Source organism: Brienomyrus brachyistius, unplaced genomic scaffold (genome assembly GCF_023856365.1).
Source record: "Brienomyrus brachyistius isolate T26 unplaced genomic scaffold, BBRACH_0.4 scaffold75, whole genome shotgun sequence".
Taxonomy (NCBI): domain Eukaryota; kingdom Metazoa; phylum Chordata; class Actinopteri; order Osteoglossiformes; family Mormyridae; genus Brienomyrus; species Brienomyrus brachyistius.
In genome coordinates, this window is record NW_026042350.1 from 393,241 (window position 1) to 464,278 (window position 71,038).

A 71,038-nucleotide genomic window follows, 5' to 3' on the forward strand; every position below is an offset into this window, starting at 1 on the left:
GATGGTGGACTTCCAAGGTGTAAAACCAGACTGCTCCGGTCACTGGTAGGTGAGCGAGTGATCATCGATCCTGTTAAGGATGACCCTAGCAAAGACCTGTCCCACCACTGAGAGCAGTGTAATCCCCCTGTAATTGCTGCTATCCAGGCGATCACCCTTCCCTTTCCAGAAAGGAGCTAGAAGTCCCTGTTTTTGCAGTCGGTTTGGGGTGACACCCGTTCTCCCAAATGGAAGCAAAGATTGCTTGCAATGCTAGGAGGACAGCCTTACTACTGTACCAGTCCCGGAGAAGTTCACCTTAGATACAGCAGTGTTATGGCGGCGGGGCACGGTGCAGGCGGAATGAAGCGACGATCCATTAGCAGCTCCAAGAAAGGGCAGTTTATTAAGAACAGAACTAACCAAACATTCTGGGAACAAACAGCAAAAAATAAAACATCAGCAATGAGCACAAGGGGTCAGAAATAAACCTACAAACTGAACCATAAAGAAACCTACACAGCATAACAGGTAACACAGAGACTAGGACTAGGACTAGGACTAGGACTAGGACTAGGGAGACAGGCAGGGTGCTGCTCACAAAACAAATCACAGTGACTGACTGGGGAAGCCAACGAAGTCAGGCACTTAAATACACTGATGCTGAGGGAAAACAAAAGGCAGGTATGTATAATCAAGAACAACCAATCAAACAACAAAGCAAGGTAACAGGGAACAGGTGGTATGAATTACAATAAATTAGCACTGGACAAGGGAACGAACAAGCACCAAGACTAGGAAGAGGACTAAAACAAGTACGAGAAAAGCGTAATAAAACAGAGTACAAGCACGGTAACTCAAAACAGAAACTATGCAGTGGTTCAGGGAATAGGGAAAACATATTAGGGTTTAAAAGCAAGAGACAGAAGGGGGGGAGGCAAAATGTCCAGCAATGACTGCTGACCAAGCAAGGAAAGGTCTGAAGGCGGGATCAGGCGGGCGCTGACCCTGACTCGACAGATGTCTGAGGCATTTCCTACCCCCAGTTGACTCACCACCTGCGCAATCTCATTGAATCCGGGTGGTTAACAGCTAATCAGAGGATCAGCTGCAAGAACCCTGGAACCACAGATGTCCAACATCCTAGCTGAAGGATCAGCCTTAAACGGCCACTCAAAGTAGCCAACCCAGCAGATCACAACTGCAGTGTCACCTGTAAGGAGTTGCTCCATAATCTGCCCTGATTGCAACTTTCCAAAGAACAGATTTGGACGTGTGTAATGCTTTGAGCATGTTATTATTAATTAGGTTTTTTTCTTTGGACGGGGGATCTGGTAGGCGTCCCCCCCCCCCCCCCCCCCCCATGATGGTATACAACCACTCAGGCTAGGCTAGTTTGGCTCCTAATATACTGAGGTAATGAATTTTCCATTAGTATTATTCCTTCTGGAGTGAAAAAGCGATTCGTCCTGATGTTCTATCGACCAATGCTACCTATGGAGACGTGCTATCGAGCCTTTCGGCGCATGTGCAGTTCCACCGTTTTGGGATTAGGGTTAGGTTTTAGGGTTAGGGTTAGGGTAAGGGTAAGGGTTAGGGTTATGGTTAGGTTTTAGGGGTTAGGGTTAGGGTAAGGGTTATGGTTAGGGTTAGGGTTAGGGTTAGGGTTAGGGTTAGGGTTATGGTTAGGGTTAGGTTTTAGGGGTTAGGGTTATCGATTAGCGCTACGGTAGCCTAACTCGACAAAGCAGCTCAACTCGTCAGAACATCCGATACTCCAAAAGAGGACGCATAATATAAGTTCAATTTGGAATGTTATTCTTATTTGTGGAAAAGGCCTACTATGTATAAATGTAACTTCAATGGTGTGAAATCGTTTTTTTTGCATTTTACTATAGCTGGTTACATTGTACTGTGGCCGTTCAAGGCACAAAGAGTACATATTTATGGGCAAATAACTATAAAACTACTGCAAATCGCTGTCACTTGCAGTTATTGATAGTTAATGCACACAGCGTCAATTATTAATTAAAACGCCAGGTTTAGTCCTCCTGGGTACCGTAAGTGATGACTAAAGCACAGGAACGGAGTGGTACTCATTCTCAAGCCGAGGGTTTTATGCACAGGACTGGCCCATTTTGTCCTCCCGTTAATTAATGATGCCAGAGTTCCGGTCTTATTATCCCGATAATGTCAGGTTCCAAGGAGGAAGGACAGGCTGGAAGCGGCGAAGGACGAGGCAGGTAGGCGGAACAAGGGCAGACGAGGGTTTATTATGACTAACGGGGGGTAGAAAGACGTGCATTACAACAATGACCGACATCAGACAGGGCAAGACGTGGACTGATATACAAAAGACAAGCCGAAAATAACAGGAAACAACTGGGTATGATCGGGGAAGCACACGTGGATGATGAGGGGGTGTGGCACACACGAGGATCGGACGAGCTGGGCGTGACAGATACATTTATTACTGACATTTCAAGAAGAAAATAATAAATAAATAGTATACAGAACTATTTAAACGATCTGACTTTCTCAGCCCCGCTTTTTCCGATAGAACTCTGTTTTAAATCTGTAATCTAATATTGCTGACATTCAGTAAACCTGTTTGAGTTTACAGATTGGTTGCTGTAACAACTAATCCTAAAAGAATTTCAAAGAACCGAGAAATCCAGGATTTGGTCAAATTCTCAACAAGTAAATCCTGGAAAACTCGTTTAATCCAGGTACTAAGAAAAAACCCCTGAACGATTTGGCCTAGCAAAGGTGCTTTTGAGTTTTAAAGTAGTTTGTAAAACCTGAAGTAGCTGAATGTGTCCGCCCTGACATGGATTACCTGATCACTGTGGCTAGTCAGGGTCACAGAAAACACAAACTTTAATTCATTAAATTAGCATTTGGGTAGTTTTATAGTGAAGGAAACCAAAATAGCGAAGGTAAATCTATTTATTGGTTTGTGCATTCTTCATAAAATCACAGTTCAGTCAGGTACAGTACGTACAATTCCCTCATTTCACAAAGAAACTTTGTATATTCTTCATAAATCTTTCAGTGGCTGCCTTTTCTCTGTACTGGAAATTATTAAATCCATTTAGCAATTAATGGAAAATGCAATTTAAAAATTGTTTTTATCCCATAGCAGATGCATGGGATGTAAAAGTGAGACTATGATGAATTAATACATAGGTATGGTTTACAAAGGATTTGGCATTGCTTGATTGTCACTGTCAGTACCAAGCCTGCGTAATGCTTCCATTTTGCCATGGATTAACATTCGGATCGGGATCAGAATCTTTAGGAGTACAACTGAAACTGTTTGAATATGACTAAAAAAGCTCATTCATTCTTAAAACAAATACGCAGGAAAAACTATTGTGAATGATTAGTTTTACACAGACTGAATGGAAAATTACATGATTTATTCAGAGTTCTAATTCCAGGTCATGTGGGAAAACTGGAACGAAACAGAGAAGTTAAACAGCTCTGAAAAACTTGGAATGATCCTCAGTCCTTCCTGCTTAAGCTTCTCACTGACTGAGGCATTGGGAAATCGATTTAGTGCACATAGACAATCCACAGTCCCCTGTTATTCAGGTAAATCCTGGACACATTTCTATCTGTGTTTGTTAGTTATGAGTTACTGATCTACTGAGTCTGACTGATCTACTCTACACGTCCTCCAAGGCCTATTCCAGGGTTCCCAGCATCAGGATTAGATCTCATCCAGAGCTGGCTGGAATTAGTTTGCTGATGCGAAGAAGAGACACTTAAATATAATTTCAGGCACTTAAATGTCATTTCAGGCACTTGTTTTTAAGTAGATAATACTGCTCTCCATAGTCAATACCTGACATTACGCTCTATAAAATCTACAAAAAACTGCAATGTACCACTTCAGTGACGTTAATATTTTACGAGTCCTGAGGAGTGCTGTTTTATGTCCACACTGAAGGAGGAAATGAAACCATGTTTTCCTTGAGCAGATAAACTCACAGAAATAACTGTTACCCGAAGAGGTGTTTACAGAACGTAATGACCTCCAGGAGGAGGAGGTAAGCTAACTTCATGCATCACTGTAGTGCTGCCTTTGGTAAACACCTGGCCAGAAGATAATTCTTTACCTCAACACAATTGACTATGGCGTTGGCAATAGAACTTTTACTAGGTTCATCTACACTTGTGGGAATAGTCCAGATTCCAGCTGGTTCCCTTTAAAGCTAAATACACAGAAATATCACTTATCTTTACAGTTGCACCTGATTGCGAGACCAGCATCAGGTCTGTTTTACAGCTAATCAGAGACTCTTTGTGGTCCACCATGGAAAAGCGACTCAGCCAGGAGGTCCACCACAGCTGTGGCCACCAACAAAGGAGAATGAAAGAGGAGTCAAACTTTTCTGGCTGTTGGCACACACTCCTCTAGATGAAGCTTGACTACACCCAGTTTGTAGAGCTGTAACAGCTGGTTAAACTCCTCCGGCATGGCGTGCACGTTTCTTCTGCTTTTCACGTCGTCATAGTAGTGGTTGGTGAGAGACCGGCAGTCCCGTGGGTGCTGGGGGTAGGGCCAGAAGCCGTAGAGATTCACTTCATCACACAGCTCCAGTGCCAGGCTGACCATCATTATCCCGGTGCTGAGGCGCCTCTTCAGGCCCTTGGTCCGCCAGAACCGGGCCAGGTTCCGGAGGTACTCTGGGTTCAGGAAGACGGGCCGGGCCGGGCTTCTGAAGTCCTGCACTGTGTAGAGGGCGCGCAAAGAGACGGCCGTGTTTTGCCCATAAGAGAAGGTGGGAAACAGAACCAGGGAGTCTCCAAAGGTGCCCAGCCGCTCTACAAAGGGGCGCCGGAGCTCCATCAAGGATCCAAACCTGTTGGGTTGAGGTGAGGTGGAAACGGGCAGGTGGAGAAGGAGACAAAGGATAAGAGTGAATCTACAGCGAAAACCAGGACCTTAGACTTCTCTCTGACTTTTACAAGAAGCTGGATGACTGACTCATCGTCTGCGTCCGGATTTTATCAAGATGAAGTCTAAACATATCAGACCTATAAAAACCTGGTTTTGGGGGTGTTATCCAACCCAGCACAGACAGAACATAGTTTCTTATATGTGACTTTTATGAAAACTATGAAAACTGATTAATCTTCATTACGAATAGCTACCTATCATGGTGTATGTTCAAAATCAAGAAAAAGTTAAATAGTCTGATCGTGATGTCATTTCCAGAAATGAATAAGGAAGCTCAGTGTTCTCCACCTCCAACCTTGACTCCCAACACCCTCCATGACTCACTTATCCATGAGGATGCTGGGATTGGATGTTACCAGGTTCGTCTTGTTGCCAACGTCTCTTTTGTAGCCCTTGTCCAAAGGAGGAAGGTTACACCTGGACCAGAGAATGAAAGATTTCAGGACTGTGTTTTAGCTCCCCCTAGTGTGAACAGGCATTATTGCATGTGGCAGGAAACGTCTGCGTTTTCTGTACCAGTTTTTTACACTTAAAAGAGCAAAGTCAATGGTTTCATAGGGCAGTGAATAGTGGTAACTTTATGGAAGAAGTTATAGATTATTCAAGGGGTATGAGTCTATGTTACAGTACAATGGAAAATGGCTGACTGTGAGACTGTCAAAGAGTCAAATCTTGTGACAAATAGACTCAAATACTCAGATCAGTAAATATGGCAGAACATACACGTGTAAAGCGGCTCAAACGATTTCTACTCGGAGATTCCAGTATCTTATCATAAAATATTTGCAGAACTGTTTTGAATGCTTTCCATTTTTGACGGTTATATTTTCCCCAGCTCCTTGTTGCAGTTTGTGTCATCATCTGTCATGCTGTTCACCATATTTATTTATTTTTATGTTATTTTATCTGCTCCCCTGTGGGTTTGTGTTTGTGAATCACATCAGACAAGCAAAGATAAGAGTAATGTTAATAATAAACAAATTATAATTCCTGTCAAAGGAAACAGTGAGACATTTCCGTAGAAACATATTTTAAATGTATTATTACTTTTATATTATTACATGTATAACTGTTTAATAAATATAGGAGAATTAGGTCAGATACGTATTAATTAGCAATTTTCTTGAATTTATTTATTTACTTATAAATATAGAAAAGGCCAGTATTTTCACTAAACGTTTGACTAAATGTTATAAGACTATGTATTAACATTCTGTAACATGTCCCCAGGAATCCCAGCTTACCTGATGACAAACTGGGCCGAGTCGATCTCCTCTCCACAGCTGCTGTTGACCAGCACACCACCGTTTCCCACCACGGAACACGTCTTGAATGACTTATTTATAAATGGTGATTCCTACAGGACACATTGTGACACTCTTTTGAGGTGATCGCATATAAATATACTCGCAAAACTAACTATTTATGGGTTTTTCGATGTCAAGTCGTACCTTCACGAAGGTGTCGAACAGTTTTGGGGTCACCTTGAGAGATTTTTTTTTCTCGCCATCATATGTGACTTTTGACCCCAAGGGTGTATTGAGCTGTGTGACTATGGCGTTCGAGACTCCATTGCAGGTGGTGGTCAGCTGAAACCTAATGGAGAAGGTTCTCTTATTATATATACTACGGTACACCTTTGGCTCCAAAATATATCTAATTTGTAAAATCATTGCAGCACTAAATTATTTCAAACACTATTTGTTACTTTGGTTGTTTGTCGGAATGTGCGACGTTGTTCACCTGAACATGTCGGAATTGGTCTTCTGCTTGCTCCAGCTGCTGTTCAAGAGCTTCAGCAGCATCTCAGGCATGTCACACCTTTAAAAGAGATAAAGAAGGACGATGTAAAAATTCCTGTGCCACTGGAAATTTCTGGGATGCAGCACGTTGAGCCTTTGTGCAGACCAGCCTGCCGTTCGATGAACCAGGCCCGCCCAGATTACTCACACCTCCATAATGGCACAGCCGGCTTTTGGGTGATGACCAAGGGAGTTTCTAACTATCAAAAAAATTAGAGGCTAAGTCAAGTTTACCTGGAGCTTGACTTTTGTTTTGAAGGAGGATAATTAGCATCAGGGGCTAAAATACTCGGGGCTATAGGCTTACAATTTTTGGGGCTGTAGCCCGGCGGGATGGGACCTAACGACGCCCATGGGGATGGCGGAGCACGTCATACCTGCAGCTTTCACATATTCCTGATGTAATAGGTCTCACTCTCATCGGAGGAGGGTTTCGGAGATCACTGTGAAGACACGGGTCAAGGTCACCCAACTGGATAACTTATGTCCCCAAATTAACACCGAGGTAAAACTTGGTTTTAAATGCCAGCCAAGACACTACATCTCCTTCCTGCCCAATCTTATCTTGAGGAAAACTTCTGGTTGCTGACCATGTTAGTTGTTCGTTAACAAAAGATCAATGACAAGCAATGTTTAACATCTGCATGTATCTCCCACAAAGACATTTTCTTTCTAAATAACTTTTTGAATGACTCATTCAGTTCTGTTTTTGCCAGAACTGCAAACTGAAGTTTTGCAATTGCAGTGATTGGCTCCCAAAGGGACACTAAACACAAATGTTTGCTGTCTTGTTATTGCAAAGGTGTTACTAATTAAAAACAACCCAATAAAGCTTGTCAGTGAACTTTTATAGAACCATAATTTAGGTTGCACTTTATTACTACTTGGATGTTTTACTTAAAACTGCATCTGTTTTCTAAGGTGATATCTATCCATCTATCCATTTTCCAAACCGGTTATCCTACTGGGTTGCGAGGGGTCCGGAGCCTATCCCGGAAGCAATGGGCACGAGGCAGGGAACAACCCAGGATGGGGGGCCAGCCCATTGCAGGGCACACTCACACACCAGTCACTCACATATGCACACCTATGGGCAACTTGGCAAGTCCAATTAGCCTCAACATGTTTTTGGACTGTGGGGGGAAACCGGAGTACCCGGAGGAAACCCCACGACGACATGGGGAGAACATGCAAACTCCACACACATGTGACCCAGGCGGAGACTTGAACCCGGGTCCCAGATGTGTGAGGCAACAGTGCTAACCACTGCACCACCATGCCGCCCCCTAAAGCGATATATATATATATATACACACACACACACATACTGCAATCAAATTAAGCAATGATTTTTTTTTATGAAATCAATACATTTGCAACATTTTTATAGAATTAAGAAAACGTCCCGAGATGTTTCTGTAAGCATTGTATGTGCAAACATCTCACAGACGGGCAAATATAATGTCTCAAAGGCAGCATGTAAAACTGATTTATTACATTAACTAATTACATTAGTAACCACTTTGTCAGGGTGAACAACTGGAACTGATTTTGAGAGAAATCACCCCAAAATTAAAAAAATGCCACTTAGTAGTAACAAAGGTCGGGATGACTGCAGAAAACTTGTAAGTCTGACAAGTGGAAAGTTGTTTTTTTTAGTGAATCTTGTTACTACTTCACAAAAACGTTGTATGAATGAAGATCTGCAAGTGATTTCATTTGGGAAAAAAATTGCCCCCAAAATGAAACAATAGCATTATGCGGCAGTAAAGGGAAGGAAATGCCGGCTAAGGGGGGGGGGGGGGGGGTCCTTGGTGTTTTGCAGACAGTAAGGCGGTATTTCACAAGGCGTTTCCGAACTTCGGAGAAAGAACTAGAACTGATGAGGTTTTGAGACGAATCACACCGACACTGAAGCACCGCCACATAATAATAGCAAAGAAAAGGACAGTTTCAGATAGTTCATCCACTTAGATGTGACCCTTTGCGACGGATATTTTTCAAACTGCGCTGATGCATTTCATGACTAAAGCGCTGGACCTGTTGAAATTCGGAGATAAATTACATCAAACTGAAACAACGCAAAGTGGAGGGAGATTTAATAAAACACATAAGACCTTGTGAACAGGACAACTTGATTTGACGTTATTACTCTATTTGATCTTTGATGAACCTTATTACCACCTCACAAAACATTATACATACAAAATACATACATTATACAACTGAGCAAATTTTATCGGTAGCAGTCCAATGTATCGGAGGGTGTTCAGTAAAATTTATCGTAGGGAAATTGGCCCGGTCCGTAATCCGTCCCTGGTTGCAGTAATATTTTCGATTGGCTGCAGAATCTCTCCAACTGCTTGGCAAAATGAATCCCTAGTCAGCACATGAAAAAATATGTACAGATCTAGTGAATGGTATGATAACGATATGAAAAATTAGATACTAGCAAGCCTACTTTAGAGGGGCTAGTGTTGGAGGAGTAGCGATCAGACAGGGAACCGAGCCGTACCCAAGCCGTACCGCACAGAGAGACAAGTTACAGTGCGGCTCCAGTCCACTTCGGTTTTCCACTGTGGAAGGGGTTAACTCGGTAAAGGCGTTGCCGGGTTTGGAAAGAAGCAGTGACGTAAAACTGAAGAGACCCTATTTATCATTGACATGTTGTACATCATGATTTACTTTGTGCTAATTTTCTAATATTCAGCACATCTGTGAGAACTCCCATGTTGAATCAATTCTGTTTTGATGTTCTATAGTACTTTCTTAAGCAGACAATTGGAAATTACCAGTTATCAGGAACTATACGTCGCAATGTGTGATATCGATAATAATAAATACTATATAGAATATATGCATTTTCCTTCAGATAATCCATGCGCAGACACTGGTATCTCGACCAGTCAGAAGGTGGTGATGCGCCGTAATCAACTCTCACGGCTGTGCTGCGGGGCAGTTTTTTGCCAGCTAACTTGTGCTTGTGTGTGTACTGTAAAAAAAATCTAGGTACCACTGACATTTGATTTCACATTACAAATTACAAAAGGGTCTGCATGTGTGTCTTTGTGTGTGTCTGTATACTACATGGTAGTTACATAGTTATACCATCCGTGTGTCTGTTATGGTTTTTACTGCTATGTCATGGCATATTTTTGTCACAGTATAGGTCCGAGTTAATCTCACGCTGGAAATCATGCTAATCTACGCTGCTTTTTTCAACAGGGCTGTGCCTAGTCATCAATGCAGACGCTCCTCTACTTACGAACGAGTTACGTTCCGAACAGCCGTTCGTAACTTGAAATGTTCGTAAGTCGTTATTCGACATCATTTTTAGGGCACTCAAATCTACATGCATAAGTAAGTATGACATAAGGTCAATACACGGTTTCTTATCTTAAAACACATTACTAATGATACATAAAACAAAAACGGATAATGGATGCACAGAATATTTTGCAATAAAGACAAACTAATCAACCGGATCTCTGTTATCTTCCGTATTTTTTATCCTAGACTTAGTTCGAGACTCAGACACGAGTGCACTTGAGTCGCTCTTAAGTCTTAAGTTGTCTTGCTCTCGTGAGGTTTTTGTACCATGTGACATAGTCACGGATGGTGACGTTTTGCAGCGCCGGCTGAAGTCGGACAAAAATATCTAACCATGATGCATTGCGTTGGGACTAGAATGCACTGCTTTCCAGCGATGCAAATGGTTGTGTGAAGTCGAACGCACCCATAGACAAATACAGCAATCACACGCACAGAGAGAGAAACGGGAAGGAAGGAGACACGCTCGACAAAATGAGTGACTGCAGGAAACGGAGTAAAATTTGGATACATTTCAATTGCATTGATAATACTAAGGCAGAGTGTAGAGCTTGCAAGGTTAAAATCTCATATCGAACAGGCCCTACAAACAACCTGCATCGGCACATGAGAACTGTACATCCATCAGTGCAGTGGGAAGAAAAAAGACAAGCAGGTGAACCTGCTACTAATGAAAGTGACAGTTTGTCTACTGCAACTGTTGAAAGTGCCAGTTTGTCAATGTCTACACCATCATCCAGTACAGCAACACAACCACCTAGACCTACAACCTAGAGCTCTATGAGACAGTTTGTGCAAACAGAATTGATGAGGAATTGGCTAAAATGATTCCATGTGATTTCCAACCATAGTAATTCATTTCACTGATAATTTTACATTATTTCTGGTAATAAATTCATTTAAGCACCAAAAAAAAATCTGAAGAGCCACTTGGGAGCCGAAAGAGCCGGCTCTCTCAAAAGAGCCGGAATTCCCATCACCATTCACTAGTCGCTATCAACCAGTCGGAGTCGAGTCCGAGTCAATAAGTAACGAGCTGCAATATGAATCGGAAGTCAATTTAACAGCAGCTCATGTGTGACTCGAGTCCGAGTCGCAAACTGGAGTCCCCGTCTCTGGTGTAAAGGCAAATGTGATTTTCCTGAAATACAACACTGTTTTTGGAGTAAATGTTTTGTTTTATAACGGAAAATGACTTACAGCCTCATTCACAGGAAGCTTCTTTTTCCCAGACTCTAAGTCAGAGACTTGACTCGGCCTCTAATTTTGCGACTCGTGAACATCTCTGTCCTCTACCTTGCATCCGTAGCCTCCGGGAAAGGCTCCGGACTCCCCATGACCCTGATTGGGACAGACGGTTACAGAAAATGGATGCATGGATGTGGAAGTTGTGTCTCTCTCATCCACACTCTGCTGTACTTCCTAGGATAAACTTCAGACCCGAAGCTGCTATGGATAATTAATTGATGGAGGAAGTTCAATATTCAGAGAAACTTGGTGCAGAATCTTCCTAAAATAAATGAATAAATGTGGCTTCATCGATCTAATTTAAACCGCAACGAATCATGAGTCAACCGGCAAAGCTGTCATAGGAACAAAACTACAAATTTCCATAATATCTGATATCCTGCTGTGACCTCAGATAAATATAGACGTCAGTATCACAGTTTTTCATCATATTCAGTAAATCTCCTTCCACATACTGCAAATTATTAGAAGCCATTCATTTAAAAAAAAAAAAAAAACGGGAAATCTTAGACTCGTCTACGGGGAATCATTACAGCTCTTGACAGCGTTTTGTAACTTAATAACGACCTTTAAGTAAAAAAAAAAAAAGATTAATATTAGGTTTTACACTTACAGATATTAATGTCAAAAGTGCAATTACATCCCATTCTTAAGGCGAGTGTTTCAAGTGTTTGTGATTAATTTTCTTAATATAGTTGTCCTAATAAATGTATTAATAATGAATATATTTATATACACTCACATGAAATTAGTACCTATAAAGTTTCAGATTTAATTTCTAAATAAACGCATCTTCTCTGCCTTGCTGAGTCGGTCGTTTGAGATCGTTCCACGGCTAACATAACCACCCCCCCCCCCCCCACATGGTACCCCCAGAGGAAATCAGAGGTCATGGCAGCACAGAAACACTCACCGGCAGATCACTACGGCGTACCACAGGAACAGAGTGGTGCCAGCTACCAGGGCGAGCAGGAGGAACGGCCAGGAACGCTGCAACTCCAGCAACATGGGCCGCATGTCCCCCCCGTGACGTGGGCCCAGCTGCAGCCTCCGCCCCCCCCCCACGTCCAGCCGGCATAATCCTGCTGCCGGCTCCCCCCCTCTTTCCAAGCTGGTTACGTCCTTCCCTCTTATTTCTTCACTTACTCCTCCCCTCCCCCGCGGTCTTGTCGGCCCTCCGCTCTCCAGTGCATGACTCTTATCTTCTTGTCTCTTCTCCCTCTGCTCCCCCCCTGACTTCCTTCCACGTTAATCTGTGGCGTTCCGCTTGTCGTGTTGTTCTCCTTCCTCCTTCGGTGCCTCGATGTTGCTCTTAGAAACTTGAGAAGTTGAGCACGCTCCCAGTATTTTCTCTGACCCTCCCAAGCATTCTTGTGGCATTCTCCACCCCCTCCCCCAGTCTTACCTACTTCTCTGGTTTCCCCACCTCCTCTGAGTGTAGAGACGGCCACCCACCCCCTCACCCCCTCACCCCCTCTCTCCCCATATAAAGACTAGGCAGTAAATAGCATCCCCAGTAATGAATTAGCGTGTGCTCGCCACTCCTCTGTGTGTGTGGAGGCACATTTCACAGAGAATGAAAAAGGGGGCAGGAATACATGTGCGTCTGGGGACCCCAGTACGACAGCCAATAAGGGCCGACCAGGGTTCGGATAACACCCAATCAGATCTTTCTGTGTTTGGTTTTCCTTTTTTGTTTGGCACGTTTTCATGGTGCGCTTTCGAACTCCAGCTTGACAGTGTTTCCTGCTCTCAGCTCTTCACTTTGTTGATACAAGACATTTTTTAAATCTGAAATCAGGGATATCGGGCGGAGCGGATCAGGCAGTGCCGGAAGAAACAACAATGAAGGATTTTACCAACTCACTGTCATTGCACATCTTTTCAATTGTTAGTATACTCCAGATTCTCAATATGCTTTGCGGTGATTTCATTTTTATTGTTATTTTTTGTGTTATTCCTATTCTATTTTGCTTTTTATCGTTCTATTGTATAATCCAGGAAGCAGGTGAAAGGCGTTTGACTGCACAATGATTTCGTGCATGAATGTGTATCTGGCGAACAAAACTTGAAACTTGAAACTTGATTTGAGGACGTGGAAATAATGGATGAAAACCGTTTGTCGATCGAACGCCCAAGGGTCGCAAAGCCGAGTCTCCACCTCATTTTTCATCATTTTCAACAGAATGTTGAAGAAATTCATCGGATGAAAGATAATATGGGTGCTGTTGTGGGAAACACAGGAGGCTTTGGCACCGTAGCAGGGAACCGCTGCGATGTTAGCAGAAGGCTTTAACATCGCGACATGGAAACATCACAAGCAAGCTCTTGGGTCTTTTGTCTTATCTACTTGCCTTGAGGTTAATGGACACAGCAAATCGGCATCACACATTCATAAAATTTACCCAGTAACAGAACTAAATGTGGATTAAGGACCTTTATCCTATATAAATCGAAATCTGGTATCCCTTCTGATTCAGTTTAGGAGTTGGAGATTGGGAGCCTGTATGGTCTAGCTTGCTTCAGGCTACTACAAACACCCCCCCCCACACACACACACACGCACACACACCAATTTATACACATCACAGGGAATTAGAGAAAGCAGAACCAATCATCGCATCACACCTGGTCACCTGACTCTCCTTAAAAAGACTGCCAGTCCCCCCACCAACCTTCTTACAGTGACATCATTTTTTGAAATTATATGAATAATTACCCGGATTGCATGTCACTGTTGCAATGAGTAACTAGAAGAAACCTCTACAAAATAGTTCCAATACAGGGTCACAGAAGCTGCTGGGATGTGTTTACGAGACACGTGGTCCTAGATCTGTCGCAGACTGCTTTCAGCCCCCACCGCGTGCTGCTGGGGTGGGCTGGACCCAGGTACAGCACGAAATAAGCTAATTCTCTCTTTCGTTCATTGTAGCCATACCCTGCTGGTGAACTCCACCTGCTCCATTCCCGGTGATGAACTTGACCCCTCAGAGTAACTATTAAAAAACCGTGAGCAGGAAACCCAGCAGTTTCTCTTCAAATTAGCCACCCGCCTCCCCTAACCCTGAGTTCCTTCAGTCCTTCCTGGTCTGTGCTGATCTGGTAACCATAAACAAAGCATGGACCGACTTCTGGGCTCCGCATCTGTCCAGTGATCTCATTTCTCGGTGGAGGTGCAGTGCCTAGCAAACCCCTACTTTCTTAGAGGTGTGAATGGACACCCAGAGGCAATTCCCTGCCATTTCCTACTGAAACAACTGTACAGCTTAAACAGGGAAGGATTGTGCCGTATAGCAGCCTGCATTATTCTGAATGACCTCACCCAACTGTTCCTGACAATGAGGGATTATGGGACGCCTGCTGCGTGCAAACATATGACATGACACTGCCGGGTAGAAGGAAACACACAAGGAGCCATTGTCTGCCCCACGACGGTGGGTCACATTGCTGCAACACACCCCCCAATGTTGAGAGGTCAAACCCTGTTCCCTGTCTGTGGAGTTTGTATGATCTTACTGCATCATGCCTGTTTCCCCATGCACTGCAAAGACATGCAGTTAGGTTAAGCCTCATCTCTACAGACATATATATGGTCATGAAAAGGTCTAGTTTGAATCCCTGACCAGTCCCATGCCCTGCTCTCTGCATGCTAAAAAACAATAGCTGTCCACTGACATGTTATATATGGCTTAAATGCAGAGGACACATTTTGTTACGTGCCAACAATGTCAATTAATCACTTTCACTTTCAAGTGTACGTGTCCTGCGATGTACTAGCATTCCATCATTGGTTTACCCTTCCTTGCGCTGGGCTGAAAACCCAAGTCACAGGCCAGACCTTAAAATAGACCACTTGACAACACCATCTACAAGGAAGACAGATGACAGATGGATGTCGGCTCCCCTACTTACCCTCCTTTGTTCTGGTGACCTCCGCCCGTCCTCCTTAGACTACACGCTATTGACCTAGGTCTGCCTGTCACATACTACCTTTCAGCACTGGGGGGACATAGAAGTTTTTCCACACTAGGACCACTCATTATGTACAGAGGAGAAGATTGTTGTACTTGACACTCTACAACCGTGATCACCGTATGGAATTCTCGGGGCTGAGTTTAGGAGGAAAAGCTTCCATCTTGATTTGGTTCATGCCGTTGTTACACTGACCACATGTACTCCACGTTTAACCGAGAGCCCACGCAAGACGGAGGTTCACCATTGCCATTGTCACCTTCCTGGGAGGGTCACAGAACTACGATGGGGTCTGTCAAGAGGCAAAAAAAAACAAAGAACCTAACATATGTTGAGAATGAATATCTGAAGCCTCAACCAACAAGAAGAGTTTGGGAGAGAAGATTGCAGTGCGATTCCTGCGATTCTGCAGAACATGTGGTTATCCCATCTCATTTGCATCTATAAATAGACGAGGTCATGTTGTCGTTCGGCCCAGCCAAGAATGAGACGCTAGAGGTGTGGGGGGAGGAGGTGTTGATGTTCAGATGCTAAACTGGATACAGAGCTTAGCCGAGATCACCTTCCAAGTATGGTACCTCAGGTTCGTCGAAGCTCATGGTGCTCAGTGAAATAGAAAGCACCCACTCTGCAAACGACAAACTGACATACAAGAGGGCTTTAAAAAAGCAGGAAGAAAAACGTGATGCAGAAGAACAATCAACAAGCGTCACTAGGTCTAGCTCCTGCCATTTAGCAGGACCCAGACCTAGTGCCAATAAGCCTTTGATTAAAATCTTAGCCCTTGATCTGCTCTAGTGAATGAGAACCACAAGATACAAACGGATCCATAAGGGAGGACACTGACTGAGATGGGGAAGATGCACACCAACAGGATTTGATTTCGTACCAAGCTGCATGTGGCCAGATGCAGACAGCAGTGGACTTCTCCAAAGGGAAGAGAGCCAGGGGAAAAACATCGCCTACTTGACAAAAGGGCAACTGCTTCCCACGCCCAGTCATGGCTTGACTGAAAAATACAATCCCTAACATCTTCTAGTATAACTGCACCGCCCATCCCGGCATTTTCCTGATCACCTGAGGAGTTTCAGTTACAATTCGGGGAAATCTCAGAAATAGACTGTTCGTGATAACACTTGGAGTAAACAACTCAAACACAAAGTAGCGTCAGAGGACACCACACAGAAATAATAATAAAGAAGTTACTTATGCAAAACATCCGCAGTCACAGCTGAATAAATCCATAATAAAAATAATTTTATCGCATCAGAGCCCATGCATCTAGATGCATCACAGCGTGAAGACGACACACACCCCCAGCTGCACCATCGAAATTCACACTCAGTTCTGCAATGTTCTGTGATTATTTACTGCGACAGAATATACACAAACTATAGAGGTTCACTTACCCTTCCATAAACGGGCATGTTAAACAGGATCTGCTAACACAGCACACATGACCTTCTTTGGAGGCATCAGCGGAGAGGCACAGCTATCTTCATGCAACCTCAGTGTTAAAAACAGGGCTTTGTGATGCTGGGTTTGCGGATCCACGGGTTACAGAACGGTAGCTGTACTCAGATTAACTCGTCTACAGACACAAAAAAAAAAACTGACTGCTACTAGTTTCAAAGGAGGAACAGAAATGAATGTGAGAATGTTTTTCCTATTCTCTTACAGGTTTTCCTTGAGTAACACACATTCTGGTTTTCAAACATCGCCGAGTTAGTATCAACTCAAACTCCCAACATACATTAGGTCAAAATACAGATTCGTACTGTACTCAAATTCTATTATTGATGTGTCCCCAGATACTGTAATGAGCTACAGAATTTCCAAGCTAAACAAATTTAAAGAAATCCTGCATTTTCACAGTATCTTAGAGGCGAGCTACAGCCACTGGGTAAAGGCATTTGTTCAAATGTTACACAAATTAATTACCTCGCACTAGTTTAAGACACTAAGATGAACTGGGACCTTAACAATAGCCTATCAAACCAAACAACTGGCAGCTAGTGTATTTAAGGAGCCCTCAGTAAACTTAACACCAAAATTGTGTTATGGTTCCTAGCGGCCATCTTGGAGAAAAATGAGACATCAGGACAATGCAGTGTCTTTGAAGATTTTATTGGAATGGGGTCTGGGGATGGAAGCAGCTCACTTCTTGGCCTCCTCCTCCTTGGACAGAGTCTTGATGACCTCCTCCTTCTTGGCCTGGAGGCGCTCCTCACGGCGTTTACGGGCCTCCTTGGTCTTGGAGCGGCGAGCTTCAGCCTGGTCGCTGTGGGGCATAGGGAGACCAGGTGACTGCTATGCAGAGGCCACTTTGAAGATCTCGTGAAAAGTGACAGTGCAGTGCTTTATCAAAGTCACATTTTATAAGCGGCGTTCCCCAATTCCAGTCCTGCAGGACCAGAATCCAATACAGCGTGCAGATTTCGCTGTCAAACACACATGCTAAACCTAGTAACTAGCCGATTGTGTTTGAGCAGGGAAATCTGCCAAATATGTTGGATTCCGGCCTTTCAGGACAGCGACCGAGGAACCCTGGGGCACAATGGTGATTATGATTAGCTCCTGAAAACAATTCAGTCATTTTCATTAGTCCATCCTTTACCAAGAACTTATTCACTAATGCTAGTTTGATGAAAATACCAAGGAAACTAAGTAGCATTAAGGGTGCTTTTACACTGCACCAGACACTGCACTTGTGGTACTAAAAATTCAGTACTTTGCCCTTCCCACTGACTACCTGGTGCAGTGGAAAAATGCCCTAAATCAGTATTGGCTTGGATCGGCACTGTCCTGTTAGCCGTCCGTCCCGGAAGCTAAGAGGGAACAGGTAGACGTGACTTACGCCAGGAGCTTCTTGCGGGCCTTGTCTGCCTTAAGCTTGTGGATGTGCTCCATCAGGATGCGCTTGTTCTTGAACACATTACCCTTCACCTTCAGGTAGAGGTGGTGGTACCTGGAGAGGCCGTAAGGAAAGAGGGAGACTGTCACTTCACAGCGGGTTCTGCTGCCCAAGCTCAGTAAGGAGAACACTAAATTACTCCAAAACATAAGCCCATACGCTCTTTAAATGTCGATCGATTCCAGTTCCAAATGAGCACAACTGATTATATTTCTCTTGGAGATGAAGCATCTCACTGGATATATGGGAAGAAGCTACATCCATCCATCCTCTACACCCATTTGTCCTAAACAAGGTTGTAGGGGTCCAGAGCTCGTCCTGGAAACTACAGGCGCAAGGCAGGGCGCCAAATTGCAGGGACACACACACCATTCACACCCGTGGACAATCTGGCAACTACAATTCACATTAGCGTGTTTTTGACAGTGGGGAGAAACTGGAAAACATGCAACTCGTAAAGTCGAGATGGAGACTCGAATCCTAGTCCAGGTTACGTGAGGTAACAGTGCTAACCGCTGACCAATGGTGCACAAGTCAATCACCTCTAAATGATTAAGGTGAAGAGGGCAGAAACCAAAGATGATCCACCTAAAATCTGGACTTCAACAGAAACAGTCTGAAGACAAATGTGAATTATGGCTAAGTGAGCAGACACCCACGATTTATCATAATGTTAGATTTATATAGCGCCTTTCACAAATGTGAAAGTCGCTTTATTAACGATGCAATAAATAGTGCTGTGCCCAGTGTTCATACGGGGAAATTGCGGCGTACCTAGACCAACCACAACGGATCAGACGCATTTCTGCACGCACTCACATGTGCCTGTCGATCTTCTTGGATTCCCTGTAACGACGCAGCAGCCGTCGCAGGATCCTCATGCGTCGCATCCAGCACAGCTTCTCCGGCATGCGGGCATTAGCCGTACCCTTCCTCTTACCTGAGGTGGGAGGACAGTGTCACATACACGTGCTCTGGGCTGCCACAGCAGCTGAGCCCCACCTCCCACCCACCGAAGGGCCGCTAACTTACCGACACCCATATGGCGACCCTTGCGACGGGCCAGCGTGTTCTTGCGGCAGCGGGCGCGGGAGTGCACCGTCACAGGCTTCCGGATGATCAACCCATCCTTCACCAGTTTTCGGATCTGTTGCCCTGAGGAGAGGAACGACGATTTCTTTTGTGGGCTGCGTGAGCTGGACAAGTAGGTCAGATGCTTTTTCCAAAGCAGCTTTTAAAATATCCACTAAATCATCATTATTCATTACCCAAGCAGAACCTACAGGTTAGAGCACACATGGTCCTTTCCACCTTGAGGAACATCAGTCTCCCACACTGAACATTAACTTTTCTGTGATGCATGATCTTCCCGTGCACTGGACTACCATGCACAACAGGATTATTGTGTTACCTGCTGCAACTCTTGACACAATTCGTTTATTTAGCAAGAGCTTTTGTCCAAAGCGACATTCAAGTGAGGATCAGAGCAGGGTCACCATGGAGTAACTGTGATAAAGAACCTTAGCTCAAGGGTGCAACGGTGATGTCACTCTGGCAGGCAGGGAATACGAGGCCAGTCACATAAATTAAGATGACAGTATTAGAGGCTGTAAAGGTGCAATTCCACTGACACTCATCCTTCAGTCAGTGGAGCACGACTGCCAGACCGACTGACTTACGGGAGTTGGCGTTGGCAATCTCATTGGTCTCGTTGGGGTCGAGCCACACCTTCTTTTTGCCACAGCGCAGGACGCTGGATGCCAGCCGCTTCTGGAGCCTGAGCATGCTGAGGGCCAGAGAGTAAATGCTCTACCTCAGTGTTCCAAATAATTATGGTGAAATGTACGTGATAGGCAAAACAGCTGCTCACACCTAAAGCAGTTACAAACGATGTAGTGCATATATTTAACTTGCACATTGGAATGGTTTTGTGGGCTGCAGTACAAATAGAAACGGTGCTTAATAAATAACTAATAACTTTTGACATGTCATTACCAGCATTTGCATGAATAGTTGTATAAAAATACCACTCCTTATGAAACATTATTCGACACGGAGAAGCAGCTTAAGGACCGACAAGTATCGCTTCCATTGAGAGTCCGAAAACGCCCAAGCACTCTAATCGGTAGAAAATACGCATTTAGATTAAAAAAACGAGAGTATATGACATGCTTAAAATCAAGCATTAAAGCAGCTAATTTACATGAATGGCTTATATTGCCACGATACAAAACCGCGTTCTCGTAGTAAGCTGGTGGATTAGCTTTAATGGCGTGTACGGCGCTGCAAACGACATAAAAAAGGTAATCGTGAATGACTAAAATATAGGCTGGCGTGGTATTCACGACACCACACTAACAGATGTTTATCCTTGGTGGTAATACGAATATAAAAATGACAAATATTTCTGGTAGTTGAGCGTAAAAAATAACGACATGGCCGTTGAATTCGGCCTGCTCGTTTAGGCGACTGATCACATGTACGTTCAATATGCTTATCTTTATTCAAAGTTTTCCAAACATACGATTTCATCATCACTCTGCCACGTAACTTTTTAAACTAGCATCTAATATTAAGTCATAAATGCTTTATAACTCGTTTTTAGCTTATTTCAACCGGAGCAGCTTAGGCCCGCTTACCTCATGGCTGCTGCTGGTTAAGAGAAAAGGAAGCTTAGACGGCGGGCATGGCCTATCATTATGACGGAGAGGACAACCAAACATTTTCAAATAAACGAAACTTAAGCGTACTAATAAATATTAAAACAGAAATGTAAGCACTTTTGACATGATAACTTATTAATAATAATTTATAGAAGTGCCTAGCTAAGAGTTGATATTATAAGTTATTTTATTTGTAGATAGGAAGTATTAAACATAATGCCCCCCTCTTTCTAATTCATATGGTAGATTCCAGATTGGCCATCCACGCTGCATTGTGGGAAATACTATATTCGTCGTTTTTATCCATACCGGGATACACAGGAGGGCGATGTTGAGCATCTTTAATTCTTTAACTTCTTTTTCTAGTGCCAATTATATGTAGATTTCACTAAGGTTTGGTAGCATAATAAATTTCAACTTCTAAATTTAAATAAAGAGCTAAACTTTAAGAGTCTCTTATTCAATATAGTAATGTTTTTCGTCAAAACAAATTATGTAATACACACTATTACAAGTCACGCTGTTATAATTCATGGTATTAATAATCAGTTTAACGAAAACAGACGCCTCATCTCTAGCTGTACTAACTGTGCCACGACCTTATTCCTTCAGTATATTTAAAAACATCTATCAGCTCAAATATAAAAGCATATCGTTAAAATAATTAGAATCGAGAATTATATCTAGGGAGGTGGACACTGGATACCCTGGCAAATTCAGGGGACCCAGCATTTGACTGGAGCCCTTGAATACGTAAAATTATATGTACAATTGAGTCGGGAGTCCAAGGTGTTACGTTGTGAATAAACCTAAAATTTTTAGCTACGCTCCTGTTTATGCCCCCAGCAGCAGATAATACCAATATGGAATACAGAATTTGACACTTTCCCCTTGATGGGAAAAAACAGAACGCTCTAAATAGTGACTTTTCTTTTTGCTTAAAAAGCTCTTGGCTCGCATTTGTGCATTTTCCAGAAGGAATTAAATACAGGCCTACTAGACTGTCAACTAAGAAACACAATTAAGCATATGGTCACAGTGAATCAAACAGTGTACGATTACAGCCAACGCAAACTCAATACAACTGCCCAGCAGGAATACGTAAGCCCAGTGACAGATTTACTTGCAAGAAGTAAGAAACATTAATGTTCATACGTTTATTATCTCACCCCTTTTCTTAACTTCCATGCCCTTTCAATTTAGCCCAAACAAATTGTTTAGTTCAATTATATTTTAGAATAGAAAATCAATTTGTGTCCATCGGAACCGGTCCGGATCCAGGTATAGGCAGACTAGACAGCTGCCTAGGGTCCGATCGGCACAAGTGGGCCCAGACCAAGGAATAAAAAATATTATATAAATTTAATTTAATTAATATATATTTACAATTCTCCAAAACACCTGAACAACCATATTCACGGTGTAAATACCAGCAGCATCTTCCCTTTAGAGTTAAGAGTTGCATAGCCTATTACCGGTGTCTTTACATTGCAGAATTGTTCAGAAAAAACATCTCCCTGGGTGGATTACGAACGTGAAGAGTATTTCTGCTTATTCAAACAATATTAATACGGGATTATTTTGTGTCAGCATATTAAATATTAATACGGCTATTAATAGTAGGCCTGCGTCTTACTGACAAGATGCGGCGTATGGTTTAGCCTCCGGTATGAATATGTAAACTGCGACGATGGTGATTTTTTTTCCCTAAAACAACATTTAGAATAAAAACACACCAGTGCTTTTTGTTTCTACAAAGAACTTAACGTCTGTCACAGAAACCAGTTTCACTAAATCCAAGCCAGCAAAAAAAAAAACATCAAAGAGGTCTCGTTCTAATTAGTGATCGAAGCTTGCCCCCCCCCCAAAAAAAAACACAGAAACATTAAACAGTGATGGCGAGACATTCGAGCCTCCCACTTGCTAACCATCTGTTGATTTTTCCTTCCAGTCTATCATGCTGCACTTTTTAACAACAACAAAGGAAATAATGTTGAAGTCTTACAACATCACTCTATTATTATTCATAATAATACTAGTCTTATAATTTATGCTCGACGTGAATCATGTTAGGCTTTTATACCAGTATTTCGGATATTTTTGATCGGATCACAGGTTCGTATAACAACCCTGCAATTTCTCTTTCTTGGTCATTTATATTACTCCAAAATATGCCTGAGGGGGTCTTCCAAACGGGGCATTTCTAAACCGATCCTTGCACTGAGTAGCACCACCGCCTTCTTCGAAATACACCTGTTCTCAGTGGCCTGAAAGCACCGAGGCTAGAAGACGTGCCCGCCCCGCCTTTTTTTAAATGATTGTCACGTCGTCCTTCCAATCACGTCATAGAGAAATAAATCACTGCACACTATTGGCTGCTGTGAATGATTGACAGCGATGTAGGGGTGGAGCCTGGCAGATGGGCGTAGACCGGTCCCTGAGCAGCTGGACTCGGCGGCGTACTGTATTGTCTGTGCCTGAGGAAACAGAGGTGGCCGTGCAAGGGGGAAAGCACAGCTGTGTAGTGTGACACCAGCGGTGGCAGAAGGAAGCGATCTGGGGAAAAAAGCAGCACCATCTGTTTCTCTACGCAGACAATGCCTACGTTTGCAATAGTCAAAGCCATACAAAATAACCGATTATAATAAAGAATAACATAAATCAATGGTACAGAAAAGTAGCATGTCCAGGACGCCTTCGACCTCAACCCAGGAGATACAAATGGACATGTTTGAACATCCTGCTTCACAGGTAAGGACGCGTGATATAGATATGGCCATTTCCATAGCCTCCACACAATATGCTCTGGAAAGCAATGCATTCAGTTTCTCACATTGCATGCGGGGAGGAAAAAGAGAGAAAACCGTAACCAGCAAGTGCTGAATTTTGAAATCTTAATGTAGTTTTCAGGTAATTTTATCAACCGATTGATGCAAAGTAAACTTAACTAGTACTGAATATAAATGACTGACAGGAACATTTTAATTAAAAGAAGAAGAAAATACTTTGTATTTTCAATATTTCGCATGCTTTAAATTGTTTTCGCTGTCATTTTCATCCAGTATTTCCATAGTATCGCTTGTTAATTTGAGCAAACTGGAAAATACATATCGGATATTAAAAGATAGGCTTTTTGTTTCCAACTGTCCTTTGAACTGATTTGCAGTTATTTGAATTATTGTAAGACAATGGCTTATAAGACCGTTCTTCAGTAGCCATAATGTATATTGCAGGGTGGGGTACAAATATAAGTAGTTTTTTTTTTTCGACAAGGAAATAATGTAATAAATCCACGCTTTTGTAACTGTATTTTAACGTGTGGTTTCGCTATTGCGTTTGGAGGTACTGTTATCGATATATTTTCCCCCTTATGTAACGTATATGCTTTAAGCAATAGTTCAAAATAACATTAATTTGTGTCTTTGTGAGCCCATGTGGACGCCTTTACGTCAAGACGGTATCTGCGGCTTGAATCAAGGTAAAGTGTAAGTGTTTCAGCGTTAGACAGTGATGTAATTGGGGTTATTTTTTGGTCAGAGGTGGGAATGTTGTTCTAGTTTATATCTAGCCACACCTACAGCATAGCAGGAATCGGTGTGCTGGATGCGCCTGCTACCCACTCGTAATTATACATTAACAATGTCTTTTTCATACGTACTGTGATACCACTTTTTTACGACGTAGGTTAGTTTGCTGCAAATATATATACAAATGCGAATTATGTAAATTATTTTGGGTAAAGCCATCACATAAATCCATATAAGATATTAAATATTATTTGTTTCTCACAAGGATCCTACTCCGAATACATCTTGATATAGTTATGGGTAGAACCTTAGTGAAAACTGCAGCAGTTCCGTTTAAAACCAGAGCCCACTAGTGATAACCCCAGCAACTCTCTTTGCCAACTCAATCTTCACACACTTCTTAGCTTTTCGGCTGTACTCTGCTTTTAAATCACAGAGCCCCCCTCCCGATTCTGCTCCGGCCGAAATCGCCTGCGTTGGATTTCCACGATAGCCTGTTTATATGATTTAAATGCGAACGTATAATCTCGACCACGCTCAATCAGACAGATGGGCTGCTAGCGGGTCGCGCGGCAAGTATCCCTCCAGCGCCAAGCTGATAAATTATATATAAAGTTCAGGTGCCCCGTGGTGGGCTGTATTATAACACGAGTGAGTCAGTCATTGAGACACCTACAGCCCCTCCACTCACCACCAGAAGAACCGCACGCTCATCCCCCGTCTTTGGCCCCAAGCCAAAAAGGATCATAGTTTGGTATGAAATAGAGAACAGACACGATACTTTCGGACACCGTCACAACCGTCCCCTCACAGTTGGGTACCGATGTGTGCAGATGGAGAACACCATGGATAAGTGGCTTTACAAACTTTTCTGAATCAATTCGTATTGTCGCAGGACTATTTTGAGTACTGCCTCCCATTTATGCATTCAGCAATAATTTAATTACCTGGCTATTATCTTAAATAATGCATCTGTATAATATCGCTTCCTGACTTTCCTCACAGACCCCTCCTTTTTCGGTAGTATATCTACAGCTGTCTGGTCTGGAGACACCACCCTGAAATTCGCTCCAGTTTACACTCTTAATTGGTCAATTTACTCCTGGAAACTCTATCTATCGCCAAAATGGTCCCTCCGTGGGCTTTTGTTCTTCAGTCTTGCTTCAATGCACCCCCCTCGGGGACCATCCTGATGTCCTTTTATAGAAAACATGAGCGGCTCACATCCAGAGTAAGTTATCAAACCGGACCATCTAAGTTGAGACGAGCCAAGGAACCGAGTAGGTAAGGAGTGGGTTTGAGTGTAGAGGAGAACTTACATTTGACTTCATTGGACTTCAGAGTGACATTCCAGTCACAATCCTGGTGTCCCTAAGAACCAATGTGCAGTTTAGTATCAGCTGAGGATGAATCTTATTTCATGTTCAATATCTTACTTTGTCATGCATCAATTTTGGTCACCTCTGCATGGCTTTGAACTAAAATTAATGAGCTCTGTGATTTCATTGTTGGGGTGCCACGGTGTCACCTCACTACTCTGGGACCAGGGTTTGAGTCTCTGCTATGATGTAATGGTGGTGTTTCTGCTGGGTACTCTGGTCCCCCCCCCCACAGTCCAAAAGTATTCCGTGGCTATTAGGAGTTACCAAATTGCCCATAGTTGTGTATATGTGAGTGAATGCTGTGTGACTGTGTCCTGCGATGGATTGGTGCGCAATCCTGGGTTGTTCTCTGCCTTGTGCCATGGGCTCTGGACCCCCCTGTATCCCTGAATAGGGGCAAGCGGTTACAGGAAGTCCATCCAACTGTCTTCCAATGATTTACTCAGAGTGAGGGAGCTGCAGTGTAAACAAGGATACAACCTGGATGGGATGGAAGTCAAGTACAAGAAGTACATTTTGGGCAACGTTTGTTCAGGTCCTGAAAATGTGGGTAAGATTTTTGGTGTCACTCATTGTAATATCCGACTGATATGAATGTAAAGAGACAGACCACGATGCAACTGCGTTCTTAAGTCATCTTGTGAAGTTTGACCCATTTATAGATGCAGTTTGAGGGCAAAAATTAGGGCAGTTCTGTTTTTGAATTATGTGTTTATATGATGATAGTTGTCTGGTGATGCTTTTATCTGATGTAAACATTAATCCACAATTAAGGCTGGGTGTTTATCATTTCTTATTAGGTAATTTTCTGTGGGAGGGAACCTGGGACTGTTTGGTTATGAGTCCCTGCTTCTAAGCCCTTCCCTTCCTGGAATCATTAACTATAAGGCTAAGAGAGGAAATTGTGTTCTTCGCGTTCTTGAGTATGTTGGTGTGTGGAGAGACGTACGGGGTCAGTCCTGGAAGCAGCTGCTGTTAGATTACAGGGGAACTGGAAGTCATATTCGTCAGGCATCCTGATTGTTTGCTAATGCAATTAATGGGCAGCGTATCTCCATGGCGATGTGGCCACAGTTGGTCTAATTCGACAAGGGACCCTGACCAAGTCAAGGGAGCCATTTGGCAGCCTTCCACCAATCAGATTATAGGGACTGGGCCAATGACAGGTAGTAAATAACTAGGTAATGTGGGGGCGGGTGTGTTCTGGGGGGCATCAAGGAGGTGTTTTGTTGGAGCTAACAGGCCAGTTGGCAAATCTCTAGGTTTTCAAAAACGGCAACAAAAAGGGGACCGTTTGTCAGTGGTCCTGATAAGGTGGTGTAGTCATGGCGACCAAGTTAACAACACATATCTGTCCCATGCCGCCGAATCTGTTCCTTTATAGCCATATCGGAGACATGTCGTGATCAAGGCACGAATGGCATTTAAGGGCTGCACCCTTTGACGCTGCCTTGCAGAGCTGGACTCAGTGTGACGGACACCTCGATCTCTTTGACAGGCTCTCAGCTCTGAGCACCGAACAATCCAGAGCTCTGCCAAAAGCCCGCGCTTTTCCCCCCAATCTTCTCTCCTGTCGCGTTCTCCTGTCCACCCTGACCTGCTTCCCGTCACTCCTCTCTCCCCAGGGAAAGTACACCAAACGGAAGAGCCGCTTCAAACGCTCGGACGGCAGCACCTCCTCCGATACCACCTCCAACAGCTTCATCAGACAGGTAAGCTGCTCCACACTCCTACATTGGCTGTCTGACCATGGTCCTTGGGAGTCGTGGACCAGTAAGCTTTACAAGATACACATCACCTGATTCTTGTTCGACATCTGAAGCACTTGATAGCGTTGTCTACTGTCCAATACGCAACTCCAGCAAAACAATTAAGGGATGAGGCCCTGAAGGACCAGACCTTTGCCAGCATTGACCTGTAGAGAATCTGCCCGCAGGAATGGATGTATTTTAGTGTAGGAGCTTCAGTTTTTACTCTGTGGGGAGGGATTGTCCATGCAGAAGAACAGATCTATAAATCCATACATCTGCGAACCTATAAATCAGCCAACCTTGGTATTGGACAGGCCAAGTCTGCTCAATCTTTCATTTGATCTGAAATAGCATGTTTTGTGAGGAACAGAGTCATCTATTTAGATATTATGCCTGTGGCTTATTTTAAAGGGCCAGTACATAAATGGTTTTCACCCGGTAAAGTGAGTTTGGCTAAACTGCCCCTAACTTGAGATCTGAAATCCCTCTAGGACGCCTTCGGATTTCATGCCCTTGGCATCTGTCATTGCTTCTCCCCGCCCATCGTCTTTATCACGAATGTGACTAATGCGTCTAGGCGTTCGCTATTCAATAGCGACTTCAACTGTGTCATGAGATTTTTCGTCTTTTTATGAATTCCACTCCTCCGGATGTGGGCTTAAGCAAACACTGCTAAAATGGCTGTTTTTTTTTTTTTTTTTTTCTTAGCGGGGAAGCAGATTAGATATGAATGCTGCCCCCCCCCCACTCAAAGTCTCTTGGCGGCATGACGGACTGCCATTTTCCAACTGCTTGCCATAAAAGCGAATCCCGCAGTCCTTGTCGTATCCCTTTAACGTCATCGCTGATGTGTCCTTTTTTCATTGGTGGAACACCTCCCGTGGAAACCTGGGAAACGCCCCCACCTCGATTAGGTGAAGCACTGCTTCGCTCACATGGCTTCTTGAAGGCTGCTCCTCAATCGAAGAGGAAAACAGCTTGCCATGCCGGATGACATTTCCCCTCTCCGCGTGAACGTCCCGCTAAAACGGCTACCCCCTGGGTTCCAGGAACATGTGAAATTGAACTGGAAAGGTTAATCCCCGCTGCCCTCCTTCCATGGTCGTCTGCTAATTAACAGGCCGCTTTTGAAGGGCCCCAACCGTGGCCCCTGTACAGTGCCGACACGGCACTGTTGGATCCTAATGAGGAGAGGCTCCTACTCTCTTTCCCCGATCCTCCCACCGCCCCTAATCCCCCTAACCCCAATTTCTTTGCTACCTGATCGCAGCTCATTGACAGAAGACAGACTGGGCTACAGCATGGAAGCAGTAAGAGTCAGTGCTTTCCAACGGATGAGCCTCATTTCACAAGCAGTAATTTAGCCTCCCCCCTATCATTCAACGTGCGAGTGTTACTTTCACACCCAAATCCCAGACTAAGCCAGTCATATCATGTGATGGGATCAGCTAGTCATGCCTGATTGATCATGTGACCTCTGTCTGTAAAACTGTATGCTATGAACAGCCCCAGGCTGTCGATGATGCATGCTGCCCTAATAGGGAGTGACCAGGCACAGGTCATTGGTGTGTTCAGGGAGATGTTCTCGCTGGAAAACTTTCAGTCATACCATTGGTAGCTGATCTTTCGTTTTTCTGCATATTAAAATAAAATGTGTACTTTTGACTGCAACCATAACTAACCACACACACACAACACACTGTGCACACACAAGCAGACTCTACACTGTGCCCATACAAACACACACACACACACACACGCGCGCGCGCTCGCACGCACACACACAGTCGGCTGTCAGTAGAACTGGTACGCTGACCTGGTTTCCATGGAGATGCAGCCTTTGAGTTTCAGGCAGCGAGTGGGGGTGGAGTGCGCAGTGGGTGTGGCCTCATGAGCAGCTGGGGCGGTCTTTAGCCACATACTCAGAAAAGCAGAGGAACGGCACGGTATTAATGCGGAAACTGGATTTTGTTTTGACAGCGATGGCGCTGTGAGTCCGTGGTGTTTGTGGAACTGTGCTGAGATGTGCTGTGTGCAGAGTCAAACTGTCACCAACAAAGACTGATCTAGGTGCCCCCGACATACAAACAAGGCCCGCGGCTGTTTTGTCACCCACCCCCACCCCCCTGGGGCAAATAAACCGCACATGCATTTTCCCTTCGATCTAGAGGAAGAAAGTCACTGTTTTTTCCAGGACGAGCCTCACTCTGTGACTGGAGGTGACCATCTCTCATTTCCCTCAGTATCTTTGTGTGAAAGCCGATTGACCAATGAGAATGGCTCATGAAGGCTGCATCACTTGGCATTTTCTGATAGACGTCCAGTATGAGCATTATCTTGTTTCAGGCAGAAAAAAAAAAAAAAATTACCATCCAGGGGATGAGAACGTATATTTACTCAAAATACCATCAGCGCAATATTTATGGTTTACCATAATTCCTGGAGCAAGTGCAAGTCCCCCTTGACAGTGTGTCAGAAGAAGCATTGCATTTGCAGTAAGGGTTGCTGCTTATCGGAGAGAAGGGACTGGTCCAGAGGTGAGTAATATGTCACCGTAGAGGACAGCTCCATCTAGTGGAGGAGCTGAAACAAAACGTTTGTCTCGTTCAAGCCACTGTGCAGTGTCCCTAACTCCCTCCTCACTCGTAGATCTTGAGGTTTCAAGATCTTCTCCTCAGTCACCGCAGGCAAAGTTGTTGAACATGTGTACATGTTTTAGTCCTGTTAGTCTAGGTATGTTGCTTGCCAGTCAAGTTGTAAATAGGTATCTGAATATCTTCTGTCTTTTTAAAAAAATTTAATTTCTCTTCGTCCGACAAACAGAGAATTTTGCCGACAGTGGGTTCAAATCCCAGTCAGCACATGTACATTTTAACCTTTCCTTCTGCTTTGGATAAAAGTGAATGAGATCATGCATATTTCATCCCTGTTCCACAATCACAAAAAGTTTTTTTTTTTCATTTAAAGTGATTCTTATTAATTAGGAGACCACAGTTCAGTGGACAGCATAGCTGTCTTACATCACCAGGCACAGTAAGGGCATGGACACCCTGGCAGATTCAGGGGCCCCAGCACTTTACAGGGGCCCCTGAATACATAAAATTATATGTAATGGGAGGACTATATATATATAGGGGTTGGGGTTGGAGTTTTTGGGGCTGCTCCCGCTGTGTGTGGCAGGCAGAGGTGGAAAGTTCAGGTCCAGAAAGTGAAAATCCAGACCCAGATTTTCTTTCAACCAATCAGTTAAACATAAAGTGTCGCAGTCACAGCGTACTCAGCTGGTTGGCTGCAACAAAATCTTGGTCTGGATTTTTACTTTCTGGACCTGGACTTTACACCTTTGGTGGCAGGTGTGTGTTTATATACTCTGCCTTTATATACTTGCATCCTGGAACCAGCTCCAGACTCCCTGCATCTCTGAACCGATTAATAAAACACAGCCGAGTGTATCAGCAGTTTTTTTGCAATATAATGAAATTGATCGCATAATAGCTATCCAAGGAAAAAATCCAATCCAATTGGAAACTGCATTTTTAACAGCATGGCAGATGTGACAGATACGGGAAGCCGCCGCCCTATCAGAAGGCAGACAGTCATACTGATTGTTTTCCTTATATGGAGATCATTCCATAAAAGGATTAAATGACAATCACTAGCGAATTGCTCTTTGCGGATAACTAAGTTCTCAATCGCTTTCGATTTGTCTGCGCTCTCGTCCCAAACCACATCCATTTCCCAGACTCTCCCCACATGTTCTGATCCAGCGACACATCTCCCGCCCCTCCCTATTTGAGCGGAACCCGTATCACGGCAGCCAGTCCGTTCCCAGCAGTCGATGGATGGGCCGCCCTTGGTAAATCCCTATATTGGGCACCGCTTCTGGCCCCAGGAAGCACAGGAACCCGTGCCTGGATTCTGATTGGACCGCAGCTTTGGGGCGTGCAGCGGTCAGGATGGACGGCACTGTGTTGGCGCAGCGGTATCGCTCCCACGGTCCAGTTGCAGGTGCAGGGTCAGAGGGGTGGGGATTCAGGTCCAGTCTGCAGCACCTGCCAAGTGTCCCGTGTCAGACGGCACGCCGAATCGCTGACGGCGGCATAGCGGGCCCCCTTCTAGGGTTCATTCTGCTCTGGCCCTATTTAAGCCCCCAGCCCCCATGCTAAATATACTTCCCTGCTTTGCAAATGTCGCACAAGTGGTGCAACCTGAGCCCCTCCCTCGCTCGCTCTTCCGTTGCTTCGTCCCCAAGTTCCCATGGCCGAGGAGGGGGGGGGCGCTCGCTCGCAGTCTCACGAGGCCCCGCACGCACACACACTCACTCACACTCACGCACACACACTCGCAGTGTCTGGCACACGCCCTTTGCCGGACCCACTGTGCCGCCCCTCCCCCCCCCGACGCAGAACCGCGGTTTGCCGAGGAATGGAGACCACCGAGCAAGTTCGCCGGCCTCTCTTGGTAAGTGCCCCTAGTGGGGTGGGGGTGGGGGAGGGGGATCTGTGAGGCGCCAACTTTTGCCGTGCCACGTTATCGGCCTGATTTCGGGCTTGGCTGGGCGCGTCCGGAATGCCAGACCATGGTTCTCAGCGGGCGTGGCTGATTCATCTGACACTTTTTATCTTCCTGCTCTCTTTCCCATTCCTGTTCCATTTCCTTCGCTCTCTCTCTCTTTGTCGTCTTCGGTCCACCTGTTCCGCCCCCCGCAATTCCCCGAGCTCGCAGCTGCCCGGAACACTCTGGGTTTTTAATTAGACCTCCCAGTCCCCCAGGTCTTCGCGTTCTGTTTTGCCGCGAGCCTGCTGGCTGGCCGGTCGGCCGCGCACCCTGAGTTTCACCCCTGTCGCTGATTAACAACTAGCAGCTCGACATAACAACAGTCACCTGAAAAGTGCCACTGTCCCTTGGGCCTGGTGATTTTCTGCCATGAAATATGGAGGCAGCATTTTGGGGATCTGATTTTTATTTGAATCCTGCCAGGGAAATTCTGTACCTGAATTTCATGGGCAGTGGTTGTTTCTGCTTGTTTTGACCGGTTGTCCACAGTACATGTCGTCACCATGTGGGTACTTTCCTGCTATTATTACCACTGTGGTGTTTGCACTGGCTTGGTAAAAGGTGCCATTCACCATGGTAAAGTTGTCAGGATTTTCATTTTCTTTTCCTGGATCGGCCTTTTGCCGTTAACCCAGTTCTGGCTGACGAGCACAGCGAGCTGGGTGGTTGCTAGGCAAAGGGATAGGCAGCCCCGTGATGCCGGGCGCCGTGACGACACACACCACGGGGTGACTCCCTGCGTGGAGACGGAACACTTCTCTCGATTGCGCTCCCCGAGAAGACCTCAGTACGCCCACGTGTTCAGTCCACACAGAGCTCATCCTCAGAACATCAGGGTCCGATAAAACCAGAGGTGGATGTATTTAGATGATTGTCTTCATGCGTGTATCAATTCATCCCTCCATTTGCATGCTCTGCTAATACGGACTAGTGGCCTCGATTCATCATCAGTGCTGCCAGTTTTAACAGCTACATCTCTAGGGGCTACAAACGCCTCTCTTGTAGTGCCAAACACCGACAGACGCCCCCCACCCTCTCATCACCACATACACAAACATTCACTGTCAGAAAAAAGGACCAGTTTGTGTATTTCAGGATTACTTGTCACTGGGGCTCAAGGGTCTGCCATTTGTACCCTAGCTGTAGGTAAATGTACCTTTTAAGGTACAGAAATAGACTCTGAGGAACATTTTTGTACAATTGGGGGGTACATCAATGTCATTTGTACCTTGGGGTATAAAAGTGTACCGGGGCTGCACCCTTTTTACTGACAGTGAAGGTGTTTGCCTCGTGTCATTTTCTTGTCTGCCATTTTCTTGGGGTTTCATGCTTTTTTATGGCATTTGCCGCTGTATAGCACCCAGATGGTCACTCTCACAACTTTTGCGTACGTCCTGGTTAATGGGTTATCGGAAAAACCTCCGTAAGCCAAACCCAGTATCGCCGGCCGTGATGATGAAGAAGACACGGACATGCAGATAAACGAGTGGGCTTGCTATTGCAGGCTGATGACATCTTTCTTCCTCTCTCCCTCGCACACGAATATGCGAAGCTGGCTAGCCAATCGCTTGCTCAGCCATCCCACGAACCCTCGAAGGTTACCGTGCAACGTCCGCATCAGGAAAGACTCCCCCAGAAACACGCACGAACACACACGCAGGGTAGCGCATTTTCACATCTCTCAGCAGGCAGCTAACCGGACAGCTAGCCCTTTTGGTCTTGCCACGTGTGGCCCCTCGCCTCAGAATGGTTGGTGTGTGACATGACTGATTCCTGCTACATTGTATCGACATTCCATTGTGCTTCCTGTGTCTGTCATTGCGTCAAGTGGGGTGTGATGGAATTGACCAAAACACGACAACTTTAAAGGCGTTTAAATGTACAACGATTTACATGCTTAGCACTGCAATCCCACCAGAGGAGTATATTCATTTTTAGTGTGTTTGCAGAAGCTCTAAGCAGAACCTTCGAATTTACACCGCACACAACCCTAACCCTCTTCCCATTCTTTCATCCACCCACTGACACCGGAACATCTATTGTGCTTCCTTATCTTGAGGTATACTCTGCTATTCCTTAAAGCGGAGCTACACTCTGTACAGAGCTTCCAGCAGGACGTGTCTCACAAGCAAAATCCATCTCCCTGGTAATGATTTCACAAACGGCAGAAGCTGAACGCGCCAATAAGTTTGCCAAATGAATGTGGCCCAGTAACACAGCACAGGAAGTTACACTAACAGCTCAGGGCTGATTCTGATGGGTCTGGGGACCAAAAATAGATTCCAGCTCAATGTATCAGTTCTTGAAATGATTACATGGCACCTTGCAGTCAAGCGTGAGTGTCCATCAGGGGCCTTACTGAGGAAGAGCGACAGTGGCAGTAACAGTCCCGTGGATTCCTTAGAACATGGCGCATGGAATTACATCATTTTCTTGAGGCATTAACCAGACCCCACATGTTTTGGCCTGTAAGATGAGTCAGCAGGCATCTCTGGTACCTCCTAGTTGGCCTCCTACTACAGATCCTGAAGTTCAGCTGAATTACACTTATTATTAAGTGTGTGAGTGAGCGAGAGTCCTGTGATAGACTTTCTGAGAAATTCCACATTTATTTCCTATTAGCTCTGGATACTTGCATTCTTAATGTTGAAAGGAAGATATTGAATATTTCAATTTCTTTAGATTGTTGCCTGTTTATCCTGCTCCAATTTAATGCCACCAGTGGTAATTTTAATATTCTCTCCCATAGCTCCCAGTATTGTTTGCGTGGCATTTTCTACGTACGTTGACCCTCTTTGTTCCGTTGCCTGGTTTCCCTTCATTCCATCACAGTGTTTAAATCCTTCTGTGTGTGCCACCCTACAGCACACCATGTCGATTCGGTGGGCAACCCTCCCGAGAAATATTCTGTGAAATATTGCGACCCAGGTGTCACTGCCTGTCCATCTTATTAATCACAGTTTGCAGGCTCTCATGGGCAAACGGTCGGGGTTTCAGAGCAAGAAAGGGGTGAGGATGGAGGTCTGGGAGAAGGACTCAGAGCTGATGGAAATTCCTTGCATGCTTTGAGTGGAACTGAAGACAGGTGACATCATAAAACTAAAGTTTGAGTAGCAACTCCTGTCATCATTTAGAGGTTTTGGGGGGTCATTGAGGGTGACATGAATGTTATCCAGATGTCAAGGGCACAGTGATATATTATTTTTTAATACCCCACAGCTTGTAATTACTTTATGTTTTTCGGTTCTTTATCTAGTGTTTCAATTGTAAATTCATTTAAAATATATTCAGAAACCTACTGGACCCGGAACTGACAACTTAGAGAACCGTAACCGACTCGCAGGCAGGACAGCAACTCCTGCCGTCTGCGGAATATCAAATCATACGTGTGGCTGGTGGTTCCTTCTAGAAAGCCTATATCTTTGAGTTGCTGGTTCTTTAGGTAGTTGTACTAGTCTGGTTAGTCAGTTTCATAGGTCTGGAGCATGACTACAACGGCCGGCGCCCACACGAGGATGTGTCACGGATGTGGAGTCTGGGATGTGCGATGACGGCATGGTCACATTTTTGTGTGGGGCCGCCGCTTTCCCTGAAGTACCGCATAACGTAACACCGCCTCCCCCCACCCACCCCAGCAGCCCCATGGGTTCCATTTTCCTGCGCTTCTATTGACCCATATCCATACAGAGCAGGTGCAGTTTTGACTAGGCATTAGTCACAGTGCCATTGAAAGAATAGTGGATGATAAGCATTCGTTCCTGTAATAAATGCACATTTCCAGTCCACCCGCAGGACTGCGGTGGACCACACAGCATCGGAGCGTGTCCGCATAGCATTGCAATGGATGTCAACATCTTGTGTCAAGATCGGTTATGATTGGTCACGCATTTTGCTCATGGAGACATACACAGGTGTAGACTGTTTGAAGGTAAATATGGCCGACTTGAGACAATTAATGTATAATTTATGAATCTGGCATTTGACAGCCCATATTTGAAGTAAAACAAACAAAATGCAGCTCGTTCAGTTTAAAGGATTTATGCTAATATCACTGTAGACATTTGTGGAAGAGCAAGACAGATGTAGACTGCATACACAGGTATGAGAATTCTATTTAATTTAGCAAAACAAACTTAACAGAGATGGGAAAACCAGAATTCAGTGTCAGACTTAATTCACCAGGGACCCAGTGTGTTCAAGGAATTTGCTGCGGTCAGTTAGTTAAAGTCAGATACAGCATACATTAAACACCAAACAGAACATAATTTAAAGACGCTGTCTGTCATGGACGGACATGATAACCTGAATTACAAGATACAAAGGAAAGCGGTTTGTAGTAGTACACAGCCAATTCAAAAAAATGTCTCTATGACCAATAAATGTTCCATCATCTTTTCCTTGCAACAGCCTCTTAAAACCTTTTTTCAGTCTAGCTGGCCCCTTTTATCAGTCCACCAGTGCAAAGGAAAGGCTGGTGAGATGCTGTACCGCAGCCACCCGCTAACTGTGACCCAGAATTTTGCGGTGCCAGAGCATAATTAGCGCTGTTCTGCTTGGGAGCAGGGGAGCCGAGGGGCGTCTTGTCGCTGGAGAGCCTCTTTGATGATATGTCAGGCACCGGCGAGTCGGCGGCTGTCATCGGTGAAAGACGCAGCGCTAGTTCTCCAGCGTTGTGACGTCGTGTGACTCACTGTGAGAAGCGGCCATCAGCTGACAGGGGCGTGAATTAATGGATCACGTCGTATGTATTAAAATGTGTTAAAGCGTCCTGGCAGGTGTGTATGAGGGAGAAGTGGAAGTGACTCAAACTGTGGTAAAAATGGGCAAAAAAATGTATGCATTATGATATCACACTGTATAATTTTGCGCATGACTAATTAACTGGAACTCGCGTTGAATGGTCCTAGCTGGGAAATGCTTTCAGCCGTGTACAATAACACTGAACACGATCCAGAATCCCTGCTGGTATTTTTAACCTGCGGAATGTACCATCTAAATGGGAACATAAATTTAATCGTTTAATATGTTGTTCCTCATGGTGAATCCAACAGGAAACCAGCCCTAATAGCATTGACTTTGGTTCTGTAAGTAGTAGCCTTATTTTAAGCATATTTGTTGCCTCTTTTGGTGTTTTGGGTCACAAGTACTGGCAATCGCTACGTAGCAATTTGTTATCGAATGACTACATTTTCCAAAATGACATGTGCTTCTGGGTAGCAGGAGTGAAAACCAAGAGGCACAGGAAGACGTTTTAAAGAGCTAAACGTGTTAGACGGCGAAAGATAATCAGGGAATGCATTTTCTGTTATGAGAAAAATACGACCGACGATTTGAAGAATGCATTCTTGCTCGTGAAATCAGTTCCACTTGCTTTCTCCTCAATGGCCTTTGAATAAGCAATGCTTTTGTCCTGGGAATCTCCAGCCACCACCATCACCAGTGAACAAACATCCTTCTTGGCGTGGTGACGAGCAATAGTGGTCACAGGCTATGTGGCAAGCATCACCGCCGGCGCCCCCAGTCTGAGACGAAGTGAAATCAGCAGAAGTGACCTGGGAGGCTACCTGTGTCCCCTAATGGATTGGCTGGCATTGGCGAGGAGGATGGGGATGTTGTGAGGTGCAGAACACTTTACTGGGCACTAAGATGGGCAGCTCCAGCAGTGTGTTGAGGAAACGACTGTTCTGAGATCAGCCTTTGAGGTAAACCCTCCCCCCCCGCCCCATTGACCATACCAAATGTGCTGCCCGTTATTTACATGGACGGCCCCGCGATTGGCCGAGCCCCAGCGTGCGCACCAAAGCTTTTATCTCTGCCACGCTCCTCTCTCTCTCTCTCTCTCTCGTGCCGTGCCGAGCAGCTGTGCCGGTTACTGTGACACTATTGGGTGCTTTCCTGACCCCGGCCAATGGAAACGGAGCGCAGGCGTCAGCTGGTGGGGGAGCTATTTTGAACAGGAGCTGTGAAGTGAAGCAGGCAGCTAAATTAGAGGCAGAACCCATTGACAGGGATAGACAGGGAGTGAGAAAGAGAAAGACAGAGAGAGAGAGAGGGGGGGGTGGTGGTGGTGGTGGCAGAGAAACCGCTCTGCCAGGTTGGCTCCCGCCCAGACTTGCTCTTTGCTTCCATCCACATAGTTAATCAGTAGGTCCCAGATGGAGCATCCGCAGGCCGGCCCCCTCCAGAGTCCTCCTGCACTTCATGCGTTTCATAAACGACCGACTGGCTTCCACAATCTCAGATCCGTGTTCTGGATAAAGGCAGCGTAGCCGTCGGCGCAGCACCTCCCGCCCCCCCCCCCACCCCCCCACCCCGCCATTCCTCTCCTTTGCCGACCGGCGGACTTGTTGCGGCACTTTGATTGGCGGCGCCCCCTTCTCCTGCTTCTTCTGCGTCCCTCGGTCGAGCCTCCATGTGGGGATGTACCTCTACGGGCTAGATGACTCAGAGCCGGTAAGTGGCCGTTATAACACTCCATCCGTCCGTCCCCCCAGCCCCCTCTCGGGTCCACTACGCTGTCATTTTTTAGCGAGGGCTGTCGGGTCCGACTGTGGGAGCCTGGCGTGTGCTCCGAGTGCTTGGCACTGAGGGGATCTCCTGTACCGACATTTCATGGCTTAACTATGTCTCCCAGTGAAGAAACCACTTCACTCTCAGTCTACTCCTTCCCCTCCTCAGGTTCATCAAGTGCTACTATACTATCACTATAGTACCACAAAGTACAACCTGTACATTGTTGCTGTTTTAATTTGTACCTGGATGCATATCCCCCACCCCTCATTTTGTTGTGCCACTACAGAATTCTACGCAAGTCTTGATATATTTTTAGCCTGAGTGCTTCACATCCAAGCTTGTCTCTATTCTGCATGTGTGGGGGCCTGACATACACCCAGGCCCTAACCTCTGACATCTGAGCCCCAGCTAAATGTTACATTTTCTGGTGCGGTCCTTAGCAGCGTGGCTCTCCTACGTTACCAGCAATAGGCAGCCTGACGTAGCCCGTTCCCATCGAGCATTAACTGTCCTGTATTTTTATTGTGGTCTTTATGATTAATGCGCATTATTTCAGACGGTTTCTATAATCATGCAAACGCACCCAATGTTTTCTTCAGTGTCCCAAGCAAAGTACAAACTGCATGACCTGCTGAGACAAGAGGGAATAGCGCATCATTATTAGTGTTTTCTGTTTTCCTCGGTCATTCTTTTCGAGTTGTCTCCTTAAATACATTTTGTCTGTGTAATAAGGTCATGCGGCCAGTGACTCCGTTTTCGTTTATTACAAAAACGGGGGGGGGGGGCATTCAACAACTGGAAATAAAATGTATCAGCACAGTGAAATCCAAAGTATCGCACCGCTCCATGTCCTAGTGACAACAAATGAAAACATGGATATTAGTTAATCAATGCAGCAGGGAATTGGACACATTTGCTGTTTCACTCAAACAGCATCCCCCCCCCCCCCCCCCCCCCCATAACCTTGGAGTAGGAAATGTTTGCTTCTGGGATTGTGTATCCAGTTGACATGATGCATCGCGGGGGGGCACGAAAAATGCAGTGACCGACCTGCAACGTGCTATTTCCGAGCTACGCTTTCTGCGAAGGCTTCCGCATTGCGTTTACGTACTGCTGTAACATATTCTGAAACACTTAACTGAAGCAAAACCGCCGTGAAAATTATTCAGTCAAGTACTGAGGTTATTCAAATCAATGAGTGGCGAGATTTGCCAGGAAGAAAAGGTGTTGCTGCCTACTTGCTAAATTAAAATGGTAAAATACACAAACAAAACTATTACTGAGAACAGTGACCATGTGTGCATTGAAGTAACAGCTATTACACAGCATCACAGATGTTTTTAAGCGACATCCATCTCACCTGTGTTGCTAATTAGCACATCGCCACATGCTAAGTTGGTGCAAAGCATTTACTGAGCTAAAGTTTCAAGCTGTAATGCCCACAACAGCTCGGTTATTCTCCACTTTACTTATACACTCCAGTTTGGCTGCATTAGTGGCCATCTTGTGGCATTCACATGTTTGAGAATAATATGTAAGACAGGGCTGCCAGCTCTCCCGCATCTGGCGTGACACTCACGCTTTCAGACTCGCGCTCACGCTAGAAATCTTATGGCAAATCTATTTTATTCCATTATAAACCTAAAATTAGCTGCACCAAAAGCGTTGGGGTAGTATGCAAACCCTGCAGATGTTTTACGAGGTAATAAACCGTTACATACACATAAATTCGTGTGCATGTGAGTGCAGACTCGTCTGGAATTGAAAATCTCACTCCAGCCAGCCAACAGAAAGTTCACAGTCCTGCTAAGATCACACAAACAGTTTTCTAGGCCGGGTTAGGGTTAAGGTTAGCGAGCTGGGAAAGGGGCTTCTTACTTCTGAGGCAACGGACACCTCCGATTATCATCTTAAAGACTGTACAGGCCTTTCATATTTTGTAATGTCTTGTTGCTCCTAAGGCCTCTCGGAGAGGTGAGCAGCCTGCTGTAATGGATGCAGAACTTGGGTAGCAACCATCACTGAGCATTGTTCCCGGGTCAGCCTGGCCCAGGAGGGCAGCATGTGGAAAATGAATTTTTATAGCGAGCCTGGGGAACTCTCCACCAAGCCATCTTTCCATCCCTAACCAACAAGACCCTGTATTTGATGGCTGAGGGATGAGATTGGCGTCACAGTAGCTGGCCTGGTGTATTCATGGGCCGTGCTTTTGTGAGGACACTGCTGCCTCCGTCCATCTGTCATTCTGAACAGCTGAACACACGCTCACCCATAAGCACACACTAAACAATGTCTTCCCCTTCAACTAGGGAGGAAGTTATGTCATCTCTATAATCTTCTGCCCCACTTTGTTTGCGGTCTTGTCCTATGCAAAATTAGCCACTCGGATGGTCAGATGGCACTATTAAGTCCATCTCCAGTACAGCCCAGCTTCTGGCACTGGCCAGACCCACTGAGCTTCTTCTCTCCCGCTGTTCCCCAGGGCTCTGCAGACTCCTACACCAGCCGGCCGTCAGACTCAGATGTGTCCCTGGAGGAGGATCCCGAGGCCCTGAGGAAGGAGGCTGACCGACAAGCCCTCGCCACACTCGAGAAAGCCAAGGTGAGAGGCCATTCCTGCATCCCCCCCCCCCCCCCCCCGCCCCGCCCCCGCTTCGTCGAGGATCCTGGCAAAGATTTCATTAAATATAATGGTTCTCGCTGTTATTGGAACCAGTCTGCTTGTCAGTGTTTTTTTTTTTTTTTCTTCTTGACTTGCGCAGGCGATGGACTGCCAGAATGTTGAGGACATTCCATTCTTTCTCTTGAAATCCGTTCGAAAGTCTTTGTCAAACTGCGACAGCTGGACAAAAGAATGCGAATGTTACTCATTGTCTTTCATGCTCACCCCCCGATCTGCCCTTGCCGATCCAAGACCAAACCTGTGGCCTTTGCCGTGCGGACAAATGTGGGCTACAATCCGGGTCCCAATGACGACGTCCCTGTACAGGGCATGGCCATCTCCTTCGAGCCCAAAGACTTCCTGCATATTAAAGAGGTGAGGACTGGGTCTGACTGCTAGTACTCCTTGGAGGGCCCGTGGTATCGATCCCCTAATCTCCCACATCAATGGGCCAAAAACGTAAACGGCACGCGACCGGTATCACGTGGCTGAGATCCCATTGGTTCGGCGGCGTATCTGTCCGCAGAAATACAACAACGATTGGTGGATCGGGCGGCTGGTGAAGGAAGGCTGTGAGGTGGGCTTCATCCCAAGCCCTGTCAAGCTGGAGAACACCCGTCTGCTGCAGGAGCAGCGAATGCGGCAGAACCGCCTCAGCTCCAGGTACCAGCGGCTCCGCTCCTCGCCCACCTGCCGCCAGTAGCCTCTGCATCACCACCTCAGCGCCATTATCTCACTGCTGTAGCGTGGCGTTCCGATCTCACTACCCACACCTCAATATAATCGCCACACCTCCTACATTCCGGCATCATTATCTCACTGCTAAAGCTCGGAATACTCACCTCGGCACCCAGATCTCTGTATAATCACTCAGTATAATCGCTCGGTGTAATCGCCCATAATCGTGTATATTACGACTCCGGTGCTGCACCTAAGTACCATCGGACCTCTCCATCCCACACCGCCGTGAGGTCTCACAGACTAACGGGGCCCGACATCGCCACAGGCCACATAGTCACATCACAGTGCAGACCGGACCTCCTACATCTGCCCATACGCTGTCGTTTAGACATTTAGACTTGGGCCCCTTAACTTGGACTGACCCCATCAAACCCATAGCTATTAGCTAAGTACTATTTACAGCAGCGGTGGGCAATCTTACCCAGAAAGGGCCATTGTGTATGTGGGCTTTCGCTGCAACTCCCTCATTAGATTATTAATTATAGGACCGGGGTAGTGCAGTGGTTAGCACTGTCGGCTGACCCCTCTGGGTCCCCGTAATGGTCCCATATGTGTGGAGTTTGTATGTTCTCTCTGTGTCGTTACAAGTTCATCCCAAAAACACACTGGCCCTTTACAGATGAGATTGCTCGCCTTTGACTTCCCCTGATTTTCAATCTGAAGAAACAAGGAATAGCACCCCCAGGTCTCTGATAATAAAATGTACTGGGCTGGGGCTGCGTCACCCAGCCCATCCAGATTAAATTGCATTTCACCTGTTGGGAAACCCTGACCTTGTATGAAAATGCGAGACGAATCGACATTTTATTTTTCATTATGGGAATATCTCATAATATACAGACTGGTTGGCAACTCTAATTACTCTCTGCCCCTAAATGTGTGACATGTGCCCTCCAGTGTCAGTGACTGATCTCACACAAAACGGGCTGTAATCAATCAGGCCTCACCCCCCCCCCCGCCTGTGTCCCTGCTCCTCTGTTTATCTCACAGTAAGCCTGGGGGGAGTTCCAGCCTCGGGGACGTTGCCCCGGGAGCTCGGAGGCCCACTCCGCCTGGCACAGGTACTGTCACCCATGACCGTCTGTTAATCAGTGCTGAATTAGCGCCAAAATATAAGATACCATTTTCCTCGATAGCCCACAGATATCAAGTAGCACGCTTCTTGATTTCGTCTACAAACGTGTGATTTCGGTTGTTCCTATTTTTGTGAAAATGACAGGGGGGTTTACAGTATATTTGTTCTTAAATGTGAGAGCAGGTGTCACTTAATATAACTGGTATCAGTTCCTGGACATACAGGAAGTGAGGTCAAAAATACAGGAAGTGAGGTCACCAAGTAATATCTCTTTTTCACTGAGCCTTCAGGCGATCCCGTCACCCCAGGTATGTATTTCCCAGACAATAGTTCCATGTTGCTGTAAATAATAGTCAAAAAAGGGTAATTATGTCCTAAGGCATAATACAAAGAACTCCCGAAGTTAGAATGTCCCTGTTTATGGCACCAGCGGCGCTCAGCTGAATTGACTCCCTCACGCTCCATTTGAAAAGGTCCCCCCCCTCCCCTAGCACGTACCTCCTCCTCACTCCTACCCCTCTCCCTCTCTTCGCATGCCTCCGGACCTCCATCAGGATTGCGCTCCCTCTCTCATATTCCCTTACTTTGCTGCCATTTTGCTTATATGATTTTTTTCTGTTCCTTCCTTGGTCGTTACCTGCCATTCTGTTACATTATCACAGGTTTCGCTCTTTGACTACAATCTTCTACCTGTAATGATCTCTTCTGCTCTGCCTTTCCCTCTTTCTTCCTTCTTCTCCTTCCTCCTCCTCCTCCTCTTCTCTGTCTTCTCTCGTTCCTTCTCGTCTCTCTCCCCGTTCCTCTTCCTCTCCGGCTCATCCCCCGGTCCCGCTCCCGTGCCCGACCTTCCTCCCTGCTCTCCGATCTGACCCCCCTCCTCCACCCCACCCCACCCACTACCAGCACCTGTGGAAATGTCCACAGTGGCTTTTGATGTTGATCCCCTGGACCTGGACGCAGAGGAGCCCCCAGAAGCGCAGGCTGAGCCCCGTTCCCCTAGGGCCACTGGGGGCAGCGTGACATCCCCACAGGCCAACGCCCACCGTCTCCCCTTTTTTAAGAAGGTAACGCTGGGGAGGGGCCCCGTTCCCTTCCGGAATGGATGCCCGGGCTTGCCGCCTCACCTTATGCCCCCCCCCCCCCCCCCCCCCCCCCGCCTTCTGCAAGCCCTCATCTCTTGCATCTACTCACTAACTAGCCTCCCCCACCAACCCAGAGCCCGCCGCTGCTTCCCACTGTAAAACCCCCACCGGCCCCCAGTGTCTCTGATCGCTATGGTAACGGTGAGCCGTTTGTGTGTGTGTGCGTGTGCGCGCGCATATTGGGAAGGGCGAGTTGACCGTACCGACATAATGAAGCATGACTAGGTGCCTGATAAACGCATCCCATAATGACAGGCAGATCGTAACTCATAATGCCGGAAATGACGGAAGAAAGAAATTTAATTTAAAGAGGATCAAAGGTCTCCAAAGAAGTTCTGCGGGCCAAAATTGCAAAGATTTGAAAGAAAAGATTGATGGAGATTTAAACAAATGGAGAGATGTTAGGGATGTATGGAAATGATGCATTCGGAGCGTCTCTGTTTTAGCTCCGCCCACTCGGTATTATTTCAGCCTGCTATCTATTCCTCAGGTAATACCTTGGATATTAGCTCTCTCCTCCCAATATCCCCGGTGTTAACCTGTTAATAACCCACGTCCTTTGTGTTTTTGTGTTCCTGTTTGTCCCCCCCACCCGCCCTTTCCCTTGCTGGGGTTGTGTGTGCCGAATGATAGGCGTCCCAGCTAAACAGAAACAGAAGTCGGTGAGTCTGCCCTCCCCGAGACCCTTTCTCTTACTCTCCTCTCAATGAAAGCTCCTTTTCTTAAGAAGTGCGCCAGTGTCATTGGGGCTGTCATGCGGTGGCCCTGTGCCGCCCCTCCCAGTCGGGTCCACATGTGAACGGCCAGTCTGGCAGGAATTGTGAGCCACACCCAGCGGCGCTGAGCTTGGCGGTTCCCCGGTCCCGTGTCGGTGCCTGGCAAACCGAGCGCGAATACCCTGACAACCAAAACGCTGCAGCCTGCGGGAGACAATTACACCCTGTCAACGTCACGTTTGAGGACAGCGCAGGCACTGCTGTTGGACCATAAGCCTGCCCTCTGACACCACGCATGGGACACGCTGCATGTCATAACATGTAACACACTTTCCTAACCCAGGCATGACATCCAGTCTTGGCTCTGTGTAGTCATGCTATACTCTAACACAATACTTTCTGTGTATAGTCATGCTATACTCTAACACAATACTTTCTGTGTATAGTCATGCTATACTCTAACACATTACTTTCTGTTTATAGTCATGCTGTATATAGTTATGCAGTACTCTCATACAATACTTTATGCATATAGTCATGCTATAGTCTAATACAATACTTTCGGAGTATTATCATACTATGATACAATAGCAATGTTTTGTTACATTTATGTTTCACAGTTCAGTATGATGTATATCCTGATATATTACGTAACTAGAGTGACATTTTAAATGCAAACATTTCCTGCATTTTAAGCTGTCAGATTTGATTGTTATGTTATTTATTTGTTGCTATTTGAGCACAGAGTGACGCACTCGTTTGCCCGACTACAGAACCCTGCAAACGTAAGAGGCACTCAGGGGCCCTGCGAGCGTCTCCAGGCTGGACATCCAGCCCAGAGAGGCATTCTGGGTATTAATTATAACTGCGGCTTTGGCGCTGATTTAAATCATAACTGGGGGTAGAGAGGATTTTTGAAACAGAGAAAAAAATATGTATCAGAGCTGTCCGCGGTTATCCGAGGCGAGGTGGAATAGAAGGGAACAAACTGCACACAGGGTGTTCAGAGTGTCTGTGCCCCCCCCCCCCCCCCCCCACTTCCATGCCCTGGTCCAGATGGAGCATGTGCCCCCATATGACGTGGTACCTTCCATGAGACCCATCATCCTGGTGGGCCCCTCCCTCAAAGGCTATGAGGTAAGATATAACAAAAAAATAACTACAAAACACCCATTTATCTTCTTCTGCAGTAATTTAGTATGTTACACCCAAAGACCTACACTGCTGGCATTGTGAGAATTTCTCTCTTCTGCTACTTTCATTGTAAAAGTGTCTATTAGATCAGCTACATAAAGGTTACATTATATAACAAACAGAAGAAGGTAACATATCAACCACTCTGCAGTCAGCTACCGTAATCACTGATGATGACAAGACCACGGTTTTCATACAATACAGTGGACAGGATTTATGTGCATAGTACTGTACTGCTAGGAAAAATCCTCCTAGAGTCTTTGAGTAAAAATCCGAGCCTCTTATACCTTGTAATACACAAGATTATATGCTTGGCTCAGCCGCTCATCTGCATAATCAGGATGAGCCCTTGTTCGCCGGAGCAGATGGCGGGTCCAGGTGAAGCGGTTTATCTAAATTCAGTTTCCCACAACCGAAACGCTCATCTGAGTTTCACCTCCCCCCCCTCACACTCCGATTCAGGTGACGGACATGATGCAGAAAGCTCTCTTCGATTTTCTCAAACACAAGTTTGAAGGCAGGTAAGCTGACCGCCGAATCCGTCAGCGGGGCTGGTGGGTAGGACCTCCTCAGCGTATCGATCACGGCAGGGGCGCGGTAGTGACAGTATGTGGTGTGTTTGTGTCTGTAGGATATCTATCACACGGGTGACGGCGGACATCTCCCTGGCCAAACGATCTGTGCTGAATAACCCCAGCAAGCACACCATCATTGAGCGGTCCAGTACCCGTTCCAGCCTGGGTAAGACTCCGCCACAGTGCAACAACGCGGCCGCGAGGTCACCATAACACACGACGCTCGCGACTGTGCCTGTCATGTATGTGATTGTGACACGCGGAAAGCCGGCGTTGACTCCGCCCCCTACCAGTACGCGTGCTCTCGGGCTACGATAGGCCGCCCCGTGAAGGCCGTGGGTTGGGTTCACGCACCTCGCCCTCTGTCCCCATCATCCTCGGTTCTCCACACTCCTTGCCGCTGTCTCTCAATCAAAAGTGATTGCTGGGAATCGATTCTCTGGACCCAGTGTCCAAACCCCGCTGAAAAGCGACCACAAGGGAAAGGGGGGTGGGGGGGGGTGTTTTCAGGGAACCGAAAGAGACCGGCTGGCTTGGCGTGATATTTATAGCCTCCCGCGGCGGCGGAGTTCATACAGCCCTGCTGCTAGTTGCAATTTGACCAGCGCATAAACGATCAGGTTCAGAATTAGTCTAGACGTGTCAAATCACAGAATAAGGAATGGTGATCCACTGTAGCACTTAACTGTAAACTAATTATAGGACTTTACAATCTCACACAGTGCTGTCAGGTTCACGTAGATCCCATTTTATGCTGCTTTGTCTGAGATAAAGTATTTTTATAGACACTGACAAAGCAAAACTCTCGATTTTGGGAGGCTTCTTTGGAAAGAGGATGGGAGAATAATTTCTGGTAACACTTTACTTGGCGGACCACAAATACTTATTATTAATGATAAACAAGCGTGACATCAGCATTTCACCCATTATAATCATGACTTGTTCCTTCAGTAGTTCCTACAGTCGTTCACAAAGGTTTACAGAATGAACAGACATAGTAACAAATATAGTAACTGCTTTACATAAAACATGCATCACAATTCATTAATGATGAATTAACATTAGATTAATATGTAGCTAATACTTAGTTTGTGGTTAGTTAATACGTAAGCAATAGTATAATACTCTGAGTATTTGTGCCCCTTCAAGTACAGTGTTTCTCCATTTCTTGCCATCTATTTTCGAAAGGTAATATGACTGTGCTTTACAATGAGCTAAGTTGAGCTTAGTTAAGTATTTTGTTTTCTTTTTGCCGGTGTTAAAAAAAAAACAGCGTGGCCTGTGCCTTTAAGCCATCCGCATGGCAGTACAGATGTTAGACGCATCCATGTGTGTAAGGGCCGGAGGGGGAAGTCGTATGGGAAGTGGTCTGAGCCCAAACGTGGGGAGGGGGACCGTAAGGTCAGCAGCTGAAACGGACCTGCTCTGTCTGAATGTTTGTCTGATCAAGCCTCTTCTCTCTTTTTCATTCTGTGTCCTCCTGTTCACCTCCCTCCTCCTCCTCCACCTGTCCACCACGCTCTCCCTCACTCTGTAGACGTACTGGGTACGTATTCTCCATTTCTATGAACGAACGCCTCTGCCACCCCTCCGCCCCCCCCCCCCCCCCCCCCATCCATCTCCTTGCGTCTGCCTGGCCGTCTGTCTGTCCGCCTCACGCCTCCGTCCACGTGCTTGCGAGAAAGCACTAACACGCCTGTAGCTTTTGCATTGGTGAGAGAGATGTTAGGGATGCGGGGTCGTCTCCATGGCAACCGCACGGTTACCTGGCAGGGTTCCTTCAGTTAGCCAAGGTAAGACTGGATTGATTGTGCCTAACCTAGGTTACCCAGAGCCCCCCCCCCACGACTAGCCTGAACTCATCTTCGGCTTCTGCCTAAACAACAGATGCATGTTCCACAGAGACTCATTTATCCCTATTCAGTGTCCAGGTAGGAAGATGCTGGTGCTGTTGGAATGTTCCAGATGTATGTACATGGGCACTGAGTGGTCACTTTATTTTAATGATGCTGCTGGTTCTTTTATGGACAACAAGCCCCCCCCCCCCCCCCACCGTCTCCAAGCTGCATTGTGTGTATAATGTACACTAACATTGTCTGATACAATTTCTAAAATGCTTTTGTCAGGAATGAGCATGGTGCTGCTAATTATATCATGAATGAAGAATCACTTACTGGGGAATTTTTTCATTCATTCATCCATCCATCCATCCATCCATTCATCCATCCATCCATGTTCTAGCTGATTATCCTGGTCAGGGTTGCAGGCTTGTCTGTTATTGTGTTATTATCATATATCAGAGTGAATACATTTACACTGGCATTCATTTTGGATTTCTGAATGCCAGGTGATAAATACTGCAGATCCAAGCTCAGTATCTGGTTCTACTGTTCAGTTCTGACATCTTTCTGTGAGATCAGTAGCCCCCCCTCCCGAATGACTACATTTCTCCCTTTACGACCTGGGAGAGTAATGATCTCACGGCCGCCGTAGCGATATATCAGCATCCCGCCATGTTGGGGGGGGGGGGGTTGATCCTTCAGTCAGTGATAGCCCACATCCTACCCCACCCCCCCCCCCGGCTGATTGTGACGCCCACCTGAGGTCTGGCCAGAGGTGTCTCCACCTGTGGCCCCCACTGAGTTCTAGGGACCGCTGTATGAGGGACACGTAGGGCCTGTCCGGCTTTTCAGATGTTCACACAGACAGCCCTTGATGCTCCCAGAGAGACAGCCTCATTTAGCGGCCCCGTCACGCATCAGGGCCTCCGCTGCACAGCTGCGGTACCATGAAAGGGGCCTCTTTCGGGTTCCCAATTACAGCCGCCACCTCTTTGGGTGCCGGGGGGACCTCCGGTTTGAGTGGGCGGCTTCAGAACTTGCCTGTCGGCAATGCATTAAAGGCACACCAACATGCCTCCCCTTGGAGCATCTTTGTGGTTTGGAAAATTAAAAAATTGGGAAAGGGGACGGCAACGTGGGGTCCTGATGCATGACCCCTCCCATCAAGGCCCTCTACTGGTTCAGTTGTCCCCCCAAGACAGTGGGCATGTAGTTAGGAATGCATTTTCAGACACAGCTGAACTGGACTACAACTAAGAAAGAATAAAAATTCTACCACAGTGTTCAGTTAGATTTTCCTTCACGACGTCATTCGGCACAAACGAGGGGACCACATACCTGCGAACGCCAGGCATCTGGACTAGACAGATGGACGGGAAGCTCCTATTATTTTCCTGGCCGCTCCCGGACGGGACGTGAAATGCCTCGTGGTTCCCCGGTCTGCTTGATTCATCTGGGCGCCGGTGAGGTGACACCGCATTAACCACTCAGCTGGAAACGCGTTCAGATCATGCAGAAACAAATGCGCGTTTGTCTGCGTTACCGGATGGGGTGAAACCTGCACCCTGTTTCGATGGGCAGATTGTCCAGCACGGCCGCCCTGTGCTGTGTCCCTGTGCATAACGTCCCCCCCCCCCCCATACCTCGCCACAGCTGAGGTGCAGAGCGAGATCGAGCGCATCTTCGAGCTGGCCCGCACGCTGCAGCTGGTGGCCCTGGACGCCGACACCATCAACCACCCGTCCCAACTATCCAAGACCTCGCTGGCCCCCATTATCGTCTACATCAAGATCTCCTCCCCCAAGGTGATGCCCAGACACCTTCACTCAGCCAGTGTTAAAATGGTTACAGAACCTTGGGCCAAAATTCAAGGCTGGTGTGTAACTCCGTGAGTTAAGACATTGCGCCTATAACCCGAAGGTTGTCGGTTCACATCCTGCAGCCGGTAGAGTGATTCTACCACTGGACCCCTGAACAAGGCACTTATCTCCCATTCGCTTTAGGGATTGTCTGACTCTGCTTTCTCAAGTATGTCTCGCTTTGCATAAAAGTGCCGGCTAAATAAATGTAAACGTTTAATGTAATGGGATCAAACAAAGTGAAGGGAAGCAGGTAAAGCAGTCATCAGTCCACAGGGAAAGGAAGCCCCGCCCACTTTGAATTTCAAAGCTTTATTTGTTTTAGATCTGCTGCAGCACTCTGTTGTGTGTCATAGTTCAGAGAGGTGCAGCCAAGCTCTGAGTGTTGATGTAAATAACACTTTTCTCTGTTCCTCTTTCCTAAACTGACGAATAACCCTACATGTTGTTTTATTGCTGACTTACTTACTGTTTACTGACTCTGCGTCAACTGCAGACCTATTGTGGTAGTGACCTCCAGCGGAACTGCCTGATAACCTGATAAGACTGTTCACTGGCTACTGGCTAACACCTCCCCCCCCCCCCCCCCCCCGCACCCACCCACCCACCAGGTCCTCCAGAGGCTCATCAAGTCGCGGGGGAAGTCCCAGGCCAAACATCTGAACGTGCAGATGGTGGCAGCAGACAAGCTGGCCCAGTGTCCCCCGGTAGGTGCCCACGCTGCCCGCCCACACGGGGAACACATCACATTATGGAGGATGGGAATATTTCCAAATTGCTTCTGAGTAGATGTAAAGTCTCGGCCTGTTGGCTCAGTTATGATATTACTGGATATTTTTCCAAGCCAGATAACACAAATGGTCATTATACTACCTAAATATCACTATGTAAATGGAGTAATTACAGAAATTTAGAAAATTAAACTATTGAGGTTTAGAATTTCCCATGATGTCAATTGTCACCTTGTCACTGCAGGTTTTTTGTAACCATTGTGCCAAGTTTAGGCCAAAACAGAGAATAATTTAGGAGCTGGTTCACTGCATATGCTCACTGCAGGAGCTCTTTGACATCATCCTGGATGAGAACCAGTTGGAAGATGCTTGTGAGCACCTGGCCGAATACCTGGAGGCGTATTGGAAAGCCACGCACCCCCCCAGCAGTAACCCCCCCAATCCACTGCTGAACCGCACCATGGCCACTGCCGCCCTGGCTGCCTCGCCCGAACCCGTCTCCAATCTGCAGGTACAGGTGCTCACCTCACTGCGCCGCAACCTAGACCTGTTCTCGGGCCTGGCCTCCGACGACGACAAGGAGGAAGAGCACGCCCTCTAGAGGCTCGGAGGCCCGGCGGGGTTACCGATGGAAGAACCCCATCTCCCACCCCCTGAGGGCGAATTTCAGCTTGGTGTTGTCATGGGGGGGGGGATGAAAGGTGCAAAATCCAATCAAACACAAACACACACAAACGGAGGTGACAGGAACACACACACACACACACACACACACACACCACACCAGAAGACTGAACATTAACAACTTCCTGACATCCTTTACACAAATGTACAAAAAGTTTATCTCAAGCCATCATCTTGCAAAACAAAGAACTACCAAACTGTCAGTCTAGCCTCTCAGGAAAACAAAACCATGCAAGAACCGGCACAAACCAAAACGGCATGGCCACAGCCCCCCCCCCGCCCCGCCCCCTACAACGTATCTGTTTCCCAGGATGACAGTTTATATACATCGGAGGGCGTCGATTTCCCCAAGGCTATTAGAACCCCCCCCCCCCGATGGCTTCTCTTCTCCGTTGCGCCGAGGCACCAGGTCCCGCCGGGAATGAGTCATCTCAGCCTCCTGGCGGGGGGGGACACCGCGAGCGACGGCTGCTTCTCATCCTAATTACTGGGTGTGGGGAGGGGGTGTGGGGGGGGAGCCTGACTCGAGGGGTAGGTGTGACTAACACAGACGTCCTGCTTGATTTCATCCGCGTGACAGAATTAAACAGGAAAAGGTGGATGGTCTATTTTCATCGGCCGTAGGAGCTAACAGTCAAACGGGGGCCGTCTGAGGCACGGCTGTGCTGTCAGAGCAATTCCTGTAGAGCGTCACGCAGGTCGCCTGGAACAGCTACCAGTTCAATTACTGTCGATTACCATCCTGCCTCTCTCAGGCTGATGACTTCGTGGCATTTGCCGATGGCAGGAAATCAGTTATCTGTAAATGTTAATATGTCGGCGTGCTGCAGATAGCTCCGTATTCTCACTCTTTAGGAGTCTGAAATGCTTATACGTAGCGCGATAACCCTTGATTTCAATAAAGTTCACCAAATCAAAAGGTTCAGACCTACCTCAAAAATTATGATGACCCGAATCATCATTTGTTTACAGACACGTATTTGTGCATTTATTTCGCTTTTTCGTGGAAATTTGCTTTTGCCGCGGCGACATGGCGAGTTGCATTCATTTAGACACGTTCTGGTAGCTGAGTTCCGGAGACTGCATGATCGCAGGAGGCCTGTTTGTGGAGCGCATGCCCGGCTGCGTGGCCGCATGTCTTCAGCTTGCCGCTAACGCGCCCCACGGGCAAGACCTCGGAGGCCTGATGTTTACGTGGTCACCATGGCGACGTCAGCTCTGTTAGGCGGCGATTTGCAGCAGTGGAAGCGTAGAGCGGGACTGGGGTTTCCCCCCTTTTTCAGCTCGTGCGACTAGGAGTGCATATTCAGCATTTTTTGAAAACCCATGGTTGCCGCACCTTTATCATTATCATCCCCCTGCCTCTGCCTCCTCTTCCTCTCACTCACCCCTTCCCACCACTGTCACCCATAACAGGTGATATATACCCTTTCTAACAGTTTGGCGAGTTGTTGTGGCCTGCCCGCCGGCTTGCCGCATCACTAACTGTTTCCTGCCTTTGCCTTGGTGTGTCGTCTTGCCTCTGCATGGCTGTCGCGGGGGGGTGCTACAGGGCCCGTATCTGGTGCACGGAGAAGCGAAGCGTGACGGGCCTCTGTCGGAGCGCTCCGGGCTCCAGGACTACCAGGGCGGCACGCCGGGGAGGCCGCATGCCCCGGAGCAGGCGTACCTCCGCAGCAGCTCCTCCCGGGCCCAGCTGAGGGCCGCCGGAAGCCGGGGCCTCTCCCGGCAGGACACCTTCGACTCAGAGACACAGGGCAGCAGGGACTCGGCCTACACGGAGGCGGGCGACTCCTGCATGGACATCGAGACAGACCCCTACGAGGAGACGGAGCCCTACTGCGGGGCAGGTGGCCGCCCGCACCCTGGCCTACGCCATAGCCTCCAGGCCTCCCTGGAGGACGAGGGTGCCGAGCCGGACCAAGAGAACCTAAACCGCCCAGCCCACCATGAGCAACATGCCCGAGGCAAGCCCAGGGAGCGATACTGCCAGGATCCGGGAGATGCCGGCACCACCCTGGGCCGCAACAAGAATCAGGAGGACTGGGGGAGGGACGTCTACATTCGCTAGACCTACCATTCGATGGGAGGCTGACTGACAGACAGGAAGAAGGGCCAATGGTGTAGCAGGTTAGACCTGGCAATCCGAGTAAACAGTGGCTTCAAAATAGACTAGTTTTACGATCCTAAAATAAGTTATTTCTTATTGTTTAATTATTTATTTAAAAAATTGGCAGGCATTGCAAGATCATGTTGATTTATTGGTTACTACTGCATGTTACCCATATTATCCCAGAGCATCTGATTCCTTTAAAAATAAGTGTAGTGGTGCGTTTATTTTATATATAGCTTTTAAAACCCAAGTTTACGGCACAGAAAGTGGTATACACGCACCAGAGAAGACATTTACGTTAGAGATGTAAACTGAAAATGAAGAAAATCATTTTAAATGTGGAAAGTGAGCAAGAAATGGAGGGGAAAATAACCCTTGGACTTGGACGACGTCAGTCGCAGAGTTTCACGTCTAGGGACGGAGCCGAGCGGAAGATTCTAGATTCAGCAGGTTAGGACTCCAATATTATGGCTGCTATGTTTTAAATTATTATTTAAATGTTAGGAATGTGGTCGCTGTTGTGCAGAACAGGAAGAAATGGGCCAGGTCTGTCCTCTACCACGTTAACCAGGATTAACTGTTCAGAGCTCTGTGTTTCAGGGTCTTTTTGACTCCAGCAGGCCACCATCCCATTCTTAATCCAGCCAGACTTTTCCTATTCTGTGAAGGGAAAGGTCCCGGTTGTTAAATTTATCTAATTTTTAGTCATAAAAAAGCTAGTTTGGAGTAAAGAAGGAAAAGAAAACAATGATCCAAAGATTGTATGTAGTATGCCTCACAGAATAGACCTGATTTCTGGTGCTTGGTTGTCTCATTAGCTTCCGGCCGCATGGGAGATGCTGTTCTCCTGATGCTTTGCCCTCCTCCTCTAAGCTCCAGCTTGGCTAAGATCATATTCATCACTTGCCATCGGACTCAGTCATGCAGCGCTAAAAGGACCGAACTCACACACGCACTTCTCTGTGTGTCCTTAAGGGGAAAACCTGGCGCTGTAGAGCAACCCATATCGGCAGACTTTTTTTTTTTGGTACATTTGCTGGCCCATTTGGACCTGTGGCGTGAGGCCTGTCGCGGGAAGCACAGTGAAGGGGCGGTAACACTCACACACATGTTCACGCACATGAACACACGCGTGATTGCCACCTTGGACAACTAGCCATGGAGTGTCACAGAGCTGGGCCCAGTGTCAAACCCTCAATGCGACCCATCGGACAGTCATGTGACATTTGTGTGTTTACCTCAGTACCTGAGGTCTAAGCTGATGTCCCAGTCCCAGTGGAGTCCCAGTATCCACATCACACCGCTTTCTAGCTGCTCTGGACACTGTCACACTATGTCACCTCCATTACTTGGGTCACCACGGGTGTAAATCAACAGACTGACCTTCACAAGTGTCTAAACAGACAGCTCCTGTATTTCTTCACTGGACTCCTATTCATAAACTTATTTCCTGAATAGTAAATACTGAGCTACTGTTGCAGCGGTCGAAAGGAAAAATATGTGGCTATGTAGCGACATTCATTTCTCTTTTCTGACCTGTTTTTAATTTGTGGTTAAGTAATTATTTCGGCTATGATTTCATCAGAAAACTACAGAAATTGCTGGACCGATTATAATGTCAGGAGCATCAAAATTATCAATAAAAAAATTAATAATGAACAAGGGAGAAAGTGTGTCGATACGTCGCAGACCAGAGACTTTCCTGGCCCTCTGAAATATTTATATGTAAAAAAAAAAAGAAAAAAGAACGAATCACAGTGGTAAAAGTAAGAAACTTGCTTTCGCATTGCTCCACCTGGAGGACTGGAGGAATAAGGAGCGTCTGTAAATACCACGGACTGCCACTGAAACGTGTACCAACACGTGAACTGTAGACAGCCGGCGCTGCAACCCGACGAGTTTGCCTGCAGGAGCAAGAGAGTCATCAGAGACATAATACATAAAAAGAACCTTCGTTTCTTCAAGGATCTCAGCAGACTGACTCATAGGTGGAGGTGTGATGAGAGTGAACAGTGGATATTCTTATCTAGGTCTCTGAACTGGTTCAAATGGTTTCCTGTGCACACTTTGCCCTGTCACCTGCAGCGGCAGACATCCCATAGTGACACCTTTTCAAAAAAACCAGCACGTGCCGCTTGTTTACGTAGATTTATCAGAACCACCTGTAAAAAGTCCAAAAAAATAAAACATCCAGGCGTGTCCCTGAGAATGTACCTAATGTTCCCGCCAACATCACATAAGGCTAACGTAACATTACACATAGGAAATTAACGCGTAGACGACATCCTTAAGCCTTAATCATAAAACTCTGAATGTCTGCCGAACCTTAACTGCCTTCAGTAATCAAGTGCTTTGAGAGGCATGCAGACTTCAGAAGCCAAAGCCTTAGATAAACCCTTTTTGGCCCTGACACAGACAAGGTTATTTAACCACACGTATCTCTTGGATGTTAGTGGGGAAAATATAATTTACCTCCGGTGAGGTCCAATGTGATCTAAGGCATTGAGATGATGCTCCCTGGCCATTGTATCCCAAACAATGAAATTATAAAGTATTTAAATATACCATAATGGTAAGTACTCAACATTACTCAGTAATACCTTTAATCTCTTAGCAACAGGTCAGGTTTCCAGGCTCTGTAGGACAATAAGGGTGATTGGTATTGTTGCCTCTGTCGAAAGAGAGTAGTGAGAAGGATTGCCTATCGGTAATAACCACGGTGATGTCAACTCAACGAAGGAAAAGACCCTACCCTTGTCTTCACGAGAGCAGGTCCAAGGCAAATCCTTCTACTGAATGCAGTGAAGGACCAGCCCTGGCCTAACTTTAGATTTTAGCGGCAACCATTCTAACCGAAGACAGAAGGACGCACGCCACATACTGGAAGCGGCCATCAGACTCTGCTCTACCCGAGACCTTTCTGAGCTGTAGATTCTCCAGTGGTCCATGACGTCGCTGCTCACCAGATCGATATAATCGTCATTTCCTGATTGAGATCTAACCCAAAACACAGGATGTACCTAAAAAAACGAAAAGGAAAAAAAAAAAAAAAAAAACGCGTTCTAACCAAGCGGGCCTTTGTGTTTTTGTTACGTCTTACTGTTTTATGTATGGATAAAAAGGCATAGCTTCTTTTAAGGCTAGTACTGTACACAGTTGAAATAAGTGCCTGTTCAGTGATGATTTACTGTCAGTGGTTCTGGTCGTCATGTTTACTGCGCTTAAATCAGACAGAGTAATGCTGGTGGAAATACCCTGTACTTTTAGGTGTCACTGGTATGGAATCCGTCACGAGTAGGTCCTTTTACAGATCAGGTAGCGTTGGTCTCTCAGCCGATGGAATAAAAGACTGATATCTTTTGTGATGGAAATATTAAATACAATCAATATCTTCTTAAAGTGACCTGCACGCTTGTCATTTGTGGTTTGTTCAACAACGAAAAGAAACTACACTGCAAAACCAGAATTCTGAAAGCACAATGTATATAACACTTTACATTTCACATTTATTTATGTGTTTTTGTTTATTTGCTTTTTACTTTTTATTTAGTGCCCTCTTGGTTACTTAAATGCGTCATTTATGACAAAATCAATAAAGTATTAATTCAGCTTTATCCAGCCTTTGACAGCAAATTTCCTTTTTTGCAATGTTCTCCAACTTAAGAACTAACTGCACAACAGTGCCTGTGTATAAGGAACTTGCAGAAATAGCTATATCCCGGCAGTGTAACCTGCTGTCCTTGTTTCAGACACAATGTAACAATTCACTGCTCATTCTGACACAGGCCTTAGTGAGTAAATTGTTTTTTGCTTAGAAATATATGATGGAAGGTTTTTTGATGAAAATGTAGCTGTTAATGCAGTCATCACACAAAACCTTTTGTTTACCCACAACACGGTTCACCCTTTACATTTTTGGAAGGACATGGGGTGTTTCACTTGTTTCAGTGCACTAAGATATTTAGAATATATATGAATATACTCTGTCGCACTTACAATCACACTTGCACATTTGCATTAACTAACACTGTAAAAACTGTACAATTATCTTTGCTTCCAAAATCCTATTAGTGTGGAACAGCTTTAGGGTCACCTGAGATAAAAAAATTACTTAAGATTATAAAGTGGAAATAAGCTTTTGCAAATATTACACAACAATTGTCGGAATGTTTTGACCACGCTTCATAATATGTCACCCTTCATATGACAACGCAGTACCACATAATTTGAAGTAAGCAATGGCAGACAAAAAGATTAATCGTTTTCACATTCTATATCACTTTCAGTTTCTATTATTTAGGCGATAAATGTTTGGGGATTCCCTTTCTCTCTAACAGTCTGTCCCACCAAGTTCTCCATTTTTCTCTGTGCTGGAGCTCACAGCTGTAGCCTCTTTGCATATTTCTGGTTCACGACACCCAGGAAGCAGGGAGACCACAATGTAATCCTGCCCCACTTAAAAGGTACCTCTTGCGGCAGAGGAGCTCAGTCTTTTGCAGCGAGGCTTCCTGAGGCTTTTATACACGTGTGAGAATCAAACCCTATATTGTCATCCTCCACAGGAAGTGTAATGCAAGAGTCTTCAGTTGCACCAACAGCCCTTCACCGATTGGCTTTTTAAAAGCTTATTAAGGCTTAAAAAACAGCCATCCATGGCACATTTCCTACCACCACTTAACTCCACCCCTTTTCACATCTGAGAATACAGCACCATCCGAGCTGCCACTCAAACAAGGCGAATGGACATTTATCAATGAACCAACATTCCACGACTTACACACACTGATTTCAGCACTCAGCCAATAACCCAAACTCCACTCCATCCAACTACGAACTTCCCACGCAGCAGTCAACTCTGCAGCACCTTTTATATTCTCAAACATGCCACGACACTATAGCCTTGCGATTCGATCAGACTCTACAATAGCACCTCAGACTGACGAAGAACACGGTGACCTGAGTGCAATACAAAGTCAGGAAACACAATAGAAGTTTTTTTTTTTTTATCTGACTTAAAGCAGCCTTTAGAACTGCTTCATATGCTTCTATCATACAATCATAAAAGTTCTCATCTATGTGCAGTGGAATATTGTACCATTTGAGAAAACCAGCTTTTTCAGGGATTTACTTCACACTCCAGAAAGCCTCTATCCATAATTGTTCTCCTGTCCCAAGGATTCAATGATTTGAAGATCTGGTAACAGAGGAGACCAACAAAGGCATTTGGCATAATAATAACAATAATAATAATAATAATAATAATAATTGATACTTTATTGATCCCCATAGAGAAATTCGTCTTACACCCACCCCAACATGCTCTCTGTAAGTGTCAGCAAACTGGCTGCGAAGGGATTCATCTTGGTTTTTATGAGACCACTGCTAAATTATATGGGAAAATGGAATCATCAAGAATACTGGTACCATGAGGTTACGCCTGGTCCTGAAATATGTCCTTGCAATTCTTGGACGTCATACTACTACGCAAGAAAGCATAATGACTCCCACACAACGGTTCCCCAAGCCGTCATACATTGATGGTTGAGACTCACAATATCGATTGTGCTGAGACTGGGTCATACAGTTTCATGGACATTTTTGAGATAGTTCTTTTGTGGGGGACACAGAACTATCGAGTGTCCATCTATCCTGTCAGTACTCCTGTTCCTCTTTGTTGATGCAGTTTGTCCATGTTTACCACTTGCTGTCATGACTTTTGAGACCATTTCCCTTGACACATGAAGTAAGAATGTTTTGCTTACTGATGCATCCGCAATTCGAGGACTAATAGTAATTGTCTCGTGTTGCTTTGGAAAGTCACATATCAGAATGTGGATCGTCAGGCATTTGTTTTACAGCTGATTCATAGGACTAATTTCCATTCAAGGTAATATGAGTTTCCCTGGTGGCTGCATTTGTAATTATAATTTTATTACTTCAGAGTTAAATTCCTTTTTGATGAAGTATTTCCGTGTTCTTACCCCCCCCCCCCCCCGCAGTATTGTTAGATAACCTCTCCCTGGCAAGCAAAACGAATGAGAACTGGGGTAAAATCCGTACACCCGCGGCACTTATGTGTGTTAATTTAATGCAGTTAAGGCTGATATTAAAATCTAATAAAATAACAGGTGTATAAAATGTATTGATAGCACTTTACGTGAGGGGACACAAATACTTTGTAGTAACATTTACTACAAATCGTGAACAACTCATGAACAAATATAGTCAGGACTTAAGATGAAAGATCATGATTCATTAAAGATGAACAAACTTGACATTAGTATTTCACTTGTGTTAGTCATTACTTGTTCCTTCAATATATCTTTGGTAGTCCCGTCCAAGGGGGTGTATTTGCTCTTTTTGATTATAATACTATATTATTTATGTCCCGTCAAGTAAAGGGGGGGCAGTCCTATTATTTGTCCTGAAAAGATTTATAAAACTAGATAACATCTCCCTGGGTAATCCGGTAAAAGTTCTGTACTTTCCTCTCCTAAAGTAAAAGAAAAACAGTACACTATCAATGATAATGAAACGTCTACTAAGGAAGAGAAACCCATACCGGCCCCGAAGGCAATCCACGTAAATCACCACTCTTTCCATATATGGTGTAACATTTCCGGTTTTTTAAACCGAACGTTCCAGTCCGAGCCGGCGCTTGGCCAATCGACGCGGCACTTTCCGTTCCACGCGCTCTCTGCCATGCTGACGTCATGTTATTGTTGAAGCGGTAGAAACCGTGTCGGCCCGAGGTGGGAATTTTGGCACGCGGACGATCTCTGTGACGTGGACGAACAAGTTCGTGGGAAATATAGCTTTATACTCCTGTGACAGATCGCAGCCCAAAGGTGACGAGACCCTGTAATATACTGTCGTTTTATGTGTTTTGGCGGTGTGGTGCTGCTGTCGTCTGTAAACGAGACAGCTGCTTGGTCAGACTTGCCGTCATACAAGTAGTTTTGCTAGACCCCAGTGTAGCTGTACGTCTTGATGTCAGAACAGATAGTAAAAAAGTAATATTTGTAAAGAATAGCGCGTCCTTGTGATAACATTTCCTGTAGTGAGCTATCGGTTTCTTATTTTTGCTGCGATTGGATATGGGACTCCTTTTCGCCAAATTAATGGCCATTTTCGGTGACCAAGGTAAGAATATTTCTGCTACAATAACTAGGTACGGTGACAGTGTATAAGCTGAAATCTACTTTCCCTTGAATTGTTATTTGGGGAATGTTTTTACTCTGAAAGCCTACAGCTAGAAAGGTAGCGTTAGTTAGCATCACGGAGTTGTAGCTCTAAAGCAACACATCTGGATGCGGCGATACGAGCAGATCCTTAGTAGATGTCTATAACCGCTTGTGCCGACACGAATCTATTACTGTTTCTTCTTTACTAAGGAACGATGCGATAAAATACAAAGGAAACAAGTGGGAGTTTTCAGTATTATTTTGACTTAGCCACGAATTAGAATTTGGTGATCAGTGATTGTGTGTGGCTGAGGTCTGTCAGGGGAAAATGATCATTTGAACGTTACATAAAATATTCACTGTTACTTCTTCAAGGAATCGTTCACTTTGTCAGTCTCTTGCTTGCTGCGACTCAGTGGTGACGATGTAGATATTGGTTTGCATTTACGTTGTCATGGTTGCATGGGTTCCCCTTTTTCAGAGTTTGCAAGCAGGTTCGTAGCCAAATAAAGCTGTTATAGTCTTATAGTAAACCTTTAGCACTAGCATTAGCAGCTATGCGGAAAATCACTCAGGGGATGGAGAGCTGTTGCCATGGTTGTGTAATTTGCCCTAAATCCTCAGTGCTAGAGTAAGATGTGTGTAAGGATTGTTACCTAGAGGAGAAGATGTAAAGCTGGTATTAAATACACCAACATGTATCCCTAAATGTTCTTCTGTCCCTGCTTACACAGAGCACAAGGTAATCATTGTTGGACTGGACAATGCAGGAAAAACCACAATCCTCTATCAGTTGTAAGTACCACAGGAAAGGACAGCAATATTGTCACTTTCACAGTTTCTTTGCTGCGAATGCTTTGCTATTCATAGCATAATATCAGTGGTAAATTAAAAGAGCATCAACGTATCTGCATTTCACAATTTCTGCACAAAAAAAAAAAGATTGAAAAGAATTTTGCAACAGGAGAGACAGTACTCACTTTGCACAGTTGTATCAGATTTATGTGACATGCTTATGACCAGAATTGTTTTGTTTTACACCCTGTGCGAGTTCTGCCACTAACCCCCTGTGTCTGCCTTCCTCAGTCTAACCAAAGAAGCAGTGCATACTTCCCCCACCATTGGCAGTAACGTGGAGGAGATCGCTGTCCAGAAGACCCGCTTCCTAGTGTGGGACATCGGTGGTCAGGAGAGCCTGAGGACCAGCTGGAGTTCCTACTACTGCAATACAGAGGTACTACTAACCTGGGATGCATTTCCCAAACACTTAGTTGCATGGTTCTAACTATGTAAGTTGCTAACGTAGTTAGCAATTTTTCTTTCGGTAAATGCAGCCCTGTTCATTTCCTGTTGGCCTCAATCATTGCATAAGCGTGGGACATGTTTATAAGCTACTGTATCATTGAGGTCTTTATACTCGCATGATTATTGAATGTTTTGTGTTTATTCGGCTACAGCAATGAGCAGTTCTTCCATTTTCATTTCTTTTTATCTGCAAGGTTATCCATCTCAGTTCTGTGACAGTTACAGCCTTTTTAGTCTCAACACTCTAAGTTTTGACACACTTTTTTATAAATTCTGTTTTAACCTGAACACCCCAATGCCCATAAAATTAAAACACACAAACTTCAGACAGCCATTTCTGGATTTCATGTTAAATTCCTTACCACTGAGAAGGGTATCCAATAAGGAATCCATCCATCCATTTTCCAAACCGCTTATCCTACTGGGTCACGGGGGGGTCCGGAGCCTATCGCGGAAGCAATGGGCACGAGGCAGGGAACAACCTAGGATGGGGGCCAGCCCATCGCAGGGCACACTCACACACCATTCACTCACACATGCATTCCTACGGGCAATTTAGCAAGTCCAATTAGCCTCAGCATGTTTTGGACTGAGGGGGGAAACCGGAGTACCCGGAGGAAACCCCACAACGACATGGGGAGAACATGCAAACTCCACACACATGTAACCCAGGCGGAGATTCGAACCTGGGTCCCAGCGGTGGGAGGCAACAGTGCTAACCACTGCACCAGCATGCCGCCCCTCCAATAAGGAATTTATATCACTAATGTGAGATTACATTAGTTTAAAAATGACTTTAAAAAGAGATATATATATCCTTCTAACCTCTCATCTCCTTTGTTTTTATTTTTTTCAGATTGTGATTCTAGTTGTGGATAGCACTGACAGAGAGCGCATCACGTTAAATAAAGAGGAACTACATCGTATGCTGGCTCACGAGGTAACCACCAGAGGGCACTGTAGTGCAGAGGGCATAAATGGTTAGAAAATCCCATCCAATCTATATACTTGTTTTGCTTTTCTCGGTGTCACACCCATTTCAGTGAATTAGCTACTCATTCCAGCCTCTCATTAGCTGAATCAGACATGTATCTGTGAAATGTATTCTTCTTCTAAATGGCTGCATTGTCTGTTAACCTTCAGGACCTCCAGAACGCTGCTGTGTTGATCCTGGCCAACAAGCAGGACATGAAGAACTCGATGACTGCGGCTGAGATTTCCCAGTGCCTCACCCTCAGCTCCATCACAGGTCACTCCTGGCACATCCAGGCGTGCTGTGCTCTCACCGGCGAAGGGTGAGTGACACCTCACTGTGGGCAGGTGATTTTCTCTGCCAGCTACTAGACGTCTGAGTGTCTTATCTCATAGTCATTATATAAATAGTTGCCCTGTTCTTATATCTGTATTTCTTGTTTTTTCTATCAGTCTACCTGCCAGCCTGGACTGGATGCGTTCCCGTGTCTTGGCCAGCTAAGATCCTTCCGCCAGCTGCCATGGAAACGCACAGCCCTCACCGGGACTACTTTCTGTAGAACTCTTCAGTACTCGGGCAAGGCCTTCAACACTGTGGAGGAGATCTGGCAGGGAACAATGGAGACAAAGGACCTCTTAAGACAGGCCACACCAAACCTTTATGTTTGACTGTCTCGTGCCTGCCACTGGACAAATATCAAACGTGCAAGGACAATCTGACAAGGAGACTTCAGGATTCCCTGCTATGGAACTGTGTATGTGTGTGTATACATATGTACGTTTTCAGAAGACTACAAAGACTTTACCGAGCATCGTTTTTCTGGAGCTGCGCACGGCCAGACTGCAATTAAGAGACCCTGAGCCCAGCCAAGACGTGCCCATTTTCACACGATATGGCAGTTTCAGCGAGGGGATGATCCTGCTACCACAAACATTTTGGCCGCAGGAGAAACTAGGCCATTCAGCTCACCAGGAGCCTAGTGTTAAACATTTACTTGAAATGTCTATAAAAGACATATTGAAGGTCATTTGATATTGCGAGTGTTACGGCATGCTGCAAGAATTTTCATATCAGTATTTTTGAAACGCTAATGTATTTTTGTAAAATAAATAAATAAATAAATGTCTACGTTAAAGTGGTTTGTGGGTCAAACCAAAGCAAAACATATGGTTATCTTCAGGCTTATCTGCCTGTTTCTGCATTTCGAGTGCCTGTTTACAGGAAAGTCTGCCTTTCGGTGAAACTGGGCCGCAACAGAAGTAACCGAAATGCTGACGTGTTTATTTTCGACAGAGTTGATGTTTAGCTGCCGAGTGAAAGTATAGCTACTTGTTAGGGCCTTTTAAGCTACAACTTCTCACAACAATACATTTATAACTGCCTTAGTCTAGTAGTCCTGCATCTTCTATTTTTACTAAAGGAACTGAAAAACCTGAATAATAATAATTTTCTACACTATTAATACCCTAAGTTCTAATTCAGTGTTTCTCCATGGGCAGCATTTTCCTATTTTACCAGTACCTTAAAAACAGCCAGTGTAACTTAGTACATTGTTATGGTTTATTTGTTAAAAGCAAATACGTGGTTGCCATTTATTAATTGTGTTCTCTTAAATATGCCTCTTAAAAATAACAGCAACCTGCTAATGAGTCCTTGATTAACATTTATTTATAGCCTCTGAATTTTACAAGTTAAATGTTAAAAATATTTTGTAGGTTAATACACCCTTTTGCGCTTTTGGAAATATGTTCTTTTTTATTACTGTAATAAATCAGAAGGGATCACCGTCAAAGACAGCAGATACTGGGACACAAAGCACTCTTAATTCTGCTGAATTGGATCCCATTCAAAGGTAAATAATGTATGCCACACGGTACAGATTTAATAGATGCCTTATACGCCCATCCTTTGACCAAGACAAGAAAAGTCTTTGAAGCATGAAGATATACAAGGTGTGTCTGAATTGCTGTCGTTGCGGGCTTATTTCAAGGAAATACTATGGTAAATTTAGGTTATTGTGTTTGCACCTTTCTGCTACCTTTCAAATTCTAACATCACAAGGTCGGCACCTTGTACGTGTGCAAACACTTCCTCTGTCAGGAATAATCCCAGAGCCGGGAACAGGTGAAAGGAGGCAGCACTCAGCCAATGGAGATGAAGTTCATGTGGTGCTCAAGATAAGTGTCCCCTCCCCCCAACAAAGGGCCTCCTCATGTGTACGAAAAGAAACCTTAAAGGAGCTGATTTAATCTTTTGTCTTTATGCATTGTCTTCATTCCTTGCATTACTGATTTAGATAAGAATGCACAGGGGGGGGGACAGTGGACGACACAACGCTTTTGTAGTTTAAGCAAGGGAAGACACTTGAACAAAAGTCTGGGCAATCATTGTCAGGGGACTGTAAAGAGACACCCCCCATTTGTAAAAGTTGGTTCCTCCCACTGAGCAAACAGCCCCAGGACATTGGTGGTAAACTGCTGGAGTGTCACCCATCCAGACAAAGTAGGTGATAAAACATACCGAAAATTCATATTCATTCAGAAGCAACATAAACTGAACAAGAGGTGAACATGTGTCCTTTATCTGCAAGTAATTTCCTCATTGTTAACTGAGGGAGTGGTGGGACAGTGACGTCACTTGTGCCACGTAAAAAATGAGCAAATCCTTCATAATTCAAAATGTCTCCTGGTACGACAGTGCGGCATGGTTCGGTCTTTATTGACAGTCTCGCTACAGTAAAAACTAAAGACAAAAACAAACCATCATTTAACTATTGCCGTTTTTGTGTTAAAAAAGTAAAGCGCTTATAAATGGCGGAAACTGAAACATGCTAATTACTTCCGATTAACATTACTCACATACTCATACTATTTAAATTACAACATAACTAGCTACGACATATGACAAATATGAAGGAAGGGAACTATTACGGTGAAGAATCAAACGCTTTATGTAAATATATAAAGAATTGCACTCCATTTCATCAGCATCCATTTTTTAACATCTGTTCATATTTGTGTGTTTAGATATACAAGGCAGATAAAGTCAGTCTTTCAGAGCTCGCCGGGGATGCTTAGCTCTAATTGCGTCTGCTTAGCTCTAATTGCGTCTGCTGTACCGGCGCCCGATCGCGATGACGCCCCAGCCTCAGCCCCCAGCGGGTCCCCCTGTCACCTTCGGCCATATCAAAACGCCCGTTCCGCCTCCCTCAATCAGCCGCCATGCCATTAGTAGAAGTATGTTAAGTCATGTCTGTCCCGATTGAACACCGCCCTTATTTGCAGCAAAGGGGGGGGGATACAAGTGTTTCCAGATGAGTGTAACCTTTACCGTTTTGTTATGAAACAGCTCGAACAGCATTGCTACTACAGATAAAGGGAGGCATATAAATGCAGTAAACCAGCTTTTGCTTTCGATAAATTTAAACCCGTGGACAAAAGTCAAGCTCCTTAATTGCGTCACTAGTCTCCGTTTCCCGCGTCCGACACGTTTTGGTTGCAGTGAAATTCACGATCTATCAAAGTAAAGGACGGGAAGCGTTACAGCCTGATTGTAATTTAGCGCATTGAGGAGCCCCATTCCTCATTATACCACTGTTAGATAAGAGCCCACTTAGCCTATGAATGGAACATGAGATGGGAAACAATGCACCACTGAAGTCCGCCAGGGAGAAATGGCTCCCATTACACGTCGTCTACGGTAATTGTGTTGCACCTTCGAACCCACAACAGGAAAAGTCCGCCGCCCCCCAAAAATAAATAAAACAAGACTGAATGGCAGGCAGGCAAACATGCACTACCACTAATTGGATAATTACCATCCTAGACACCAAAGGTTTTCTAAAATGCAAACATTATGAAGTCTTCCAGCAGTTAACATTTTACTTATTTTTAAATAGGGCACCCTGTTCGCCAGTGTTTGAAGGTACTCTTTACTGCCTCCTACTGATTAGGAGTTAGCATACCAGGCACATGACTAAGAAAAACATTCAGTTTGAACTCTTGTTCTGTTCCTCATTCAGCTAACAAGTTGTTGAGTGAGTGCCCATTATATCAGTGAATGAAAGTTTAAGTCATAAGTAAAATAATGGAATGAATCACCATTGTGCTGTTTAGGGCAATCGCATCCTGTTAACTTACTTTCAAATCTGACCGCAGAAGATTACATTGTGTATAATTGCTTGGGGAATACTGCCTCAAAATGGTACATTTAGTACCATGATCATTGCATGACTTGCTAACCCCGTTAGACCTAAACTTACATTTTGTATAAGCTGACATATTTTCATATAAAAAGTCGAGGCAGTTTATATATGATATGCTCTTGAGTAAAGTTCAGGTTTGCTTTTGGAGCTGGGGGGATTTCGGCTTTGGATTCCTGGCCTGTATCGAGGATCGTCATAGACAGACAGGCAAATGGCGCAGGGCCAGGACCGGCTGACACAAACCAAATAAACTCTGCTGAATTTCTACTGTAATAGGACTGTAATATCACAAGATTTTCTCAAAACCAATTTGATTCGCAATTTATTCTTGTAGACTAGGGTGCAGGGATGGGGGTTGAGTTCACAATGATTTATAAAATGGCTTATGAAATGTTAGGGGGATCGATTTCTCGGACTGGATTTAATTGCATTTGGGTTTGGACACGTTTAAAAACATATTGGTTTAAAGCAGCATTTTATTTTTCAAATCTGGATGGTCCCATGAAATACGGGATGACCCTGTAAAATCATATCAAACAAGGTTACTTCAGCCCCTTTTTAGTGGGGACCCTCTGGGCATTGGCTCTGGACCCTCCACGGAATTTATTTCTGGCTACGGGCCGGCTGGCGATGAACAAATGTATGATGTCATCGCTTGGTGGATGTGACACACTGGTTTGTGTCTCCCCACAGCATTACAGCCCCCCCAAAGGGGGCAGTCTGATAGATGTGGGCACAGGTGTGGAAGAAAAATGAGTACTATGCTTTTCTACCTTTTCTATCATTAATCAATATTGCATAATATAAAATTTGCACAATAAGTAATTAATAATGAAACTTATGTTACCATTAATGTCATAACTGATAATTGTAATTATATATAATTGTATAATTACTACTTCATGTTATGTTGCATTTAATCTGCTGAACAGAGAATATTAGCCTGCAGTTAACCCCTTTGATTAAGCTTATCGAAAGATATCGCAATTCATTGACTATGAAAATGTATGCGCCTGTTGTTCGTTGAACAGTTCACGAGATGCATGCAAGACTGCTGAGAGTCTGTTCCCCAAGGCTTTAGTAAAGGAAATAAAGTTAGTCAGACTCTTAAACTAAACGACTTCTGCCAAAGTCCTTCCACACAGGGATACTGTGGCCACCACTGCTGTCATCTGAGGCCAGTCGACAAAGCAATAAAGGGCGTCTCCCAAGCCTTTGACCAGCCCTGGACACATGGTCTGTTTGAGGCACGACCTGCGCATTTTAGAGCTCTTTTCATGTTAATGTCGGCTGGAGCTTCACATGCATCATCTTTTCAGGAGGAAATACTGAAGACCCCCCCCCATCCCCCAATCTCTTTCTCAAGCTGTGTGTTAAAATTTGGATAGTGTGAATTGGGACTTTTGCCATCTTGCTCGTTTGACATTGACTTCCTCCACCGGCCCCTGGATAATGCCCCCCCCCCTTTTGAGTCTGGCTCCTCCCAAGGTTTCTTCCTTCTAGGGTGCCACTGTCACCTCTAGCTTGTTCAATGGGGGGTTTTGGGGGCAGGGATGATGTAAACCGCTTTGAGACAATGTAAGGTTGTGAAAATGCACTACACAAATAAAACTGAATTGAAAAATTGAATTGAATTGACGTCGCTAAATCCTTTAGCACCTCGTTTACTTATCGGTCCGACCCCAAGACGATTACCTTTGCAGACAGATAAGTTTTTCATAGATATATTCAGAGGCCCCACTGGAAGTCCCCTTCCATTCATATTTTAATTCCTGCAAAATTCCCTGGTGTCCTTTGAATGAGAGGATGTCTTAATGAATGATTACACGAAACCTCTGTGCTTAGAAGCTTTAAACGTTGATTTGTGGGTCTTAAATGGCTAGGGCAAGTAAGAGTTACTCCTAGATAGCATATTCATTCATTCATTCATTCATCTATCAGACTCCTTAACTCAAACATTTAAAACTGTACAAACATTTACTGGTACTATTTGCAACTATTGATACTACAGTACTTTCCCAATCTGCAGGACTGGCCCTTGCACCACCCACCCACACTATACATATACAGGCATTCCCTTATTTACTTATGCGAGTTGAACTCCTAGGCATTAATGCAAAATGTAATGTTGTTTCAGGAATGCATGGTAGACCTGGGGGACAGTGTGTGGCTCAGTGAGCTAAACCTCTAGGCTCCGCACGTCTGCGGGTCCTGTAGCCCTTAGCGGTCCTTAACTGCTGTTAAGCTGCTATAGGTGGCTGTCCTTGTCCTTGCCTACAGAGAGCATGTTGGGAGAGCCCGAATGTATAGGTAGGATGATTATTCTAGCTTCAAAGACTGACGTTGGGGGTATAGCTCAGTGGTAGAGCATTTGACTGCAGATCAAGAGGTCCCCGGTTCAAATCCGGGTGCCCCCTTAATTTTCTTTTAAAATTTTTCATAAAAATTAATGAACAACGCAGCTCAAGATAAGGTTGTGTGCGGCATCTCAGATACGCTCTTCGTCCTCAATTAAAGCATGTCGAGTTAATTAAATGAGTTCCCTTTCCACTGTTTAGTTATTTACGGAATGTCAAAGAATTACACAATCGGACTGAATTAATCGCAGCTGGACCAGAAGGTTAACAATGAAGGCCATGTGAGTGAATCCTCACAATGAGCCTCAGGTCCTGACAGTGCATGGCCTCCAATTCCGGCTGATAGAGATTAAAAAGGTTTTTGAAGACTAGCAGCTCTGGGTGAGGTGCAGCTATTCTGACCGTGGGATAAAATTAATATTTACTCATGGTGTTCGACTGGAGGGGAGGGAGATGGGCTTCTGTGAAGGGAGACTGGAACCAATCAGAAGGGGAAATGAATGCGTGTGAGTCAGTGTGTGTGAGCGTGACGGTGGGTTATGTACACGTATATATTATATTGTGGGGACCAAATGTCCCCATGATGTGATAAAAACCTGTTATTTTGATGTTGTGGGAACCATTTGCTCGCTCCGCACGAGGGCAAATTCAATTGCAATTGCAATCAAAAACTAAAAATGCCAAAAGTCTTGTTTTGGTTACTAATGGTTAAATTTACTATCTTAGGCATCAACGATTTTTTAAAATACAGGTGTGATGAAGCGCTCTAGCAGTTTATATTTTATTGTTTTGTAGACAGGGTTCCTTTTGTATCAGGGTTTGAGGGTACTCTCTACTGCCTCCTGCTGACTGTGAATGGGTTGAGGTTGTCATAGTTGGGCTTAGGGTTACGCCCATAGAAATCAAAGGACGGTTTCCACAAAAAATAGGAATACAAACGTGTGTGTGTGTGTGTCTGTGTTTGAGGACATTGAGCCGAATCTGATATTTTAGCGGTGGCTCTGAATGTGTAGCCAAATGCACTCTCTGCTTCTCCATAGAGCAGGCTCTACCACCCAATGGCAATTTGTAACCA

The 71,038-nt window shown here is 45.4% G+C and overlaps 4 protein-coding genes and 1 non-coding gene across 9 annotated transcripts; 3 read left to right on the plus strand and 2 right to left on the minus strand.

Annotated features, from left to right (window-relative positions):
• Positions 1-2,914: 2,914 nt before the first annotated feature.
• On the minus strand, positions 2,915-12,779 carry LOC125726731 (alpha-2,8-sialyltransferase 8F-like). Its single transcript, XM_049003145.1, has 7 exons — positions 12,242-12,779; positions 7,128-7,193; positions 6,692-6,769; positions 6,400-6,544; positions 6,193-6,305; positions 5,273-5,365; positions 2,915-4,850 (listed from the first exon to the last, which is right to left on the minus strand). The coding sequence occupies exons 1-7, from the start codon at positions 12,343-12,345 to the stop codon at positions 4,370-4,372; spliced, it is 1,080 nt and encodes a 359-aa protein (XP_048859102.1). The 5' UTR covers positions 12,346-12,779; the 3' UTR covers positions 2,915-4,369.
• A 4,632-nt stretch (positions 12,780-17,411) lies between these two features.
• On the minus strand, positions 17,412-20,911 carry LOC125726732 (60S ribosomal protein L19-like). The gene is made up of 6 exons (XM_049003147.1): positions 20,854-20,911; positions 19,894-20,000; positions 19,247-19,369; positions 19,034-19,154; positions 18,158-18,268; positions 17,412-17,581 (listed from the first exon to the last, which is right to left on the minus strand). The coding sequence occupies exons 1-6, from the start codon at positions 20,856-20,858 to the stop codon at positions 17,458-17,460; spliced, it is 591 nt and encodes a 196-aa protein (XP_048859104.1). The 5' UTR covers positions 20,859-20,911; the 3' UTR covers positions 17,412-17,457.
• A 2,417-nt stretch (positions 20,912-23,328) lies between these two features.
• On the plus strand, positions 23,329-57,343 carry cacnb1 (calcium channel, voltage-dependent, beta 1 subunit). 4 transcript variants are annotated; one of them, XM_049003165.1, is made up of 14 exons: positions 23,329-23,628; positions 27,412-27,498; positions 41,090-41,209; positions 41,522-41,644; positions 41,796-41,932; positions 43,001-43,071; positions 43,989-44,149; positions 46,000-46,080; positions 46,600-46,658; positions 46,769-46,878; positions 50,207-50,358; positions 51,024-51,119; positions 51,469-51,654; positions 53,380-57,343. In XM_049003165.1, the coding sequence occupies exons 1-14, from the start codon at positions 23,542-23,544 to the stop codon at positions 53,896-53,898; spliced, it is 1,989 nt and encodes a 662-aa protein (XP_048859122.1). In that variant the 5' UTR covers positions 23,329-23,541; the 3' UTR covers positions 53,899-57,343. The 4 variants fall into 4 exon arrangements, with proteins under 4 accessions (XP_048859122.1, XP_048859124.1, XP_048859121.1 ...); XM_049003167.1 differs by lacking the exon at positions 43,989-44,149 and adding an exon at positions 44,861-44,889; XM_049003164.1 differs by lacking the exons at positions 23,329-23,628; positions 27,412-27,498 and adding an exon at positions 31,839-31,998.
• Positions 57,344-60,648: 3,305 nt separating this feature from the next.
• arl5c (ADP-ribosylation factor-like 5C) lies at positions 60,649-65,048 on the plus strand. Of its 2 annotated transcripts, none has more exons than XM_049003202.1 (6): positions 60,649-61,083; positions 61,859-61,919; positions 62,211-62,358; positions 63,286-63,369; positions 63,573-63,749; positions 63,855-65,048. In XM_049003202.1, exons 1-5 carry the CDS (start codon positions 61,038-61,040, stop codon positions 63,726-63,728), a joined length of 495 nt encoding a protein of 164 aa, XP_048859159.1. In that variant the 5' UTR covers positions 60,649-61,037; the 3' UTR covers positions 63,729-63,749; positions 63,855-65,048. The 2 variants fall into 2 exon arrangements, with proteins under 2 accessions (XP_048859159.1, XP_048859158.1); XM_049003201.1 differs by having other exon boundaries at positions 60,652-61,083; positions 63,573-63,724.
• A 4,903-nt stretch (positions 65,049-69,951) lies between these two features.
• On the plus strand, positions 69,952-70,023 carry trnac-gca (transfer RNA cysteine (anticodon GCA)). Its single transcript has one exon. It is a non-coding gene; the product is annotated as a tRNA-Cys (tRNA).
• Positions 70,024-71,038: the final 1,015 nt, after the last annotated feature.

Coding starts and splice junctions, on each gene's coding strand:
- arl5c (XM_049003201.1), top strand. CDS start 61,038: ATGGGACTCCTTTTCGCCAAATTAATGGCCATTTTCGGTGACCAAG. Junction 62,359..63,285: donor CCTACTACTGCAATACAGAG/GTACTACTAACC, acceptor TATTTTTTTCAG/ATTGTGATTCTAGTTGTGGA. Junction 63,370..63,572: donor ATCGTATGCTGGCTCACGAG/GTAACCACCAGA, acceptor GTTAACCTTCAG/GACCTCCAGAACGCTGCTGT.
- LOC125726732 (XM_049003147.1), bottom strand. Junction 19,155..19,246: donor GGGTCGCCATATGGGTGTCG/GTAAGTTAGCGG, acceptor CTCCCACCTCAG/GTAAGAGGAAGGGTACGGCT. Junction 18,269..19,033: donor AAGAAGATCGACAGGCACAT/GTGAGTGCGTGC, acceptor CGGCCTCTCCAG/GTACCACCACCTCTACCTGA.
- cacnb1 (XM_049003165.1), top strand. CDS start 23,542: ATGGTACAGAAAAGTAGCATGTCCAGGACGCCTTCGACCTCAACCCAG. Junction 41,210..41,521: donor CCACACTCGAGAAAGCCAAG/GTGAGAGGCCAT, acceptor TGCCGATCCAAG/ACCAAACCTGTGGCCTTTGC. Junction 46,879..50,206: donor CAGTACCCGTTCCAGCCTGG/GTAAGACTCCGC, acceptor ACCTCGCCACAG/CTGAGGTGCAGAGCGAGATC.
- LOC125726731 (XM_049003145.1), bottom strand. CDS start 12,345: ATGCGGCCCATGTTGCTGGAGTTGCAGCGTTCCTGGCCGTTCCTCCTG. Junction 6,545..6,691: donor ACCAATTCCGACATGTTCAG/GTGAACAACGTC, acceptor CTTCTCCATTAG/GTTTCAGCTGACCACCACCT. Junction 5,366..6,192: donor TCGGCCCAGTTTGTCATCAG/GTAAGCTGGGAT, acceptor TCTCTGGTCCAG/GTGTAACCTTCCTCCTTTGG.